Genomic DNA, 72,089 nt, shown 5'->3' with positions numbered 1-72,089 from the left:
AAGAGCCAGGTAAACTTCATTATTTGTTGTTTCTGGTGGAGCCGTCTATTCGGAGAGGAAAGTATATTAATTAGGTGAAATCTCTTACAACCGCTCGTTTAAAGACCTATACCGGATCAAGAAGCTCTACAAGTACCGTTGGTGGGAAACTAGATAATTGCAGTGTTATTATTTTCGATTGATTTGATTGACTAACGGTTGTTGAAACTTTGATTGCACCTAGTTTGTTTATGCTTGAGAATCTTTTCTTCTGATATAAGATTCACTCAAACTAAGAACTGTTGCTCGATCTAAAGACATCTTGTGATAATCCATTGTTAACAAACTTCGTTATGTGTGTGATTGATCACAAGAGATTCAAGTTGTGTTGTGCAGGTTATTGAAGATTAAAGAAGATTTGAAGGCGAAGAAGATTTCTTATTGGTTTTCGTATCTTGTGAATTGTGTGCACAAACCTTGATCGGCTAGGATCCAACTAGAATCAGATTTATTCGATGGATTAGTTGTGTGAGATCAACATTCTCAATATATCTCTTTGAGATTTATTTTGATTGAGTGCGAATCTATACTTGACTGTTTAGGTAGTTAAAGTTAGATTGATCTAACCAGACAAAGGAGTTTATTAGATGAAACATAAGAGACTTTGTCAACAACTCATCTAAATCTTGCAGCAAGATTGATTAGAGTGGTTACCAAAAAGATTCTTCCTTTGTTGTTTAGAATACGATCCAAATGACTTGTTATTCACGTGGGTGACTCTAGAAGTCGAAGGAGCGGGATATTGAGGGAACTAAGTAGCTAGGGGTAGTCTTCTTGGTCTCAACTATACGAAGTTGGTTTATATTTTGTATAACGTCTTAATTCTGAGATTATTCAAACGTCTTAATTTTGAGATTATTCAAAACTGGACTAGGTCCTGGAGTTTTTTTACATTTTCGGTTTCCTCGTTAAAATAATCTTGTTGTGTATTTTACTTTGATTTCCGCATTATAATTATTTATTATAATAAAATAAATACACATAGAAGTTAACTCCGCATTATTTGATAGTGATCTTATAGAGTTTGGTTTAGTCCGAACCTATTATCAAGTAACACACTTTGTTGTCGTATTGTCTCGATCTTGTATCCATAGTCAATCACACAAGTTATCTTGTTGTTGTGTTGTCTCGATCTCGTATCCATAGACAATCACACGAAGTGTGAACCGAATCGTCGTATTGTCTTGACTTTGTGCATAGACGATCACATTCGGTAAATGACTTATAGGTTGAAACAAAAAGATTGTGGTGTGTTTGGGTACCCTCGTCTTTTCAGAATCTTCATCACAATGTCCTTTTCAGGAATAGTCTTACCCAATGCAAATGATGTATTAACAACTTATAGGTTGAAACAAAAAGATTGTGGTGTGTTTGGGTACCCCCGTCTTTTCAGAATCTTCATCACAATGTCCTTTTCAGGAATAGTCTTACCCAATGCAAATGTTGCATTAACAATTTCAGACACTTTGTGATTTAACTCATTAAATGAATCTTCATTAGCCATACAAAGGCTTTATCAATAAAAATTTAGGTTTTGAAGCCTAGCTCTTTCTCCGAGGTATTCCCTTCAAATGCGGTTGCTAAGATATCTCAAGCATCTTTAGACTTAGTGCACGTAGCCAGATGGTGATGAAGATCTGGGGTAATGGCATGAATGATAACATTTAATCCGTTATAATTTTTCTTCGCGACACTAATCTCGACTTTATTATATCTACCAATATCCTTTGCAACAATTACACCGTCTACTGTAATTGTTAGAGGATCATAGCCATTTACAACACGAATCCATGATTGAAAATCACGCTCTTGTAGAAAGGCACGCATAGAAATTTTCCACCATAGGTAATTGGAGCCATCGAAGACTGGTGGTATGTTTATAGAGATAGCATTTCTGTCTGTATAGTCAGATTGCTACAAACACAGAATTATGAGGTATTAGCGTGTTTTCCTGCTCTAATACCAATTGAAAACGTGGGGGTACAACAACCGCACCCAACTAATTCGTTCGGAAATTTGTATAGACTAACTCCAATATAAATCTGAGAGCACCAAGTTACTGAGTCTTAATCAGAATATATATCAAAGATCTTTATCTCTTTTCTCAACACAATCAGTTAAATCAAATAGATAGAAATCCGTGAACCTGATTGTTATGAGAATAACTCGGACGGTACCAAAGACCAATGTTCGAGTGTCAATCAAAGAAATAACACAGACACCAGAAATTTTGTTAACGAGGAAACCGCAAATACAGAAAAACCTCGGGACCTAGTCCAGACTTGAACACCACACTGTATTAAGCCGTTAAAGACTCTAGCCTACTACAAGTTAACGTCGGACTGGATTGTAGTTGAGACCTAACCAAGTCTCACAATGATTAAGGTACAGTTGTGTTCCTTAGGCCTCTTGATCTCGCAATACTCTACACTTGATTCCCTTAGCTGATCTCACCCACAACTAAGAGTTGCTACAACCCAAATCGAAGACTTATAAATAAATTTGTCTCCCACAGATAAGTCTATTTTGGTTGTTGTTTCTGTCTTAAGATAAAGATCAAGGTGTACATGGGACTCAACTAATAATCCGGTCTTATACTCCCGAAGAGCAGTCTAGAAATATTAGTCGCCTCACAATAACCTAATTGATTAACAGAAGAATTTATTGTGGAATCACAAGAATCTGAGACAAAGAACTGTTGTGATCAGTTTTTATATCTTACCTATCAGTGATAAATCTCGAGAAAATCTTAGAGAAGATTAAACTCAATACGATAAAAAAAAGTAAGATCAGAATAAAAAACTACATAGAAAATGGTTGGATCTGGATTCACGAATCTCAAATAAAGTCTTTAAGTCGTTAACCCTAATAATGGTTTTCAGAAGAACTGTAAACCTGGGTTAATGGAGAATCGACTCTAGTTTGCAAATATGACACACGAGAGTGTCTTGATTAGGTTTCCCAGATGCTAGAGTTCTCCCTTATGTAGTTGTTTGTACCCCCATTAAAATGGTACACGTGCGTACCACACAAGCTATTCAATACCGGTGAAACGTGGTTTATTGGAGAAACCCGTTTGGTTTATTATGGAAACCCGTCGGTTTATTAAAGAAACCCATATAGCTTATTATAGAAGTCCAGTTGGCTTATTTGGGAAGCCCAATCGATTTACTAAAGAAACCCAAGGCTTATTAAAGAAGCCTAGTTGGCTTATTTTGGAAGCCCAGATGGCTTATTATTGAAGCCCATTTTGTTTATTATGGAAACATAACTGGCTTATTTTGGAAGCCCAGTTGGTTTATTGTTGAAGCCCATTTGGTTTATTATGGAAACCCATTCTGCTTAATATGGAAGCCCAGATAAATCCTAACAGCAAGAGGATAATTATCTTAGATGGTTATAATTATTATTCAAGATAATAATTATTTAAGATAATTGCAAAATCCTAACAGAAAGAAGATAATTATCTTAAGTGGTTATGATTATTATTCAAGATAATAATTATTTAAGATTAATAAGGATTATGATAATTATTAGAGGGAATAACAAATTTTATCATGAATCTGATTGTTTTCTTGGATTTATACAGATGGGGAAAGTTATTAAGATAACTATTAACCCCTAAAGTTAGATCTACTGGTTGCCTATAAATATAGGCTAAATCTCAACTGAAAGGAGGGGCAGAAGGAAATCTCAAGGGGATACCATTTTCACCACATTCCATCTGCTTAGATATGTTTTCTAACCAAGAGAAAAACCATTGTAATACTTATATCAATAAAACTTCTCTCCCAAGGGGATTCATCCGTGGACGTAAACATTATTTGCCGCACCACGTAAAATTCTTGTCTTCATTATTTATTTTTTATGGTTGTCTTACTTCTTCATCATCATCAAATCAATTGTGTTTTGTGCCTAATAGTAATTTTTTGATACAAACATTGGCGCCGACTAAGGGGATTCGTGTAAAAAAATCGTGTTTTGTTAATGAGAAAGGCGAGGAAGAAATCACACGTGGATTCTAGCAAAAAACGACAAAAAGTTAGGGTTTTAGAAAAACCGTTACGACGTTGAAGAAACTGTTACGAGGGTTGAAGAAACTGTTGCGAAATGGGTGAAAAAATCGTTACGAAGGTTGAAGAAACTGTCGCAAGCTTGAAGAAACTGTTGCGATATAGTTGAAGAAACTGTGACAAACAGATGAAGAAAGCGTTGAGAAAACCTATTCTTCATCCAACCTCTCGTACGGCTCCAGATCAAGCGAATCTTCACCGTCAGATTCAGAAGATCTCGTCCACAGGATCTGTCTAGGGCTGCACAAACCCGACCTTACCCTCTGAACCGACCCACACCCGCATGTTTTCACCCGCACCCGACCCTACCCGCTGATGGCACAGGTCGACTATAACTTGCAGCTCCTAATACCCGCCCTTGAACGAGTCGACTATGACTTTGGCATTACCCAACCTGACTTACCCGCTCACCCGCATAAATATTTCGTGACCCTTAGATTATTTCCTAGATTGAATCACACCCGTAGAAATGTGAAGAAAGTATCTAACCTAAATACCTATACGGCTAAACCTTTGTCAATTCTCACTCCTCTCTGTTCGCTCTCAGAGGCGCAGTTTCTCTTCTTCATTCAGAAATCAGATTCACTCTTCATTACTCTTCAAATCACCGTCTAATCACCACCATTACCAGCAGCAACATGCTAATTAGGTAAGGTCGGATTCGATTTTGTTTTTATTTTAATTAGGTCTGGAATTGATACCATGAATTTAATTTTGTTTTTGTTTATTTTCTTCTCAAGATTAAGCCATGAATACGATTTTGTTTATTACGCAAGGGTTTCGTTTTTGACTTCATAATCTCCTTGTTGTTCACAGGAATCACAGCAAAAAGAAAAGAAAGGGGATTTGTAACAAAAACCCTAGCTACGCATCCTAAGCTACAATCTATCAAGCACAAAAAGTAATTTACATACCACTTTTACTACTCTTTTATCTTTCTTTTTTGTTTATTTTTTCTTATTTTGTTTCTTGTTTTTGTAAAATGCAGTAAACTTGTATGAACATATTTTCGCTTTTCTTTTGTGTATTGCTTTCTTTGTGAGGGTGGTGTTTATTAACTTGATTTGATCTGTTCTTGGTTCTGTCAACAACAACACTAATTACTCTCTATGTGTCTCTATGTGTGATGGTTACATGATTTCTCTTTGGGTGTGTAATTGAATCATTATAGTCACTTACATGGAGTAACTTACTTCTCAGTTCTTTATCTGTTAATTATGTTGGATGACAGGTAAAACCGCCACCCGCCTGACCTAACCCGCTGAAATGTGGGTCGGGTGAAAACCTACCCGTTTTAATGTTGAGTCGACTACGAGTGATATCTTCATATACCCGCCATCAGCAGGTAGGTGGAGGGTGAGTCCAAACCCAACCTAGCCGACCCAATGTGCATCCCTAGATCTGTCCATCCACAGATCTAGCTTCAGGTTCAAAGAAACGGTTCAACAGAGATCACCAATACAGAGAAGACACGTCTCAAAGGTTAACCAATGCCAATTTGGTCTGGTTCGGCCTCGGTCCAACCACTTCAGCAGCTGGTCCAACCAGTTCCACGTCAGCTTCAGCGACCGAACCAGCAGTTGACATGTCAGTGGTGAATGATGACATGTCAGCAACGCCACGTCAGCAAAGGAACTGCCATGTCAGTAGCCAGCAGAAAACATGTCAGTGCAATTGGTTGCCACATTAGCAACGACAGTCTATTCATCATGTCCACGTCAGCAGTCAGATCCAGTTAGCATGGACTGCCACGTCAACAGTCTTGTGATTCTTCCGCCACGTTAGCATCTAGTCAGGTGCCACGTCAGCGACGTTTGTCATCAGCTGAATTACATGTGTTGCCACGTCAACATCGTTTGGGCGACACGTCAACAACGTCGTCCATCCATCCATCCAACGTTTGCATGTTGATCCAGTCAGCACCGCCACGTATGCGACAACACGCGCGCTTCGTTCAAACCTTGTTTCGTCAATAACTTCTTCGTTATAAGTCCGAATTGAGTGATTTTTGGTTCATTAGAATCGTATTTAGATTCCCTACGACATGGAAGCAAAAGTTCCTGTGTTAGATAAACTTTTATATGCACTTGGGGAAGCACATGATCGAATTCAAAGTTCATTTGATTTGTTGCTCGAGGTTCGTCAGCAACATGCTCAATTGAAGATAAGCAAAGAAAGAAAAGTTGTCACTTACGACGAAAGGGTCCGGAACCGATGGACACGCCACACCAAGACAACATTTTGAGGTGATTCCAAAAAGAAAATCACGATGAACTTAGAAATTGAGATAGCGACGTAAAAAGATACATGATCATAAGCCATAGCCATCTAGCAAGTGAGGATCAAATATAATAAATCTAGTTCCTGCTTCACATGGGGGCGTCTTTGCTATTTATAAATATATCTACAGATAATGGGGGCGGCTAAAGTGTTTCCAAGCACGCAATCAAAAGCAACTTGTTTAAAGAAGTCGAACAATAGAAGACATCTTTTTCAATATCATTTCATGTAATGGAGGCGGCTAAGGTTGAACGAACGAATGCCTGGAGAGGTAAGTCCTCACCAATTACATTATAAATCGAGTTTACAGTCAGAATAGAGAACACTTTTTGCATGTATATTTATTAAAGAAATACGTGCAATATTTTCTAGTAAAGAGAAAGACAAAAACGAAGTATATTGATTATTAAAGAAATAGTTGCAATATTTTTCTAATAAAGTGAAAGATAAAAACGAAGTTTTTTATTTTTAAGGAAATAGTTGCAATGTTTTTCTATTAAGGGGAAAGACAAAGGCAAAGTATTTTGGTTATTAAAGGAAATAGTTACAATGTTTTTCTAATAAAGAGAAAGAAAAAGACGAAGTATTTTGGTTATTAAAGAAAATAGTTGTGATGTTTTTCTAATAAGGAGAAAGACAAAGACGAAGTATTTTGGTTATTAAGGAAGTAAATGTAATGTTTTTCTAATAAAGGGAAAGGCGAGAAGAAAGTGTTTCAATAGGAGATGAAGCGAAAGAAAGGAAATGTATGCAAAAAAACTAGAGACAGTCAACCTGTACACAAGAGATTGTCGTACATTCATTATTCGCAGACACAAGAGCGTTGAGTCGGCAACTTCTAGGCCAGTAACGGAGCATATGGGCAATCAATGTGCCTAGCAAAATACTGAGGCAACCTGCATTCGAGTGAGGTATGTTCTTTAAGTCGAAGTTGAGTTATTAATTTAATCCAGATACCGAATATTCATACGAATGGGAAAAGAATTTTGATGTGTTTTCTATTAAAGAGATAAACTAGTTTAACAAAGAGAACATCTGCAAAAAAAGACAAGAATTAAAGTTACTCTATGTCACTTAAATTCCATTAGTAGAGCAAAGGAAGGCGAATGGTACGCCCACTTACATTAGACAGGCTCAAGATCTCCGTGCAAGAAACAAACTCCTATAATTGGTGTTTCTTTGGGAATTAAAGTGTCAAATTACAAGGATCAAATTGAGGGAGTCAAAGCATGACGTGATATGGCGGTTCTTGTTGCATTCCAAGAAAAGATGCACATTAAGAGTGCTACAATGAGCTGTAATCACATACTTGACTGTGGGAAAGTTAGTATTTTCGTCAATGCGAGCATCCTACCTTGTTATGGGACAATCGTCAGCAAATTAAAAGCGCCGTGTACAAAAAGACTTTGGAGTTACAATTTTTCAAGGATTCATGCGAAATGTCAAGTGAGTCCGCATATTCTCCTAAACTAAAAGTTAGTATTTATACATGTGCTACTATGAAAATGAATGTGGTTTCAAACTACACATTTGCTCATAAAGTCTTGTTGTAAGGAGAACAACCAACGTAATATTGACGAGTTAGTTTGATGGGAAGAAGTTAATGATCACATTATGTTATGTGGACTTCGACATACAAACGTCACTCAACAAAACATTTTCGGAAAATTTGGTCTCTCACATAAAATGAACGTGGAACACTAAAAAGACGTGCATGATATTTCAGATGTGAAATATTTTGGTATGTGGATATTGAAGCAAGACATCCTTGGTCATATCTTGTGGGATAAAGCTAATATTGTTTTGTTCTTAATCCATCAGAAAGTTGAGAATTAAGAGGGGGCGATGTTTGTACCCCATTAAAATGGTACACGTGCGTACCGCACAAACTATTCAATACCGGTGAAACATGGTTTATTGGAGAAACCCGTTTGGTTTATTATGGAAACACGTCGGTTGATTAAAGAGACCCATATGGCTTATTATAGAAGTCCAGTTGGCTTATTTTGGAAGCCCAATCGATTTATTAAAGAAACCCAAGGATTATTAAAGAAGCCTAGTTGGCTTATTTTGGAAGCCCAATTGGCTTATTATTGAAGCTCATTTTGTTTATTATGGAAACATAACTGGCTTATTTTGGAAGCCCAGTTGGCTTATTGTTGAAGCCCATTTGGTTTATTATGGAAACCCATTTTTGCTTAATATGGAAGCCCAGATAAATCCTAACAGAAAGAGAATAATTATCTCAGGTGGTTATAATTATTATTCAAGATAATAATTATTTAAGATAATTGCAAAATCCTAACAGAAAGAGGATAATTATCTTAAGTGGTTATGATTATTATTCAAGATAATAATTATTTAAGATTAATAAGGATTATGATAATTATTAGAAGGAGTAACAAATTTTATCATGAATCTGGTCGTTTTCTTGGATTTATACAGATGGGAGAAGTTATTAGGATAACTATTAACTCCTAAAGTTAGATCTACTGGTTGCCTATAAATATAGGTTAATCTCAACTGAAAGGAGTGGCAGAAGAAAATCTCAAGGGGATACCATTTTCACCATATTCATCTACTTAGATATGTTTTCTAACCAAGAGAAAAACCATTGTAATACTTATATCAATACAACTTCTCTCCCAAGGGGATTCATCCGTGGACGTAAATATTACTTGCCGAACCACGTAAAATTCTTGTCTTCATTATTTATTTTTTATGGTTGTCTTACTTCTTCATCATCATCAAATCAATCGTGTTTTGTACCTAATAGTAATTTTTTGGTACAAACAGTACTATTTCAAATTAGGGTTGCTTACAATCAAAGCTAAGATAGCTTAGTAACAAAGCAATTGATATTCACCGTTACATGAACTCCTGATTTGAGATTCAAGCTAAGTCTGCTTAGAAAATAAGCAATCAATCTCCACCGTTAGATGTATTAGCTTGATACACAAAAATAAATTATACTTATATTTAGATATGGGTGAACCGTACCTAAACGTGTATAACCAGTTGGCTCAATAACTGTTAGAGCATTTCTCGGTCAAACTCGCATGCGTTGCTATCTCAAGCATGTTTGTCAATGTTAGTGATCAAAACTATAAGTCTTGATTTCTAGCCTACTATAGCTAAGGTCTCGGACTAGGATAGAAAGTGTAGTTGAGCTCAAGAACTCCATGGCAGTCATCATACAAGACGAAGGACTACTCAAGGAACTGGTGGATCTTCATCGACTAAAAGGTATGTGGAGACTTGAAATTATCTATCACTCAAAAGTCTATCTACTTTATCTCCTATCTTGAGACAAAAGTCGTTTTGCTATATAGACTTTGATTATACACATTTGTTATTTCGAGCCGAGTTTATCTCGCTTATCTATTTCTCGAAATATGTGTTGGTAAGCTTTTGATTTGGCCAAGTTCATCTTTACCTAGTGACAAAAGTCATGTTATGTTTCAATCATTTTGAAAATTGCTCTGGCAAAAAATGGTTTGTGAATAATAACTATATAACGTCCTCTGAGAATGTTTCAACGATTGAAATAAGAGTTTAGATTATATAACCATTGGTGGATATAAACATTGTTGTGGAAACACATATATGTATAAGTCCTTATTCCTTGAACCGAAGTTTGCGAACTTTGTTGATCAAGAGAACCGGAATAGTGGCGTGAGCTAAGTCCGCGAACTGGCGGAAGTTCTCGACCCGAGAAAATCTGCTGGAGTTTGTGAACTCCTTCCGGGAACTTAAGTCCGCGAACTAAGTTTGCGAACTTGAGTTGGTTATATCTAAAAACGATTTTTTGTGAACTTATTCATATTAACTAAGGAATGCTAAATGCAAACCGTGGCTATATAGTTCATGAACCGATTCGAGTGAATCAAATCGTTTTTGCTCCGATTGTGTCTTGTGTAGTTATATAAGATTTCCTTGCAATTGAACAACTTTCTAACTAGTTCATTTGAGTCATTTGAACTAGTTATGGTGAAGAAGAACATGGTTGATATGAAAGTGCTCATATGGCTAACCATTGGTTAACTATTGTTGAACCAACAAATGTTCATGTTTGGGTACAGTTACATAAACCCAAAATAGTACATTTCATTTGTGTGTAACAAGCTAAGTTTTCGATCTAACGGTTGAGAAATATTAGCTTGAATCTAATCAGGTTTTCATCTAACGGTGAATATTGAATGCTTTGTTACCAAGCTAACATTGATTGCAAACCCTGATTTGAAAGACTATATAAGGGAGAACTCTAAAAACTGGGAAACCTAATCCCCATACCTTGCGTGTGATACTAGTTGTGTAAGCTAGAGTCGATTATCCTTTAACCTTTGGTTTTCTTCTCTAAACCAGGTTAACGACTTAAAGACTTCATTGGGATTGTGAAGCCAGACCGATACTACTTTCTCGTAGTTGTGTGATCTGATGTTGCTGATTCTATCGTGGTGAGTACAATCGTATCGATTGGCTTGAGATCTTTATCTCCGATAGGCAAGATAGAAAAGTAATCACAAACATCTTCGTCTCATCGTTTGTGATTCCACAATATCTTCTTTCGCCGAGTCGATTAAGATTATTGTGAGGTGATTGATAATACTAGGATGTTCTTCGGGAATATAAGTCCGGGTTATCAATTGGTTCCTGTTCACCTTGATTTATCAAAAGACGGAACAAAACTCGTAGGTATATTCGTGGGAGACGTATTTATCTATTATATAGACTTTTCTGTGTGATACAGATTTGTTTATTAAAGTCTTCGACTTTGGGCGTAGCAACTCTTAGTTGTGGTTGAGATCAGCCAAGGGAATCAAGTGCGTAGTATCCTGCTGGGATTAGAGACGTAGGAGCATAATTGTACCTTGAATCAGTGTGAGATTGATTAGGGTTCAACTATAGTCCAAACTGAAGTTAGTTTGAAGTAGGCTAGTGTCTGTAGCGGCTTAATACAGTGTGTGTTCAATCTGGACTAGGTCCCGGGGTTTTTCTGTATTTGCGCTTTCCTCGTTAACAAAATTCTGGTGTTTGTGTTATTTCTTTTCCGCATTATATTTTTTTATATGATTGAAATATCACAGGTTGTGCATTGTTCAATCAATTAGAATATCCGACCTTTTGGTTGTTGATTTAAATTGATTGACACTTGGATATTGGTCTTTGGTACCATCCAAGTTATCTCTCTAGTATTTGATAAAGACTCGCAGATTTGTATTTGCTTGAGTATATATCAAATCGAGAGATTGAGATATAAACTCTTTGATATACTTTTTATCTAGATTGAGTCTGACTGTCTAGTTGATTCTCTAGAAAGTATATTGGAGTTTGTCAATACAGATTTCTAAGAGAAATATTGGATGTGGTTGTTGTACCCCCACTTTTTCAATTGGTATCAGAGCTGGCAAACACGTTCAAGACCTTACAAGTCTGTGTTTGTGGAGATCTGACTCTATGGACAAGAGTACCATCTCTGATAAACGCGTCACCATAAATAAACGTTCTGTCTCGTCTATTTCTATTAAAGAGAAAGATATCTCAATCTCAAATATAGACGAACCCTGTGTTCAAAGTAGACAGACAGGCTCCGACATGTGTTTTTTCGATTTCTCTTCAAAAGAGTCCTTCTTTCTAATTGAACGGGAAACAACTAAAGAGTGTGAACTTATGTTAAATTATGTTAAAGTTCAAGCTGATCGGTTGAAACAACATGTCAAAATTCTTCTTGGAGAAATAAGAGACTATAATTCCAAAAACTCTTAAGCTTTGCCTTTATCTCTTCTTAAGGCAAGTCTTGAAAGGCATATCTTGGAAATTAAACATCTCTTGAACAAGCTCTCAATTCAAGGATGTTTCAGAAAGTTCTCTAAGCCTTCGTCATCAACTACTGATGTGACTAAGGAAGATCCAGAAGAAAAATCAGTGTCCTCTTCTTGTGTAAAAGATGTGCCTATACTCTCTTGTCAAAAATGGTGCACATCACATGAAAAGAGGAAATCCTCACAGTGTGTTAAGATAGTACTTTCTAACGTTCAGAAAGTTTGTCCTTATTATGTTTCAAGAGGACCGGTCAGACAAATGAGAAACTCTAGGTTGAGTAACAATTCGCTTGTTCATCTTCAACCCACCTTTGACGTAATATTCAAAGGAATAACTGACTTTCATATGTCTAAACCAATTGGTTTCAGTACTCAACCTGTGTATCCTACCAGGAAAGTCAGTTCTGTGAGTTCCTTAAATGCTCTGACTCAGAACAAATGTCTTAACAATCTAATAGAAGATCAGAATCTTTCCATCTTAAAAAGGGGAATCAATGATAGATTTGATGTGAACAAGATATCAGGAAAAAAAGACGATTTCCTTCAGGTAAGAATCAATTCTCTGAGTCATATTTCTGTAAGGATGAATTTTATGATTACCATTCACATCATAATGGTTTTCCTCCAACAGTTCGTAAGGAAAAGAATAACCAAGAGCAATGTCCATTTAATGAGCCAATGGCTCATACTTGTGTTAAATAATCACAAGGTTGATATCTCACTTGTGAAATCCTAACTGAGTGAGAATTAATTAGGTATACTTTTGTAAAGTGTCACTGATTATCTAGTTAATCTCTTATCGTTCTTAGATGGATCATCAGGTAGCACCTTTACATAAGTATTTGTTGTAAGTCTGTCCTTGTTTTCCGTTTTTTCTCTGGGCTCTATGCCTTCTTTGTTTTTGAAAAATAAAAGCATGGACTTTTTCAATCAACAAAGTGATGTTTCCAAACATTCCTTTTGGAAGAAGTTTATGGACCCCCTTCTTACGGGTACACGTACGGTTTTTGGGTTCTCTCACAAACCAATCATGTAAACCCTAAGTCTCTCGAAACTTGTTTATATACCTATCCTATTGAGTTGAATATTCTCACTCTAGGCTTTCTGTTATCAATGGCTTCTCCTTCCTGCTCTTGGGATTTACCTGAAGACGTTGTTGATAATAAGGTATATTTTGAATTCGATAAAGAGAAGGGAACCTTTGTTGAAGTTGAAGGATCTTTTCCTCAATCTCCTGATTCCTATTCGAATATTGAGGAGGTTGAAGAGATTTCGTCTGAAGTAGTTCTTGACTTTCTCAAAAGATTTCAGGATGCAAAATAGCAGCTTTTTGATACAATGAAGTGTCTTGATGTGGTAAGAACTGAGTTGAAAAAGGTTAATTCTGACCTTGTTCTCATGAAGACCCGTGTTAAAGAACTTCTCAATAAGGATATTCTCTCCAATGTTACAGAGGATGCTGCCGTTCACAAGCTCCAAGACCTCAAGACTCATAAGGATCCTGAACCGTTTATTTGACTTCAGTTCGTGTCCGGTTTTGGCATAGGAGTCAGATTTTATTTTAGCTTGTTATTTATCTAGTAAATCTTCTATGTTTCTGTTTTGGTTAAAAGAATAACTAGAGTTTGGAATAGCCATTATTGTGATTACACATAGCTATGTCCAACGTCTACATCTTCATGTTTTTTAGATTTTTTGGTTTAAATTCTAAAATTGCTTGGAAGATGATTTTTGCAGTATTAATCTTTATGGTTTTATATATTGCAAATTATTATGGGATATGTGTGTTTGCGTCCGTGAACTGTGATTGTCCCATACCTTGTCAAAAGTTAAGTCCTTTATATGTCGATATGCATGTGTTGATAAAAGAAGGAATGAACTTTTGACAAATACAAAAGTTAAGCCTATTATGTCAATTATTGATGGAGTATAGGTTAAAATCTTTTGTTTACAAGGATTATATCTATTGTATGTCATTGTGCAAATGGTGATGAAAATAGAATGAGTCCTTGTTTATTCCACGGTATTAGGTCGATCTCCGATCCACAATTTTTGTGTATATACTGTGTTGTTACATAAGGTGTCTTATGTTGAGCGCTATCGACTGAGTTATTGTTTTGGCTTAGTTGTTGCTCCGTGAGGTACTTTAGAGCATATTCAACTAAATTAATCATCCTGTTTGGTTATTTAATTGTTGCTCCTTAAGTTTTCTTATGTCGAGCATGACCAATTAAATTGATTACTTTTTGTGATTAGTTTGGTTGTGTATTCCGATTAGATTAATTATGGATTCTCTTGTGATTAATCTAATTGAGTATTTTTAAGTCTCCATAAGTTCACTTATGTTGAGCATTTCCGGTTAAATTAATCATGAATTCTCTTGTGGTTAATTTAATTGAGTATTTTGGATTCAAATTCATACTTGTATGTGATTTTTTATGTCCAAAGAAACCCTTCTCTTCTTTCGAAATTAAGGTCGCTCTTGTTGTTCTTTCGGGAATGACATATTATGAGGGAGAGTTCTTAATTGAACTTGTGCTTAATTGCCAAATCTTTGTGGGGAGTGCGGTTGTGGAATATTATAGGGGTTATCTTGTATCTTTAAACTCCTTGATGAATGCATTTAGCTTCGGCTTTATGATTGCATCTAAATAAGTTGATATATGCTTTCTTTTGGTCATGAAATATCTCTTTCGGAAATTTCATTAGGATCCCGTTTTCGTACCTTTGCCAATTTTATTGAAAAAAATGGGGAGAATTAATATGTAGTTCACACTACAAATACATATGATTTTCGGATCATTATGTAAGGGGGAGTGGTTTCCATGTGAGATGGAGTATTGACTAAGGGGGAGTGGTAGATATCACTGATGAGTGCTAAATAGTGCATATTTATATATATTTTTGTTGGCATTTAACTCATCTTTTGTGCATTAATTCTACATTTTATCCCATATTCTGTATTTTCATTGTTTTCAAGAATAAATATTTTTTCTTACTTAATTTTGCATTTTTAGGTAATACATAAAGTCTGGATGAATTGCGGAGCAAAAAGAGCAGAAAAGTAGTGAAAAGCCGGGAGGAATTACGCAAGGAAGCCGCGAAGAATGTTGCGCACAAGACCAAAAAGCTAGGAATGGGCTCAAGAAGGAAGAATTGTTCTTAAAGAAGATATGGGCTTGGCATACCCAAGGCCCAAAACCCTTACCCAAATCCATTTCCTTTATCCATACCCATTTCCATGAGAGCCGTCAGATTGGATCCATCTTGTCATCCAACGGTCACCTCATCACTGTGCATCAAATCCCGATGATTCCGCCCAACACTACAGCACCTAACCTAATCTAGCACCGTTGACTTCGTTGTGTTCCACATCCAACGGTCGCTACAAACTGCTTCTCTCTTAGCCGTCCGATCTACCTACCATCTCCATATCCAGCGTCTCAGCTCGCCAAACATCGAACCAGATGCTCCCGCTTCACACCCTAGCACCGAATCCTATTATCCACCCAAACAACCCATCGCCCCAAAACTTCATCTCCTTCACCCGACAGTTGCAGAGCTCTGCAACTCGAGCTCCTGCCTCTCTGCCTTGTCGCAACAGCCACCACACCACACCGTACATCACCACCCCATCCCAAGTTTCTCCCTTGTCTCGTTTTTAGCATCAAACTAGGTGCTACAAGCTAGAACAGTGAGAAGCTAGGGTTACACAATCGAAAGAGGGGACAAAACTTGAAGAGACAGGAGCAGAAGAAGAAGATAAAGCATGGGTATGAGCTTAATCGCAGAGGGGACAACGAAATCAGAAGAGTATGGTAATTTTCTCCCAAGTCTGAAAACCCTAATTTTCTTTATAATTTAGGGTTTTTCTAGAAAACCCCAATTGATGTAATAGAACTGCTTAGGAGAGGATGAGAGTAGGGTTATGGGAAAAATTAGACCCAGAACACTAGAAAAAGGGGAAACCCTAATTGTACTGTCGATTGGAGAAATTTGGGGATTTTGATTGTAAACCCTAATTGGGTATTGGGTATAAATATGGGTGTGGGATTAGTGTTAAAGACATGCTGGACTAGCCAGTGTCCAGAACTTTGTTCTGTTAATGTTCACTTTTTTTGCTGTTCATATTATGTTCTGTTAATGTGTATGCTCTCTGTTAATGTGTATGTTCTCTGTTAATGTGTATGTTCTGTTATGTCTTGTAATGTTCTCATGTTGTTCATGTCATTCTTAGATGTGTGAAATGTTCTAGGATAGAATTGAATCAAGGTAAACCACATTTTACTCTCACAGTGCATATCATGTATGCTTTGTAGTTAGGATAAAACTATGTGATATTACCACAACTCATACCTTATTGACATTGTCAAATTCTCTGACTAATTGTGCTTTAGTCAGACATTTAGTGCTTAGGATTGACACTTTAGGCTATTTTCTCCACATCCCTGCCCTTGGCTTAGGCCTTGGTTCACTTGTATTGTCATCTTTCTTTTGCTGTTTAGTTTTTAGGTTGTTTAATCTTTGCTTTTTTTTTGCTGATCTTTAGTTTTCTGTTTTGCTTCCATCTTTGGCCATTGGCCACTGTTGTGATTCCCCTACTGCTACTGTTTACCTCCCTTGGCTTGCTGCAACCCTGTTGCTGCCACTCCACTTCCCTTGCAGCTACCCTGCTACCACTGCTGCATTGCTTTTCTTCCTTGGCCTTGTGCTGCTGCTACTTCTTTTTCTTGGCCTTGCTGTGCAGCTCTTGCACTGCTGCTGCTTTCTTTACTTTGTGCAGCTGCATTGCCTTCCTTTCTGCTACACTGCAGCTGCCTCTGCTGTTGTTGCTTTTGCCCTGCAGCTGCTGTTGCTGCTGCCAAGCTGCTTTTGCCCTGCTGCCAAGCTGCTGTTGCTGCTGCCAAGCTGCTGCTGCTGGTGCCTTCTCTGTGTTCCTTTCTCTTGTTGTTGCTGCTGCTTCCTGCAGCCAAGCAAAGGCCAATCCAACTGAGCCCAAAGCTCAGCTCATTCCAAAAAGCTAAGGCCCAGTCCACAGTTACCAAGCCCAGGTTTGAACCAAAAGTTGAGGCCCATTTCATTAAGGCTCAAAGCCCAGTTTAGGTTAAGGTTAAAAGCCCAATCCAATCAACTGTGGGATTAATAAAAAGCTTAAGTTTAAGGACAAAGCCCATTTACACTTCAGAGACCAACTGAGCCCAAGCTCAGTTCATTTTATTGTGAACAAACCCATTAGTACTCAAAGCCCAAGCTAAGCCAAAAGGCTTCATAGCCCAATAGCAACTAGAACCCAAATTAGCTAGAAAACTACAAAACACACCCAATCTCTGTGGATCGACCCGTACTTGCACGAGCTACAACCGACGACCGTGCACTTGTGGTATTACTGTAGGCCCGCGTTTTTCTGCGCTTAATTTTATACATATCTCCGGGCCCACCAAGTTTTTGGCCGGGGATAATTTTTAGGACATTTTAGAAGCCTACCAAGTTTTTGGCGCCGCTGCCGGGGATAATTTCTATACCCTTTTTGAGGCCTGCCAAGTTTTTGGCGCCGTTGCCGGGGATTGGTGCTGTGTTTTATCTGTGTTTTTCTTAGCTATTTTTTGCATTTCACTGCATAGCATTTGCATCTGCATCTGCTTCACTTCATTTGCTGTTGGACCTGCTGTTCTGAACCTGTTTTTCCTCTGCTGGGACGCCACCAAGGAAAAGAACCAAAGCCCAACTGGGTTTTTGCAACAATATCAGAGCAGCTGGGCTGTGCTAAAAAGGTAAGCCTAAACCCATTCCATTGAGAGAACCCAACCTGTGGGCTTCCAAATTTCTTTAATTGTGGGCTTGTAATAATTAAAGCCAATTTTTGGGCTTCTCTTATTTTCTGTTGGGTTTGTAATAATTTATTTGTGGGCTTGTTTGTTTAATTTGTGGGCTTGTATTTAATTTTTGTGAGCTTGTTTAATTTGGACTTGTATTTTGTATTCTGGGTTTTTAAACCCAGCTGAGCTTGTAACCGATCACGCTAGTTGAACTCGTTAGTGGGCCGAGTACCCAAATTCTAGGCCGAGATTTTGGACTCAGTTCCACCAAAAGTTTTCAACCAAGCGGAGCCAAAGCAAACACAAAAGGCTTGCACAGTGGGCTTGCTCCCATTCAAAAAAAAAACCAAATTTTATTTTCTTTTTTTAAAAAAAATAAAAAAATAAAAAACAAAATTTTTACTTTTCTCCCATCCAAAAACCAAATTTTACTTGCTCCCATTTTAAACCAAAAGTTTTATTTTACTCCCATTTCAAAACCAAATTTTCAAATATCCCATCAAAAACCAAAATTTTCCCAAAAATCCAAACCCATTAAAACCAAATAGTGGGCTTTGTGTCTTTTCAAAATGGACCAACCTCATGCTCTCCATGAATACATGTATCCGTCAATAAAAATTCCATTATCATGTATTGTATTACCTCAAACCAATAACCCTTTTAAAATAAATGCAAGCATGATACAAATACTTCCTATATTTCGAGGGTTCGACTCTGAGAACCCCTATACTCATGTAAGGGAGTTTGAACAAATTTGTCGGACTATGCAACCTGATCATATGTCCGAAGACTCTCTGAAATTGCGTTTGTTTACATTTTCTTTAAAGGAAAGGGCCAAAACATGGTTTTACGGTTTGAGACCACAATCAATCAACACTTGGGACCAACTCACAGATCTATTTTTCAAAAAATTCTTTCCACACCATAGGACCATCGCTATTCGTCAAAGTATCAATTGTTTTGTCCAATTGGATGAGGAGACTGTTTTTCACTATTTTGAACGTTTTAATGAATTGTTGAGTGAATGTCCGCACCATGGAATTGAGAAGTGGAGACTTGTCGTCATCCTCTATGAGGGACTAGACTTTAAATCTCGAACCATGGTTGAGTCTATGTGTAATGGTGAGTTTATTGATAAATCTGTGGATGATGCATGGAATTTTTTAGCCGAGATTGCAGAGAAAACCCATCAATGGGAATCCGTTAGGGAAACAGGAACAACACCACATGATATGAGTCACCCTCATGAATTAGAGTTTTATTCTTGTAATAGCTCCGACCTTAGGATTGAAAATTATCCTAGATTGCAAAATCCCTATCATGATGATGATGATGATTATGATGTTATATTAGAAGAACATGTCTATACTGAAAATGATATGGAACCTTTGGGTTCAAATACATTAGGCTTCTCTGCCCCGACCTTAATGCATGATATTTCTTCTAGTATTCCATGTGATGTTTCCCCTGATTTGCTGATGCATGAAAATCAATCTGTTGATGATGTTGATAACTCTGATTGTGATCTTGGCAATTTGATTGATGATTGTGAGCATGATGTGACATGTGTAGATGAGTTAGAAGATTTTGATTTGATTGATAATGATATGCCTATTCTTCTACCTAAGTCACAATCTGATGGCCTTCCACCCAACCTAGATTTGGTTTGTACCCATATTGTCAAACCGATTTTTCTGAAAATTCCTAATCTAGGTTTGGAACTGTGTGCTTCCCAAGTCCTTTTGGACTATTTTGCTTCTAAATATAATACATTTGAGGAACCACAGTTGGAAATTGCATGTTTGCCCGTCCCTAGCACAGTCCATTTTGAGCTAGACCTTGTACATGATGAACCCCCGAAACTGCGCGATTTTGTTTTCAAAATTATATCTTCTGTAAAATCCAGGTTCAGGGGTGATTCATTCGGTTTTTCACTCTCACTCCCATTTAAGTCCAATTTTAGTGTTTTGAAACTTTCTATGTCTCTACACTTTTTCTTTTGGGTTGATCCTCAACTCTTTAGACTTTTGGTGTATGGTGAATTTTTTGTATATAATCCAGTAGCTAAAATTTCTTAAAAACCCTTTTGTTCCTTTTGTATATATTTTGCTAATCCAATATGATCTCGGCTGAAATATGTTGGATTTTTGCCTTGAATAACGGAGTTTTAATTCTGCTTTCGCCGAAATCGGGTATTCTCTCTCCTTTTACTCTACTCAGCATGTCCCTTTCCATATGTTGTTTTATAATTCTTTCCATATTTTGAAACATTGAGGACAATGTTTAGTTTAGGTTTGGGGGTATAGAGTAGATACCGTGATAATATGCTATAATTGAAAACGAACTCCTTCTTCTTTTTGAAAAAATTGAAAAATTCCAAAAAAAATTTGAAAAATCAAAATTCAAAAAAATTAAAAAATTGAAAAAAATAAAATAAAATGAAAAATCATAAAAATGGAGCTCATTTACCTTGAAATGTTGACTCTTGTGCAAATATGTATTTTTATTAGGAGTCTTAGTCTAGATATTTAGGCACCCTGATTCTAGCACAATTCACATAGTGATAAGAAATTTGCACGCGCACGATCTACCAATACATGTATGGCCTCGATCTTCAAGGTGTTGGATAGGAAGTTACGATTGCCAATCACTTTAGAATACTGAACGAAACTTGACTAGCTTGTTCTTTGGTTGGTTGGGATAGAAGGTGGAGGTTACATTAAGAAAGACAACCATCGAATTTAACTGGGTGCATCAAAAAGGGATACCTCTTGCAAAGTGTCATGTAATTTTTGTTTCCTTTTGTATATGTATCAAAAGTGTTTCTATCCAAAAAAAAAAAAAAAAAAAATCAAAAAATTCAGAAAAAAAAAAAAAAATCAAGTATTTTTCAATTCCATCCTCTCTTGTTCCAAAAATAAAAGAGAGTGGTCAATGTAAATAAGAGTCATGTAAAGAGTCATCTTTTGTGTTTTATTGTAATAAGCAAGGAAGGGTGTATGCCATTGATGTACAACGCGAGTAATTGTGAAATACCTCCAACTCATTCACAATTCTCGTAAAGTCCGGACAGCTAGCTAGATTTCGACCTTGGTTCTTAGCCTGAGAAACTATCTCTTGGTGATTAGTAGTCATAACTTCAGATCTTTCTTTACACATGTGTAGATACACTTTACACTCTTATCACATGTCTTTTTTTGTTATCAGTGCTAGGATTGTGCCTTCGATAGCTAGATTGACATCTCCATTTTGCTGTGAGCTTAAACTGTTTTGCACATGTCACATTTGATGGAATCTGAGCTTATATTTTGACCTAGGTTTTGTAGGTACACCTATGGTAAACCTTCACGAGACTTAACTCGTCCACTAGGGACACTTAGTGGTTTAAAAGGCTTAGTGCATACGCTAAATGCATTCGAGAGACCAGCGACAGTGGTATAGTTAGGATTTCCTTAGTTTTGTTTTACTTGAGGACAAGTAAAATTCAGGTTTGGGGGTATTTGATGAGTGCTAAATAGTGCATATTTATATATATTTTTGTTGGCATTTAACTCATCTTTTGCGCATTAATTCTACATTTTATCCCATATTCTGTATTTTCATTGTTTTCAAGAATAAATATTTTTTCTTACTTAATTTTGCATTTTTAGGTAATAAATAAAGTCTGGATGAATTGCGGAGCAAAAAGAGCAGAAAAGTAGTGAAAAGCCGGGAGGAATTACGCAAGGAAGCCGCGAAGAATGTTGCGTACAAGACCAAAAAGCTAGGAATGGGCTCAAGAAGGAAGAATTGTTCTTAAAGAAGATATGGGCTTGGCATACCCAAGGCCCAAAACCCTTACCCAAATCCATTTCCTTTATCCATACCCATTTCCATGAGAGCCGTCAGATTGGATCCATCTTGTCATCCAACGGTCACCTCATCACTGTGCATCAAATCCCGATGATTCCGCCCAACACTACAGCACCTAACCTAATCTAGCACCGTTGACTTCGTTGTGTTCCACATCCAACGGTCGCTACAAACTGCTTCTCTCTTAGCCGTCCGATCTACCTACCATCTCCATATCCAGCGTCTCAGCTCGCCAAACATCGAACCAGATGCTCCCGCTTCACACCCTAGCACCGAATCCTATTATCCACCCAAACAACCCATCGCCCCAAAACTTCATCTCCTTCACCCGACAGTTGCAGAGCTCTGCAACTCCACCACCTCCCCTCTCTGCCGTTGTCACTTCCGTCACCACCACCAGTTCCATCACTGCCACTACTATCTCCATACCGACAACACCCCCATATCCCTAGCCTAGTTATTTTCTTCATCTCACAACCTCTGAAACCCTAGGTTTTGGGGTGAGTAAAATAACTCGAAATTAGGGGACAATAGGAGCAGAGGAAGAGCATCAAGGACTAGAGGAGGCATGGGTCGAGCAGATTTTGGGAGTTTGTAAGTTAAATTTTGTTTAATTTAAGAAAACCCTAATTTGTAATTTGGGGGAAACCCTAATTTTATTGTCTGGGTATAAATTGAGGGTTGGGTATCACTGTTAAAACTTGTTCTTGGACTAGCCAAGTTTCCACCCAATTTGGGTTAGTGTATGTTTAATTTTAATGTTCAATTTCAATTCATGCACTGTTAACTGTTAGGGTTCTTGTTTGGCAATTTTAATTCTCTGTTTAGTAGTTCAATTTCAGTTGTGTTCATTGTTAGTGTTTCTGTTAATATGTTCATTGTTAATTACTGTTAATTTGTCATGTTAGTTCACTGTTGTTGCTCACTGTTAGTTAAATGTTCACTGTTAATGTTTAGTTCACTAATGTTAGTTTGATGGAATGCTAGGCTAGATACATTTGAAGCTTTGATTTGATTGTGCAATGGAAGAAATCAGTGCTCATAGCAAGCTGATTATCTTGCCATTCCTTTTGTATGCTTAGGTTGCACTGTTGATTGAGCATTGGGAGAAACTAGTGCTCATAGCAAGCTAGTTCTCTTCCCATTCTATATGAATGCCTGTATTCTTGCCTTAGTTTTGCTCCATTTCAGTTTCTCCACATCCCTGCCCTTGGCTTAGGCCTTGGTTCACTTGTATTGTCATCTTTCTTTTGCTGTTTAGTTTTTAGGTTGTTTAATCTTTGCTTTTTTTTTTTGCTGATCTTTAGTTTTCTGTTTTGCTTCCATCTTTGGCCATTGGCCACTGTTGTGATTCCCCTACTGCTACTGTTTACCTCCCTTGGCTTGCTGCAACCCTGTTGCTGCCACTCCACTTCCCTTGCAGCTACCCTGCTACCACTGCTGCATTGCTTTTCTTCCTTGGCCTTGTGCTGCTGCTACTTCTTTTTCTTGGCCTTGCTGTGCAGCTCTTGCACTGCTGCTGCTTTCTTTACTTTGTGCAGCTGCATTGCCTTCCTTTCTGCTACACTGCAGCTGCCTCTGCTGTTGTTGCTTTTGCCCTGCAGCTGCTGTTGCTGCTGCCAAGCTGCTTTTGCCCTGCTGCCAAGCTGTTGTTGCTGCTGCCAAGCTGCTGCTGCTGGTGCCTTCTCTGTGTTCCTTTCTCTTGTTGTTGCTGCTGCTTCCTGCAGCCAAGCAAAGGCCAATCCAACTGAGCCCAAAGCTCAGCTCATTCCAAAAAGCTAAGGCCCAGTCCACAGTTACCAAGCCCAGGTTTGAACCAAAAGTTGAGGCCCATTTCATTAAGGCTCAAAGCCCAGTTTAGGTTAAGGTTAAAAGCCCAATCCAATCAACTGTGGGCTTAATAAAAAGCTTAAGTTTAAGGCCAAAGCCCATTTACACTTCAGAGACCAACTGAGCCCAAGCTCAGTTCATTTTATTGTGAACAAACCCATTAGTACTCAAAGCCCAAGCTAAGCCAAAAGGCTTCATAGCCCAATAGCAACTAGAACCCAAATTAGCTAGAAAACTACAAAACACACCCAATCTCTGTGGATCGACCCGTACTTGCACGAGCTACAACCGACGACCGTGCACTTGCGGTATTACTGTAGGCCCGCGTTTTTCTGCGCTTAATTTTATACATATCTCCGGGCCCACCAAGTTTTTGGCCGGGGATAATTTTTAGGACCTTTTAGAAGCCTACCAATCACCATAGTATTGTTGTTGAAGTTGTGATACAATTGAACTTTGACGCTGTATAATGATACTATGACACTGTATAACAATGATCGAGAATTATTTTTTCTCATTGTTATAGTTACGGATTTTCAACAACGATGATGCTGAACTTAAAACCTTTGGGATCATTGGAGAACTTGGAAGTGACGAAGATTTCGAGTAATGTTGAAGATTAGACATGTGGAATAGGAGCTACAAAAGTTAATTTATTTATTTTTTGTATTCCATATGTATTAATAGTTTTGTCACTAAAATTGACAAAGGGGGAGATTGTTAGAGCATTGCTCGGTCAAACTCGCATGTGTTGCTATCTCAAGCATGTTTGTCAATGTTAGTGATCAAAACTATAAGTCTTGATTTCTAGCCTACTATAGCTAAGGTCTCGGACTAGGATAGAAAGTGTAGTTGAACTCAAGAACTCCATGGCAATCATCATACAAGACGAAGGACTACTCAAGGAACTGGTGGATCTTCATCGACTAAAAGGTATGTGGAGACTTGAACTTATCTATCACTCATAAGTCTATCTACTCTATCTCCTATCTTGAGACAAAAGTCGTTTTTCTATCTAGACTTTGGTTATACACATTTTCTATTTCGAGCCGAGTTTATCTCGCCTATCTATTTCTCGAAATATGTGTTGGTAAGATTTTGCTTTGGCCGAGTTCATCTTTACCTAGTGACGAAAGTCATGTTATGTTTCAATCACTTTGAAAATTGCTCTGACGAAAAATGGTTTGTGAATAATAACTATATAACGTCCTCTGAGAATGTTTCAATGATTGAAATGAGAGTTTAGATTACATAACCATTGGTGGATATAAGCATTGTTGTGGAAACACATATATGTATAAGTCCTTATTCCTTGAACCGAAGTTTGCGAACTTTGTTGATCAAGAGAACCGGAATAGTGGCATGAGCTAAGTCCACGAACCCAGTCCGCGAACTGGCGGAAGTTCTCGACCCGAGAAAATCTGCTGGAGTTTGTGTACTCCTTCCGGGAACTTAAATCCGCGAACTAAGTTTGCGAACTTGAGTTGGTTATATCTAAAACCGATTGTTTGTGAACTTATTCATATTAACTAAGGAATGCTAAATGCAAACCGTGGGTATATAGTTCATGAGCCGATTCGAGTGAATCAGATCGTTTTTGCTTCGATTGTGTCTTGTGTAGTTACATAGGATATCCTTGCAATTGAACAACTCTCCAACTAGTTCATTTGAGTCATTTGAACTAGTTATGGTGAAGAAGAACATGGTTGATATGAAAGTGCTCATATGGCTAACCATTGGTTAACTATTGTTGAACCAACAAATGTTCATGTTTGGGTACGGCTACATAAACCCAAAATAGTACATTTCATTTGTGTGTAACAAGCTAAGTTTTCAATCTAACGGTTGAGAAATATTAGCTTGAATCTAATCAGGTTTTCATCTAACGGTGAATATTGAATGCTTTGTTACCAAGCTAATAGTGATTGCAAACCTTGATTTGAAAGACTATATAAGGGAGAACTCTAGCAACTGGGAAACCTAATCTCCACACACCTTACGTGTGATACTAGTTGTGTAATCTAGAGTTGATTCTCCTTTAACCTTTGGTTTTCTTCTCTAAACCAGGTTACCGACTTAAAGTCTTCATTGGGATTGTGAAGCCACATCGATACTACTTTCTCGTAGTTGTGTGATCTTATCTTGCAGATTTTATCGTGTTAAGTACAATCATAACGATTGGCTTGAGATCTTTATCTCCTATAGGCAAGATAGAAGAGTAATCACGAACATCTTCGTCTCATCGTTTGTGATTCCACAATATCTTCTTTCGCCGCGTCGATTAAGATTATCGTGAGGTGATTGATAATACTAGGATGTTCTTCGGGAATATAAGTCTGGGTTATCAATTGGTTCATGTTCACCTTGATTTATCAAAAGACGAAACAAAACTCGTAGGTATATTCGTGGGAGACGAATTTATCTATTCTATTGACTTTTATGTGTGATACAGATTTGTTTATTAAAATCTTCGACTTTTGGTCGTAGCAACTCTTAGTTGTGGGTGAGATCAGCTAAGGGAATCAAATGCGTGGTATCCTGCTGGGATCATAGACGTAGGAGCATAACTATACCTTGGATCAGTGTGAGATTGATTTGGGTTCAACTACAGTCCAGACCGAAGTTAGTTTGAAGTAGGATAGTGTCTGTAGCGGCTTAATACAGTGTGTGTTCAATCTGGACTAAGTCCTAGGGTTTTTCTGCATTTGCGGTTTCCTCGTTAACAAAATTCTGGTGTCTGTGTTATTTCTTTTCCGCATTATATTTTGTTATATAATTGAAATCTCACAGGTTGTTCGTTGTTCAATCAATTAGAATATCCGACCTTTTGGTTGTTAATTTAAATTGATTGACACTTGGATATTGGTCTTTGGTACCATCCAAGTTATCTCTTTAGTATTTGATAAAGACTCGCAGATTTCTATTTGCTTGAGTATATATCAAATCGAGAGATTGAGATATAAACTCTTTGATATACTTTTTATCTAGATTGAGTCTGACTGTCTAGTTGATTCTCTAGAAAGTATATTGTAGTTTGTCAAAACAGATTGCTAAGCGAAATATTGGGTGTGGTTGGTGTACCCCCACTTTTTCAATAACAGTTAACCGAAGTTAGCCATATGAACACTTTTAGTTTAGCCATAGTCGTCCAACACTTTTAGATCAAATATGATGATCAATCAATCATGATAGATAATCAAATGAATCTAAATGTGCTTTAAGAGAGTTGTTCAAATGTTCACCATCTCATAGAAATATCCATGAACAATTTGAAACATATTTGGTTTGGTTTGTAGTTGTACAAAGTACTTATAAAAAAACCAATTCATGAACATAATGCCACGGTTTGCAAAACAAGTTTGCATACCTTATTTCATTAAACTTCCAGAGACTTTAGTTTGAAAACTGCGTTTGCAAAAGAACCTGAGTTCATGAGTATGAATTGTCATACTTACCGATTTTAGAACCTAACCAATGTGTTCGTAAACTGAGTACACGAACCACAATTCCGAACTTGGCCTAGTCTTGCCGTTCGCAAACAACAGTTCCGGAGTTTTCACAGTTAAACCCGTTCGCAAACATAGTTCGCAAACAAGAGTGTCGGACATGAACTAGTACTTCACAGTTCGCGTACAAGGTACGCATACTGTGCTATATCCATATATTGGTAGTAGTTCTAAAACTCTCATTCAATCATTGAAGCACCCTTAGAAGACAACATTGGTAATCTTACACATACCACCAGCTTCAAGTAATTTTCAAGTGATTAATCGACCAATAGGAAACTTCTCAAGTTAACATCAAATGATTGTCTCATACAAATAATGTAAGATGTTCAAGGTAATTTTCACATCATCTTGACTTAGTATTTAGTTTCCAACAAATAAATTATCTACAACTAAACTCGTCACGTAGATGATGAAGTTAAACTAAAGCTTAGTTTGGTATTGCTGCGGATTTTGTAAAAACACTTTTCTGCTGTGCATTGTTGTGCTGTGTTGTGAGAAAAAAGCAGTTAGACGTTTGGTAAAAAATTAACTAAAGTTAAAGCTCATCAAAAAAGCTATCAAAATGTGTTTCGTAAAATATCAAATTCAACCATTGTTGTTGTAGCAAATGACAAAAACAGACATATCCCTGAAAATAGTTTTACTTAATTTTATTAGACTTAAAAATGATTAATTTTTTTTATTATTAAATATAAATATACTGTATATAATATTAAATTTACTAATGGTCATTATTATTATGATTGTTAAAATAAAAAATAATAATATTTAAAGAATACCCTTAATTTTTTTTTATTTACTAATTTATTTACCATTTAAGCAAAAACTTTTGTAACATCGTACTTAGTTGGCATCCGAGCAACAAGCGGGGCGCCAACCCCTTTTTGAATAGCAACACCCAATCTATGAAAAATAAAACTACCTAGACCACTACCAGCATCATGACTGACTAAACAGTTCTTCAAACGCTTGAAAAAGCAAACAATGTCTTCACTGAGTTCCTCTAAGGTGGTGAACGCCAAAACTCCCAAACCATAACCATGCGAATCACATTCACTCAAATATTTAGACCGTTTGCGCGCAATTGCTTTAGAAATAGCCTGCCCTGGAATGAAAGAACGGACTCCATCACCAGTAAAAGGTGAAACACTTGTGACGTCCATGCAAACATCTTGGCCGTTTTCCAAGTTGAGAACAAGGATATCCGCTGGGCGTAAATCCTTGCCAGATACCGAAGAAAAACCCAAAGAGACCTCCTTGCGTGCAGGAACACCATCTTTGTAGAAAATACTCGCAATAACATCCCGAACTAAATCATGACGAAACTTCAACCCCACGTCATTAGCACAATGTAATGCATGGTCTCCAAAAATATCCATAGATCTATTACAACAAGAGCACAAACCATCTTCAACAAACAAAGGGATGCCAAGGCGATAACAAACAACTGCTCTAAACTGTCTGGGACCAAGGCACTGATTCAACCCATTGATAGGGACAAATAAGAGGTAGTCTTGAGCGTGTTTGATCTGATTGCATTGCCACAGAATGGAATCTCTTGCAGACAAGGTAAATTGGACAGGGATATGCTTCTTAACTGCATCAAAATAAGTGACTGCCAGAGAATGCATGGAGGGGGGGCATTGTCATCGACGCGGTAAGAAGAAGGCAAACCACATACCTGAATAAATTTCTGAATATCCAACTGATAGGCAGTCCCGGTATCCGCTAAGAAAGAGCTACCAAGTATTGTCTTCCGCACTGCAGTAGTATGACTCTGGGAGGCGAGATAACAGTAGGAACGGGTATCGTCCATAGTATAAACACCAAGTCCCCCATCTTTGATAGGAATAGTGGCCAGTCTTTGTTGCAAAGGCCCAAAACCAGGCCCATCTCCCGTGATTAGAAGCTTCAAATATCTGAATAAGTGGTCATCAAAGAGGTCAGAGGCCAGGTGCAGAGCTTCTGGATTGGTGGTGCGCATTGCAAAGTATAACATGGATACACCAACACAGTTGCGGAGTAATAACAACTCACTTTGAGGATCCTTGAGCTTTTTGATAGCGGACATAAGCTGGATAGTCTTGTTCACCCTATTAAGCACCATGTCGCTCATGAAGTCCAAATCCAAACTCACAGGACCACCCAGCATCTTAACTCCCTTGCTAGGCCGGCCAATATCGGGGTGAAAAACACCTACCTCAATGCTGCGTGGATCAAGCGTGGGCCAGAAAACCTCAGTCTTCTTGATATTGAGATGTAAGCCTCTACTGGGTCCTTCGGATTCTATAATGCTCAAAGCTCTGGAAACCTCCATCGTGTCTCCAATGATAGTGCCATCATCCAGGTACCAAGCGTGCAAATCCAGCTGACAGCGAGAAGCAATAGATTTTACAAGGGGGTGAAGTGTCAGAGCAAACAAAAGGGGGCCAAGCGGATCACCTTGTTGAACACCGAGCGCAGAGGACAAGATGTGTTGGTCATAATAAAGTTTAGCAGGCCTTGCATAACAAAATTCTACCCAGCGAGAAATACCTGGGCAGTGAATCCGGACCTCCCGAATAAGACAAGACCTGCTTACCATATTGAATGCATTTCGAAAAGTCAATAAGCAACATTGATATCTTGTTTGATTTCCCTTTCAATTCCAACAAACCATTGACCGCATGAAGTATACTTTCACCTCCTACCGGCACACCCACACCAAATTGAAAATCCCCCAAGTAAGATAACATGTCCTTGCCAACTGAAAAGGCAGCCACCTTGGAGACAAAGCGTCGCCAAATAGTACCTACCGCAATAGGCCGAAGACCACCTCCAGGTTTGAGAAGAGGAGTAAGGGGTGCACTAGCAATTAGCTCACCCAAAGCCTTGGCAAACTTACCTGCCAACAAAAGGTTGACCACCCCTGTAATCGAAGCCACCAACTCATCCGCAACTGCCGTCGCTGCACCACTCAGCACATCGACTAGATGTTGTGCACGTAGCCCATCACGACCACAAGACGTACCTTTAGGAAAACCCTTGATGGCCCCAAAACAACCCTTGGCTCAACTGTGACAGGGTCACCAGCAACAACATCGTCTGGAATGGAAGGTGAAGGAGCTTCAGGGTGTTTAGAATGTAGATCAGCCAAGGTTTGCACGCTGCAAGGAGCAACCCCATTCGAGGACAAAACTCGAATAGCTGCAGCAAAATGTCCCTGCTCTATTTCTCCGGCAAGCACTTAAATTTGACGCTTCAGGTATCTTCTTTTTACTGCCAGGATGGGCTGAGTGCTGTTGGCAAGGCTGACGCAATAACTTGGAAATCAGAGTGTAGCATCCAGACGGTTCCTTCCAAGTCAGGAGTGTCTGTTGGATGGCAGCTACTTGCAAGCGCTTCTTGTTGGAAGATTTCTCTTCAACTGAACGCATGGGTCTATACAACAGTAACGTGCATATGGGAAGCAACAACAAGCGTACCCATCCAGTTACGTCATCAAGTTTGCAAAGCACACTGTCAAGGCAAGCCTTCAAGGTGCGAGAAAAGCTTAGTCTACACTGATGGGGTATGCTAGAAACCGTGGTAAAATGGCGTTGGAAAACAACGTTAAGTAAATCAGTCGAAAGAAAGAACGACTCATCTGGTTCAGCATCAACAGGCACACTCTCTGTAGAGTCCACAAAGGCAGGAAAAACAGCAACATCAGACCTGTCCATGTCTTCTGCGAAAGGAGAAACTTCACTGGTGACAGCAGCAGGCCTATCAATCCCATAGATAAGAAAATCAGTTGTTCCCCCATTGAAAGGACCAGCAACAAAACTGTGAAGGACTCCGTCTTTGCCTTTGCAGGGAGTTTTTCAGCCGTGTATGATCATACAATGACCGCAAAGCCACATACGCGACTGTTGGAGAAAATTTTCCCAGGCACAATATATCTGCAACTCACTAGAGATAATCGCTCTGCAACTGGACCTACTCCCCTCAGTTAGTAAATGCTTGTATTGAAGATGATGTACAATGGAGCCCCTAGCATAGCATCTGCCATTCACACCATTACGACAACCGTCGAAATCTTTGAATGGACAATGGTTGTAGCCCCTCTGTGAAGCAGCATCTTCTATTGGAGTTTGGCTTAATTGACAGGATGAAGAAAGTAGCTGAGATGTACGCATATAGGTCTGAGAGCGGCTCGAACCAGAATTTAAAGAAGATGCAGACATGATAGAAATTAAAACTCAAACCCTAAGAACAACATGAAAAACCCTAAACCATGAAAGAAAGAAAAACACGAACAAAAATCGTGGAAAGCAAACACAAAAAGGAAAACAAGGGAAAAGGTTGTAAAAATCAAAAAGAAAAAACCATTGGCATGAGACCAATCCATTGGAAAATCCAGGCTTTCAATCGCCGGAGTTTTCCCCTGGAGCTCATCGCCGGAGTTTAGAAAAATCAGTTAAATTAAAAAATCTAATACAAACGGCTTCAAGAAAAAAATTGATTGTACAGTCAAACCTCGATAAATGAATGACCTCGGGACCAAGAAAAAATATTCATTTAGCGGGGTTATTTATTTATCGATAAATGAATATTTATTCATTTAGACAATATTTTCTTAATTAAGAAGTTAAATTGTATAAGAGAAGATGTACAAACGTATCTAGAGGGAAAAACAATTGCAAATTATTTCCGTCATTGTAAGATTTGGTTAGAAGATACAGATGTTCCAGAACTAGAAAATGGTCAATTAGAAGCAGATATCCAAGGATTAACTGGCGCCATTTTTTATTAACGTTATAGAAATTTGATGGAAGTCAAACATGTTTTACACTATCCTAAAGAGAATGATGCAGTTATGGAATATTCAACATACGGAGAAATTATTGAGTCAGTAATGAATGACGAGAATGATACTGAACCAGATGATAACAACGTCGTACCAAATCTTTATCTCAAGATGCCTTTCAAGCGATGGTCACTTTAAAAAATTACTTAATGCAGTTGTTGATGGTGGATTTTCATTTAAGGCTAAAATTGTAAAAGCCAAAATTATGCGTTGATATCCTGCAAAGGATAAAGCCACTGATAAAATGATGAATACTTCTTCACTTCGCTAATTTACTTAGAATGGAGCATGTAGCAACAATCCCATGTACCCTATGAATTTATGGCATCATGATCAGCCTTGTATTCCTGTGTTGTTCCCACTGAACTCTCATTATTGGTGCGACATGACGACTGAGTGTTACTCTCAGCAGAGTAACACGAATATCCAAGTGTCACTAATGAGGCATGCACGAAATACCTATACAGGCTACAACTCTCGGTGTGTTATACTAGCCCGATTAAGCATATTTGAATCTGGACTGACCATATCAGTCTCAGAAACAATCACGACCACGCAAGTTGGCCGTATGATTTAACCAGCCTGGGCGATCCTCAGCAGGAGCAGGCTACCACCTTAATGACCACCAGCGGGTCCATTTATGCCCTGGTCGGTCGAATACATACCACGCCTCCCAAACTACCACCGAATACTAGCCTAAAGTAGGATGGTTGGGCTGGTATGGAGCAGCTTGGAAAACATGTACGCACAAGACTGCCAATAACGCAGCCGTCCAACTTTGCCAGCATGGTTGAACGACATAGATCGTCACATGACCGGTTGGACAAGCGTTGTCCTGCACACCGGCGGCCCCCCTTCACGCCTGCATAATCGATCCTCCCCTGACCTAGCCACATAACCATGTACGGTTGCCCGAAGTTGGGTCGGCGTGAAAGCTTAAAGGGTCGCAGGAAATTCCACTAAAGGTCCCAAATTGATCACGACCATCCAACTTCACCGGCATGGTTGGATAGCTTAGATCGGACCCATAGCCACCAGGAAGGTATTGGCGTGTTCACCACCGGCCCAACGTGGTCCCCACATGGTCGTCCTCCCCAAAAGAGAAGCATGGCTTGCCAATTCGTCCATCCAAAGCAGCGTGGACGTGAAACCCTAATTAGGGTTTGCGGCACATCACATGTGTCGCAAATCAGTCTCAACCATCCATCTTCGCAGGTATAGACGGAGGGTGTAGATGTAGATTCAAAGGGACCAGAGCATGTCAACACATTCACCGTGGGCCCGCCTACATACATGACTAATCGGTCAAGACCAACTATGGTTGGTCGTCTCGATTGGTGTGCCCAAACGAGGCATGGTCGCGCGTTTTCAATAGCAAATTGAGTGGCTTAGATCACATCTTCACGGGCAGTGAGGTAGGGACGTGTACACTGGCCTGACGACTGCACGCCTGACTGATCGGCCAAGTCCGACCATGGTTGGTTATCTCGAAACGCGTGCCCGAAGTAGGCACGGGGTGCGGTCTTCAATTCCTTTGTGGCATGGGATTTTTGTCGCAAATCGATCTCAAACACTCCTCTTTGCAAGACAAATTGAGTGGCTTAGATCGCATCTCCGTGGGACAGTGAGGTACAAACACCTACACCAGCATGTCGTCTACACGCATGCCCAATCGGCCCTGCCAAAAATGTGTCCCATGCTTGGATTCGACCAAGCTAAAGGTTGGTGTTCGAGCACCTCCTAAACCCTAATCCTACGGTCGCAGATGTGGGTCGAAAGACATCTCGTCCATCCAACTTCACCAGCCTGGACGGACAGCCTAAGACATGATTTAGGCGACCAGCGAGGTATCACCACGATCACCGTCCACCACTCTTCCACACAGAGTGATCGGCCAAGTCAGGGCTTACCTGTACAGCCTCCAAACGATCACTCGAAGATGGCTGGACGTGATGCTATTTTCCGCGACTTACTCCGTGAAGCCTTATAACAGCGATGCTTCATACACGCTGAATATATTCGATGCATTATATACATAGAATGCACACGATATTTCACAAATATCGACTTCCTAAATAAATTAGTTATTTAATCTAGCATCTCATGCTGCTTTCTTTTGGTATCACGATCCACACTCGAGACATTAATCATGTCACAAACTGGGAGATACATACTGGGGTATTGGTCTGGCGGTTTACAACGTGCAGCACACAACGCGCCATCACAAGAACGTGTTAGGAAGACATGGACGGTTAGTGATGATGGGAAAAGTGGGCAAGACTGATCGTATGACACTAACACACGCAACTCCACTACTCCATCACTCCACTTCCTCCACTTCCCACGAGAGACGTGGGTAAGGCACAATGACTTGTATAAATAGGTTCTCCTCTCTATTTCCAGAACAAGACAAAACAGAAACCAAGTGTTGATACAATCGTATTCAAACACCAGAATTGATAGCTTACATCCTGCAAGCCAGTTCAGCTTTCTGATACAAGTCATAAAACAGCCAACACCTTCACAATCTCAACACCTTCTTCGCTTCCCTCCCTAAGATCAACCCCATCTCCTTCACTTTGTGACCGAAGCAAGTCTGGAACGACCATTTCTTGGTTTATGCCAGAATTGTACATATTGATTTCTCGAATCACAAGCACTCCCGTGCAGTGCATTTGTTTAGGGTTTAGATTTATTTCTCATCCACACACCCCAAATTACCAAAACCGGCAGAAATAGTTTTCACCCATAAACAACAGCACGAGAAAAACATTCCACAAATTATGCAGACATTGCATAAAATTAAGGATGTGATTCATTTTGGTTTGGGTGAAAAAAAAATCACCTAACCATATATGAACTTTTCGAGTTTATTTCCAGATATTGTTATTTAAAATTTACTGATTATGTATTTTGTTTTATTCTTATATATAATTTTTTTATGTGGAAATTTAGTGATTATTCATTTATATTTTTACAAGGCCTTTAAGGATTCAATTTTTTTTATTCATTAATGCATTAAGCGAGGTTATTCATTTAACACTTTGGCCTAAGTCGGGACTAGAGAAAATTATTCATTTGACGAGGTTATTCATTTTCGAACATTCGTTTATCGTGGTTTGACTGTATATAAATTTAAGGGAAATTTTTGTCATTTATAAAATAAAGTAGGGATAAAAATGAAATATGAAGCATTAAATTTTGGTGGGACCAAAGCTTATGCTTTTGTAGCTTTTAAAAGCTCCTCCTCCCCAGCTTTTAAAAATTGAGGAATCTAGGAAGTGTTTTGGATAAAAAGTACTTTGATTTTTTTTTTACCAAACACCAATTTCAAAAATTATTGACATATATAGATTCTGAAAGTGCTTTTGGAAAAATAAAAGCATTTCCAAACCTAGCCTAAAGCTAAAAAGCTTCCAACACGTATTTCGAGAAATATATAAACGAGATAAACTCGGCTCGAAATTTCAAATGTGTTTAAGACAAAGTATATATAGTTGTACGACTTAGTCTCATTAGAATATGGAATAAAATAGACTTCTGAGTGATAGATAAGTTTTTGTTGATGAAGTTTCTCCAAGCTCTTCAGTAGATCTTCTTCTTCGATTGGTGAACACCGTGAAGTCTAATGCTCCACTACTCACTTCTATCATAATCCGAGACATAGCCATAAGTATACTAGAAATCAAGACTTATATATAGTTTTGATCAACTAAACTTGACAAACAAGCTTGAGATAGAAACACTTGCGAGTTCGACCGAGCAGTGCTCTAACACAACCATTTATATCTTTATCCATCTTCTTAATCTATTGATGCCATAGTGCGACTATCTGAGTAGAGCTCTGCCACATATATATGAATTTTAGTATGCTTGAGTGGCAAACTCATGTACAAAAATTGGATTCACATCTAGGTACTTCCTCATGTATTCAATGAGAGTATGCCAACTAAGTAGATTGTTTAGTGTCGTTCCTAGATTCTGCGCAGGTAGTTATGGTTTGGACAAAAGGTTTTATGGGTACACCTCTTGTAAATCCTTCTGAGATTATAACTCGGCCACCAGGGCCACCTAGGGGCTTAAAGGCTTGTTGCACACGCTAAATGCAATAGCAATGCATACGACAGTGAGTTTGGATTTTATTTTCTAGATTAGATTTTCTCGAAGACTAGCAAATAATAAGTTTGGGGTATTTGATATACGCATTTATGTGTCTATTCTGGTCTCAGTTCTCTATATTATTAGTACTAGTTTTTGTACTTATTATGACATTTTATGTCTTAGTGGAGATTTGGCTTCGAAAAGTGGTATTTGCACCCCTCGAGAGAAATTACTATAGGCATCCCAGAATAGAGTTAAAGGTACCCATAAGAGTTGTGAAGGGCACTCTTAAAAAGTACTAAAGGCACCCAAAAATACTATTTCCACCTCTGATTTACTATTTACACCCTAGTGCTAAAGGGACACCCTCTATGGATAGTGGCACTCCATCCCCTACCTTTTGAAAAAGCAGAACTTGGCGGGAAATTAATCTTCTTCTGCATGTCGTGCTAGCATAGAATTGGACGAGTTTTCCTCGGATTTTTGGGTTGGTTTGGACCCGGTACCATTAAACAGGCAAGGTAAGGATCTTAAAACCGAACAAAAAGGAGATTTCCACAAATATATCACTAAACTAGGGAGGAAAGATTTTCGGGATTTTCCTATGTATATTTGTAAGTTACGTGAAGGGATTAAGAGAATATATTCTCCTAGGATTAGTTTTGTATATTTTTGGAGAGTTGACAGCTGCACAGACGCATCAATGAGAGATAACAGAAGAATTCAGGGAGGTTTTATTCCGTGAAAAAGAAAAAACGAATATGAGGAAGATACGGTATTTACGGGGAGTATTTTGGCCCCTGTTTTGTATAAATAGAGGTGTAAGGAGTTTCAGAAGAGTTATCGAGTGATTGGAGATAAGGCAGAGGCCGGAGAATCAAAGAATCAAAGGTTGCATGCGAGTTCTGCCGCTGCAGGTGAAGAAGAGAAGCTGAAGAACATTGACCTGCTTAGGTCAGTCGCAGTTAGTATAGGAGAGTCGCAGAAGCTGTCGCTGTTTAACATCACTTGGAAAAGACTTCTAGCGACTGATTTATACCTTATTTTTAAATGTTACCTTTGTAACAGTCATTCGGCAACACTTATAAACGTTGCAATTGCACAACTTTTTGAGCCATGAATAAATCTTTTGGGAATGTTTTTCGACATGAGGAGCGAAATCCCAATACTGGGATGACGGGGAAGCCATATTTCATGCTTGTGGTAATTATATTTAATTCTTTTATGACTTTTGCACTCATTTTAATTGATTTATGATTTTCATTGATTAGTTGTGATTTTGTTTGATGATGCATGCTTAGACGTAAGAGTTTTTGATGCATGCTTATAATTTATAATTAATATTTTCGAATAGCTACATGGCAAAAAATCAGAGTCCATATTTATTATTTAAGCTATAGTTGTCTAGAATAAATATTTGAATCGCATCGCATGCATGAATTATATGGTGAAATTTCGAATCCCAATTTCTCGTAACATTATTATCACCTTTTACATATTTTCTAGATTAATCACATATGATAATTATCAAATTGGCACTTACACAAAATTTGAAACAATTTATACACACATGTACATGGTCTTGAGCAAATGAACAAATAGAGTATAATCATATAACAAAGAAAGAATGCTCTCTCCCGGTCTACCTGATGAGTAAATTATATAGTTAATTAGTATTCACTCATTTATCAGTGATTGAACTTTCTTTCCGTCCTCCACATCTTGATCTTTCTCATCTTCTACCTTTCGAAATGATACGGCCACTCGAATTTCTCCATGGTATACCTTGTTACGGAGGACAACTCGGTATTCTGTCGGTCTTATTGCAGCTTTTCCCACTTCTGCTCCTAGCGACAGTACGTCCTTTATGTAAACCCTGGAAGATAACATGAATATACACAAATCTCTTCACAACAAATACATTAAAATACATCACTGTTAAAAGAAATACATTACGTTGAAATAAAATACTTACGTCGCTTCTCCAATGAATGTGTCCTTAATGAAGCAACAACTATGACTTCTCTCCATGACCGTGAATGAGATTTTCAACTCATGGTCTTTTTTAAGTTCAGCATCTGGATAATCGACATCAAATGTAAATGTTTCGTCCCATACCCTCTTCCTTCGTGAATGCGGTCCTTTTCCTGCAAGTTTGCATGCACTAATTCTAAATCGTTTCGATTATCCGTAAATCAATTTTAACTTAATACTACATGACTAAACTAAATAAGCAATCAAAATTACCTTGGGCAATCTTGCTCGTCCGACTATGATAATCATACTTTATTATTACATAAGGATTCCTTTTCCCTACAATTTATGAATTCACCATACAGAACCTGTTCAACTAGCCAAAACCAAAAAAAAAAATAAAAAAAAATCCAGAACTAAATTTCAGAAAGTATACAAGACCAAGAAACTAGCTAGAGTATATACCGAAGAAATGGGCCTTCTTTAAATCACAACCAGCAATAAGCAACACCTCAAGTATCCCTCTTGTCATGGTTTATCTCGTAATCTCTGATTCCTCTTTGTAATTTATTAGAGTTTCTTAAACTGATTTAGCAACTCTGAGTCTTCAGTCTCTATCTCTTTTTCTCTTTTTTTGTAAAAGCGTTTGTGTTTATGGGGATCAAATGGTTTTTCCATCTATCTTTATATATAGGAACTTAAAAATGAGAAACAGCTAACTTTTGCAAGCGTAATTGTGGTGGTGGCTTTATTAAATTATTAGTTTTTCAAAGAGATTAGGTAGTATGGCAGTCAAATGTTTGGAAGTCGTCTGCCAAATTACAACTAACATGGTCTTAATTCATGCATGTACTCAAAACTACGCCGCAAGATAGTAGGAAATTACGTTGTTTTCACGAGTATATCGTTTAGGTGACGTGAATGGAATGATCCCCGAGAGAACGTTTTAACCAAACAAATATGCTTTCGAAGTTTCTTATCTTGGTCTTATCAAGCTAAGCTCTCATATTGCATTAAGTCCACACGGATCAGATTTCTCCTGTGGAATAACTCGTCTAAGTATTTTGTGGAGATTGACGATGATTCTCTCTTTTTTCTTTGTATTTTTGTTTGGAGCATAGACATGATTCATTTATGCAGTAAACAAATGGAATACAAGGATGTTTGGGCTCACTCTTTATGAGAATCGTTATACCGGTTTCTGTAATTTTTTTGTGTTTTTATTCCTCGGTAACCAAATTTCTTTTCGGTTTCCCTTTTTGTTCGATTATAATCATTAGGTTGAGGCATCTCTAAGTACCTATTTCCAATGAATTTTCTATTTCACCCGTGAAAAAGAAAAAAAATGATTCGTTTATGCAGTACACCCTATGATGCAACGCATGTTGTGGTGTTGTACAGAGGGCATTAGAGGGTCTCCTGTCAAGGCTCATAAGTAAGAGTTGTGCCGTCAAGATTGATCGTTTAAGACTTTTGTTACGGGTTTTTGTTATTATGCGCGTGTTGGTTTGTACTTTGTAGTTTAAATTCAAGATTTAAAGGAGTGGTTGAAACTTAAACTAAGTCATTCTTAGGTACATTCGATATTATTAACCTACTTCTATATATTAAGATCATCTATAACTAATACCATATCTTCCTTCCTCAGAATTAATCAGAAGAAACAAATAGTAGAAAACTACTCCCTTATCTTTTTATGTTTTTTATTTATGTCGCTAAAAATAATTCGAACATGCTAATTAAATGGATATATAGAACTTGCTCGGAAGACATAAGGAATCACTGGGTCAAGAACCAAGACATTGTTAACAATTTCATTTCAAAAGCATAAGGTTACTCACGGTAAGTGTAAGGTGGTAAATTACAAAAATAATTAGCATTTTTTATTTTAAATAAACATGCCTCCAGTTGACTCGGCTCTGAGTTGGATTTCAGTTGTTGGCTCAGATTTAAATCTGTTTGGATTTTTCCCCCAAAGACTACTGGACACCAAACCAAGAGCTCCTATTACTGATTTACAAAGTGATAATAGACCTATATGAAACAATATGGTATGGTAGCATTCCTCGTGTCCTTTGATAAGAAACGATTTGTTTCTTATTCAACGGCCAGCAGCTCAAACTCAAAAGTTCATGATTCAAAGAAATCAATAAGCCAAAGGGTAGCAATTTGCTTAATAATTTTCTTGTTATGATTAATCAACTGATAAGGCCTATAAATAGGCTACATTACTTGGAAAATAAGAAAATAATAATATTTTCTAAAATAATATTCTAAAAAATATAAACTCTAAAAAAAATAAAAAAAATATTTAAAATATAATAAAACACCTAAATAATTATCCAACGCCTTGTGCCTCTATTGGACTTGTGTGCTCGTCACGCCCTTCACTTGTTAGTCATGACGGTTTCCATAATTTTGAGAGGTTTGACCCATATAATTGACCAAGTAGGCCAAATATGCTTAAGCGACGCACCGGCTCAACAACGTTTACATTGCCTATAAGACATGGTCTTATCATTCCACTCTCCTTAAATGGGACTTTGCCCTCAAAGTCCACTGTATACATCGGCTCCATGGTCTTCATTTCCCTCAAATTCGCTTCAAATCGCATGCTTAACTCGTTTTTCCCAAGAATCGTTAGTCAACCATGTTTGACTACGATTCTTGACCTCCTGCATCACAGGAGCAACCTCCAACCAATGTTCCACTTCGTTTTTTTTTATGTTTAATGAACTCTATTACCATATATTGGAACAAAAGACCAGAACTAGAAAAGCACCACCCTTAAGCCATCCTTCCAACTTGGTTGTTAGTGGTAGAACTCAATACATTGCATATTTATACTAATTATATACATCAAAAATCAAATTTTAGTAATATTTTGTATGGTTCAATAATATTTATGGACATATATTTACGATTTAATAATGAACCATGAATCTGCGATTTACGATTCAATTCGCAAATTTCAAAAAACGATTCACGATTCGATTTACGATTTAAAAACCTTGATCGGCTCTATATATGATTGTATCATTCTACCCTCCTTATATAGGACCTTGCCCCCAAGGTTGGATCTGGACACGGTTACAACTTGATTTTCTTCGTCGACAACTTCTAAAGGAACATTAACGGTATCTGAAAAATTTATCGACTCACTCGATTTTGGAATCTCAATGGTGGAATAATCAAATGTAGTTGTAACAGGTTGTGGCTTCACGACTTTAGCTCTTTGATGCTCCTTAAATTCTGGGAATGCAGATTTCCAATAAGCACGACTTTCATCTAAACTTTGTTGCAAATTAGCTAACGCAAGAGTTGGATCCTCGCTTCCGAAACGCTTCAATAATGCAAAGCGAAAATTCTCCCAAGACCCCGAAATAATCTTGCATCCACTTGTACCATTTGGACGGACTACCAGTAAGGTGATTACTAGCTACCTTCACAAAATCTTTCAATGGAATTTTTCGGAACTCAAAAATTAGTTGTGCTTGAAATAACCAACCTTCAGGATCTTTACCGTCGAATTGATGACATAACAACCTTTTGCTAGTTTCTTGGTACATAGTGACGTAGGAATCAGACGGATGGCCAAGCTTACTGTTGGGCTTGCCTCTTGGGCTAGACAGCTGAGCTATTACCGTTGGGCTAAACGTGATAATGGGCTGAACGGTTGGACCTAAGGAGTAGGTGTACTGGTCGTTTATTTTTAGAATGATTTTTTAGGGACCATGGTTTTTTTGAGGGGACCATGGTTTTATTAGGCCACCTTCCCTATAGTGATAAGGGGTGTCCTAAAACGTTGAAATGACTAACCTACCCTTAACCTAATTTAATTTAAAACCAACCTAATAACCACTTATATATATAACCACCACCTCCTCCCACCACCACCGCCGATTACCACCACCACCGTCCACCACCTCCGATTACCACCACCACCACCTCCGATTATCACCACCACCAACCACCGATTACCCCCACCACCACCTCCCACCACCACCGCCACCGCCTATTTAAGAAATATAACAACATCAATGCAATCACGATTAAGTTCGGTTACATAATAATTTTATCGAGTATAAAAGACGCCAGTCGCAACCTGATTCTGCCATGGGACCACTCCGGAGGTATTTCCCAACAAATCCTTCACTTTAATTTGATTTTGATTGCTTGAATCGAATAGAAATCAACAAGATAGGGTTTTAATAGGAGTTACAGAGCCATGTTTGGTTAGGCCGATTTTCCAAAAAACCATAGTTTACTAACCGAACTTCTTGAAAATGAAGAACACGAAGAACAGTTCGGTTTTATTGGATTTAAAACTAAGTCACCGAACTCTCTGTTCGGTTGTTTCGCAAAAAAATTTAAAACTACAAAGTAACCGAACTCCACCCTTAGAACTGAAAAAAAAAAACAAATCCAGTATAACCGAACTGTGTTGTTGTGGCCACTATGTTGAGTTCCAAAATAACCGAACTTAGCCAAAGAGTTCGGTTTGTTCGCAAAAACTTTTAAAACTACAAAGTAACCGAACTTAGCCAATAGACGCTGGAACTTCACATTTTTTTTGTTTGTTAAGTTCGGTAACTTCACAATTTTATCGCATAAACCGAACTCAGAGTTCGGTTGGTTAGCTGTTAGGTTCAAGTTTGCGAAAGAACCGAACTTTGTAAACTTATATACTCTTATATTACGTAAAGTTCGGTTAGATCAAAAGTGCATGCAGTTTGCGAACCAACCGAACATAACGCTGTAACTCCTAGAAATTCTATTATTTGATAGTTCGGTAACCTGCGTGTTTGGAACAAGTAACCGAACTACACTTTCAGATGAGTTCGGTTACTTGTTCATCTCACGGGGCAACCGAACTACAACTTCAGATGAGTTCGGTTACTTGTTTTTCATATAAAGTAACCGAACTGTTCAAAATCCAGTTCAAATCCGGATCATTTTGAAGATTAACAAATATTCTAGGAGAGGATGGAGATGAAGAATCAGATGAGTTTTCATCATTTGAATACTCAAACTTAGTGAATTGGAAAAAAAAAATTATTTTCCATGTTTTTCTCCTTCATCTTCTCTAACTCTACTCTCTCAATAATTCTACTCAACTAATAATAAACTCATCTTTTAATTTAATCTCACTAATTGTTTTTAACTAAATCATTCACTAATCATAACCTAAAATTAATTAAGAGGGTAGATTAGGTATTAAATAAATAACCAGATAGGGGTGACCTAAAATTACTTCTAACGTCTTTACCCAAAATAAAATTATGGTCCCAAAAAAATCGTGGTCCCAAAAAATCGTTCTATTTTTAAGTTTGGTAAAAAAGAGTTTTCTAAAACTAAAAACACGCTGGATGGAGAGATATGTGGATTGGTGGGAGGCTAATGAGGGATGGAGGCTACCAAACCTAGGTTTAGTGGGATGAATGTACGGATGATGGGAAGAAAAAACTTGTATGATCCAGACGGAGAAAGTATGCAAACTAAGTCAAACCGAACTAATTAAACAAAGAAATATGCAAACTAACTGAATCAACCAAACACCTAACCTTTGTAATGACGAAGCCTTCCAATTGTCTTGATATGTCGCACTTGATGGAGAACCAGCTGACGACTTTTTTCTTTCTTTTTTTTTTTGTTTTTTTTTTTGATAAATACGGTGAAAGATGGTGAGGGAAGTGGTAATTGATTAATGGTGTTGCGGAAGATGGGATAAGAGCGAACTTGTTCTGATACCAATTGATAAGAAACGATTTGTTTCTTATTCAACGGCGAGCAGCTCAAGCTCAAAAGGTCATGATTCAAAGAAATCAATAAGCCAAAGGGTAGCAATTTGCTTAATAATTTTCTTGTTATGATTAATCAACTGATAAGGCCTATAAATAGGCTACATTACTTGGAAAATAAGAAAACAATAATATTCTCTAAAATACTATTCTAAACAAATATAAACTCTAAATAAAATACTCCCTCCACTCTTAAATAATAGGCTGGTTTCTATAATAAATGTTTGAAAAAAATAGGCTGGTTTTCTAATTGGGAAAGTCAAACATTACTTTAGTTTTTTGGGACCACTTTTCTTTTAGTGTTTATGGACCATTTCACTTTACTTTTTTTGCTGACAAGTGTCGTGAGGACCATTTCACTTTACTTCTTTTATTGACAAGTGTCATGAGAATCACTTTCAATGATTGATTCTCTTAATTTCCTTAATTTTCTCTAAAATCAAAACCAGCCTATTAAAAATGAACGGTGGGAGTAAATAAATATTTAAAATATAGGGATTTTTGAGTTTACCCCCTAAATGAATTAGCGATTGAGCTTTACCCCCGAGTTTGTTAATCTCAGTAGCTTTCCCCCTAAAGCAATGTTGTTGTCAAAAATACCCTTATTTTTACATGTGCGACCTTCATGTGCGTATCAACCACCATCATCACCATTGAGCACCTCCACAGCACCACCGTCAACAATACATCCACTAAAAGTGATTACAAACAAACAAATAAATTAAGAAATTAGGTTTATCAAAATCTGTTGATTGTTTGTGAAAATTAATTATGTTTGTAAAGACTATTTACAATGATCTCTACGTATCATTGATGCGACAAATTTATTCATTTGATATCTCATTTTAGGGTTTATGTCATGGCTCTCCGCATAAAAGAGAATCAAAATATCAATTAAGTTTAGGGAACCGGTGCAAGATTAGGTTTGTAGGGCTTGATTGGATGACGAGCGAAACATGCCATTTTTTTCTCCTTCTCTAGCAACTTTGTCGTACTAGTATTGGAGATTGAACAAGATTGTGATAGGTATATTAGGTTTAATGTTGATTTTTATTAAATGGTCTATTACTGGGCTTGTTTAATATTGATTTTGATCTATTACCAGAAGGAATGACGTTCAAGTTTTATTGTTGATGGTGGTTCTGGGAGGAGGAGGTACCGTGGTGGTGATGGGTGCGCATATTTATGGATGGTAGATATAAATAAGGGTATTTTTGACAAAAATGTTGTTTTAGGGGAAAGCTACTAAGATTAACAAACTAGGGGGAAAACTCGTTCACTAATTCGTTTAGGGGGTAAATTCAAAAACCACTAAAATATAATAAAACACCTAAATAATTATCCAATGTCTTGTGTCTCCATTGGACTTGTGTGCTCGTCACGCCCTTCACTTATTAGCCATGGCGATTTCCATAATTTTGAGAGGCTTGACCCATATAATTGACCAAGTAGACCAAATATGCTTAAGCGATGCACCGGCTCAACAACAATTACATTGCCTATAAGACATGGTCTTATCATCCTTATGGATAATCTAGCAATAGATCAACCAAATGATAGGCCTGCAAGTCGAAGGTCTGCAGCATTAGATATATGTCTCAACTCTAACAGAGATGTCTCAACTTTGATTTAATTTCTGTATGATTAACCAATTTCCAAAAGCAACAACAACAACAACAAAAAAAAAAAAAAAAAAAAAAAAAAAAAAAAAAAAAAAAAAAAAAAAAAAAAAAAAAAAAAAGATATATATCTGAGTAGGCTAGCCTGATATACAGTGAATGCACTAACATGGAGAAACACTGAACAGAGCTGTTATAAATTTTAGTTTGTGATAAAGAGAAATAGAGTAAAACTTAATTTTAAGGCAACCCTCAATAAGCATTTAAGAGTTTCTTGATTAACCAGATATTTAGGGTCTAAGGTTCAAGTAGAAAGAGGTGTTCAATACATCGGAAGTATCTGAGTTGTCCAACTCCAAATCCTCCTCATCCTTACCATGGTGGTGGGGGTGCAAACCATGTCTCCATCCTCCAAGTTCTTTCTCCTCATATCCACCTTGACTTACCTGTTCATATATAACAGTAAAGAGATATCAATTTTCTCAAAGTGAAACCTATCCAAAACACAGTTTCACCGCACATAAGCTTCTTAGATTTATAAGAGTTTCTCCAATTGTCAAAATCGGTATGTACCCCGACTTTTGCCCAATCCACAGTCACATATTATCTTTTAGTTTTTTGAATTCGGCTGTAAACATATATAGTCCTCACCTTATGGGGGTGAAAGATAGGGCAACTCGTATCTCCCCATTGTAGGATGTCAGAGGCAACGACCCTGTACTTGGTAGGGTGCATTTCAGCCTTTCCCTTTTCTTCTCCTAAGGCCAACAGATCATCCACATATATCCTGCACAAGTATAGTCCAATACAATCACAATCTGTCATTTAAAGGTGGTGCTGGAATGTAATCTGTCACAATCTAATCCATGTCTAGCAAAGTCTGTTTGCTTGAAGTCAAAAAAAATTTAGAGCGTACCAGGTCGGTTGTAATGTGAACCAGATAACTAGTTAGAGATCAGAAAAGAAATATGTAGAAAACTCTAGTGGTAGTCGAGGTCGGCTAACAAAGCCTATAAGGCCGTTGTACTTTCATTTGTAATTCAAGAAAGATAGACTAATAAAGACTGAGAATTGTGTTAAAGTAGAGTTTTTCTTCACTAATAATACAGTATAATATTTGAGAGCTTTAGGCGCTCCGCAGGAACAACACTATCTACTATGCTCGTACATCTCTTGAGTGTTCTATTGTTCTATATAGATATAAGAGCTTGCAATCTATAAAATTTCACCAGGTGGAATGCCACATCATGTGGTCAGCTAAGTAAGTAGCCAATTAGTGTGATCTTTTTTCAACGTATTTCATCTGTATGTATGCATGTATGTTGTAAAGGTGTCATGGGTACAATATAACATTTGATCTAGCCCCGTAATGGTAGTCTACTAACCGATTGGATGTATGGTTGAGAAGATGGTTCAGAACAAAGTAAGAGATGGGGAATGACTGCAAGTGAGTCATGGCTAATATCACTATCTCTTAGACGAATCTTTATATTTGATCTGATTTAGTTGGTTTTCCTTGTTTTCAAAAACAGTTTACCAAACAATTTTTAGAAAACGAAAACAAGGAAAAAAGGGTATGTTTTTAAAACAGTGGAAAACTATTTTTGAAAACTGTTTTTCAAAACTGTACCAAACACGCCCTAAACTTTCTAAAAATGTTGGTGCGTTTTTTGCTTCTACTTACTTTACTACTTAGACCCTCCAAAGTTAATAAGAAGAAAAATTAAGCTAATTTCATGATGATAACAAAACCCCTTTACCTGAGCTGAAACAGTAACGGAAACATGAGAAGCAATGAGAAGAAAGAACAGGGCATAATTAACCAAATTGTTGGTTCCAATTCTAGGGCTTGGATACGAATCCATTACATAAACTACCAAACCCTGAAAACAAAATATCCAAGAAAATTTGTTTATCAAAAGTTAGAAAAAGAAAACAAAACTACAAGTTTGAAAATTTCGAGTGATAAAAAATGAATGCTATAATTCTGGAGAGAGATACCTAGAATCCTAGTAAGAGCTTCTTCGGAGAAACCAAAAGCTCCTCCAATAGCAGTGATAAGATTTTCCTACTGGATAATGCAGTACTGCTGAAGATATTATTCTATAAGAAACGTGTTTCTGGTATATGAGAGAAAAACAAAAATGTTGGGTAAGCTTTTCATAAATATGTACTCAAAATAATTAAACATATCATTAATGTCTTCTAGAAGACTAGAATAAAAAAAACATCCCACATTGTCACACAGTTTACATTTCTCATTTCAACTTCACTAACAACAAGTCTTAGGGTGGAAGAGTTCCATCTTCCACGCCACCTCAGTATTTGGAATTGTGGATGGAAATGCCAGTGTAGTGGTAGAATAGTGAAAACGCTATTCTTAATAGCACAAAAAGAAAACGCTATTAAGAATAGCACAAAAAAAAAACGATACTAAGAATAGCACTCAGTGCTATTAAAAATAACGTTTTTTTCTCAACTGTTAGATTTCAACAACTCATTTTAAATCTACGGATAAAAAAAAACGATATTCTTAATAGCACTGAGTGCTATTAAGAATAGCATTTTTTGTGCTATTCTTAATAGCGTTTGTTGTCTTCTACTGTGCTATTCTGATTAGCGTTTCCATGGATTCCACGGACCCTTCCATCAATTCATGGAACCCTAATTGGATTTTCTGTGGAAGACCCCAATTTGGAAGCCACTAGACTTGACATTCCATGGTTTTTCCACACTTAGAATAGGTTGGATTCCACCATAAGACTTGCTCTAACAATAAAAAACAACCATACGAATAGGTGGAATCTGGTTGATGAGAAAAATGGAATTGTTGGAAGGATTTTATGAGAACTTTTATAATGTTTCTTTTTTTGATCCATCGGTAGCAGGAATAAAACCCGCAACCTATAGGTTGGGAGTCCAACCTATGGTCAATTGGGCTAATGCTAGTTGGTTCTATAATAGCCTACAAAGATAACCGGTGGGTTGGGCACCAAGCATTTTACATGTTCTTGATTTGGTGATCTTAATCTTGTTGTTTTAATATCTCTCGGTCGATCAAGTAAAAATCTAGCCGAGGCTATAGTGTGTTCCTAGCTCGGCCCAATAATTTTTTGAGATATTTTATAAAAAAGCGATAACTTTAGTGTCTAATTAGGATCTGGGTACTAGAACATAGAGTTGATGTGTTGGGATTGTAGACTGGCCAATGACCGTCAAGAAGTTGTTAGTTTTTTTTTTTATACTAAGAGAAGGATTTATTGATTAATCGTTGTAAAAGACATAGTCTTCCTCAATACATTTGGTGATATCATGAGGAAAATTAGAATCATAAGAGAAACTTATCTAGTTTTTCTTGCTAGTGCATGAGCAACACTATTACCTAGTCTATTAGCTATCTTGCAAAACCAAAATTATTACTAGTAAACTTGTTCTTAATTGCATAAATTAAATGTTGATTAAACCAGTGCACTTGGGATTCTCCACTGTTAATAGAGTTCACCACATTCGCACAGTCCATCTCAAAGATAACTTTGTCATAACCACACGCCTCCATCCAATCTACTGCCATGACTAGAGCTTTGCATTCAAAATGTTCAGCTACCCTTCCTAGTTTCAGTCATGTACGAAGCATCTATATTCAATTTAACAAATCCTTCCTCTAAAGGAATCCATTCTTTGATGAGAATATTGCCTTACCTGTTAACATTAGTAGAAACAACAACAGAATTACATTGTTGGATTAAATGTTGTATTCTAAAGAGAGTATTGTTCCTATTAGGAAAATTATCCTGAAAAATCATATTGCACCTGTCCTTCCAGATATACCAGACAGTGCACATTAACTTAATCGCAGAACTCTCATTTCCGTAATCATTCTGGAGTTCTTCACCTGTAATGAACCAAGACATAACCCAAGACTGGAAAGAATTAAATTGCTGAGTAACAACCAGAATATTAACATTTAAAGCACTCCATATGGCTCTAGCATAGTCACACGCAACCAGCAAATGGTTTATGGTTTCAAGACTATGATTACAAAACTTACAATGGGATTCTATTTCAGGATTATAACTAGCAAGTCTGGCTCTAACTGGAACAATATTTTTTAAGCATTTCCATACAAAGAGTTGGACTCTATCAGGAACTTTATAATGCCATAGTTGTTTCCAAACATCCCTAGGAATGTTATCACCAGCAATGGAATTGTTAACAGAATTAGCACAAAGAGTATTGTAAGCACTCTTAATAGTGAATTACCTTTTCTGTCAGGTTTCCAAATCAGATAATCTTCACCAGTAGAAGGAATAAGCATGTTTAGGATAGCAGATGAGGTCTCTTGATTGAAGATAGAACAGATAAGTTGTTCATTCCAAATTCGAGTACCAGATAGAAATATATCACAAACTAAAGTGTAAGATAACATGCTAGAAAGACCCACAATTGGGACAGGTGGACTATTGAAACCGATAATCCAATTATCAAGCCATATGTTAATTTTAGTGCCACGCTGAACTATCCACATAGAATATTGTTGCACGACCTCAATGCCAGAGTAAATACTTTTCCAAAGCCAAGAAGAATCATCTTTTAACTTATCTAGATGGAGTAAACTGTCATTTTTACCATATTTTGCTCTAACAATTTGCATACAAAGGGAATTGTCATCATTAGAAGCTTTCCATGCCAACTTAGTTAACATAGCAGTATTAAAATGTTCAAGGTTTCTAAATCCCAGACCACCCAAAGACTTAAGAATTCTTATATTATTCCAACCTATCAAACAAAGGCCTCTGTTACTACTATGTCCCCACCAGAAATGTTTTTGAATAACATCCATTTGATCAATCTTAGTTTTAGGAATTCTAAAACAACCCATCTGATAAGTAGGTAAAGCATTTAAAACATGTTTAACCATGACAGTTCTAGCAGAGTGATTCATAGTTTTTCCTTTCCAAGTCTTAAGTCTAGAACCAAAGAATTGAATCAGAGGCTTAAAAGATTTAGTTTTGTTTCTCCCTATCAACAAAGTGACTCCCAAATAGGTATCACTGTCCTTCATTTTAGTCATTTTAAGTTCTCTAGCAATAATTTCTCTAGAACTAGGACTAAGATTATGACTAAAATAAACATTTGACTTATCCAAATTGAGCATTTGACCAGAAACACTACCAAAATAGTTTAGATTATTCATAATACCGGCAATATTGTGCATATCAGCTTGAGAAAAAAATGAAAATATCATCAACAAACATTAGATGAGTAATACCTGGAGCATTCCTAGCTACTTTAACTCCTGAAATTTGATGATTAGTTTCAGCATTTAATAGCAGCCTAGATAAGAATTCCATGCATATAATGAAAAGATGAGGTGATAAGGGATCACATTGTCTGATGCCTCTAGAAGGGTTAAAACCATGAGTAGGAGAACCATTTAGTAGGATAGAAATGTGAGTAGTAGAAATGCACTGATTTATATAGCCACAGAATTTCTCATGAAAACCAAAAATTATAAGAATTCCTAGCAAAAAAAGGCCATTCTATTCTATCAAAGGCTTTAGAAATATCAAGTTTTAAAGCCATAGTACCACTATGTCCTGCTTTGTGCTTCATAGTGTGAATCATCTCATGAGCAACAATAATGTTGTCATGTATATCTCTACCAGGAACAAAGGCAGCTTGATAAGGAGAAATCATATGTTTTAAGTGAGGTTTAATTCTATCTTCCATAATCTTAGAGATAACCTTATAAATAGTATTCCACAAACTTATAGGCCTGAAATCCACAGGTTTAGTAGCATTATCAGTCTTAGGAATCAAACTAAGATAAGTTTTATTGAAAGTTGTTGGCATAAAACCTGTTCCAAAAAAACCTTGAACATCATTAGTAACATCTTGTCCAATTATATCCCAATTGTATTTGTAGAAACCAGATTGGAAACCTGTAAGGACACTCAAGCTCGTCAACGCTATTTGACCAGTCAAGAGACGAATTAGCCGATAATGATTCGGTTAGTTAATTTAGATTTTAATTAATAAAATTAATCTAACAACAATCTAGACACGAAATTAGTACTATTGGATAGAACTCGAAAAGCTAGGCAAAATGGACTACTCGAACGTGTCAATAGGGTACCGGACGAAGAAGATATCATTGGATTAACCGCCTGGATGCGCTTATCCATTTTGTGGGCGCCTTGGTAATTCCTTGGTCTTATCATCAAAACCCATCGAGATAAACTCGATCTCAGCTCATTCTTATTTGTTCTTTATTCTCTCTCTCTCTTTTTCCCTTCTCTTATTCTCTTTGCTTTTCTCTGGTGATTCTTCAAGTTTTGAGAGATGGAATTAAGTTACAAGATCGTGAGGGCTAGGTAGAGAGCAAGGATTGATCAAGAGTGATGATGATGATTCGAGTCTCGAATTCAAAGTTCTCAGAAAAGTTAGTCTATATTAACAACAATCGATTCAAAGGATGAACCAGTGGATTGAGGAATTCAAGGTAGGAGTGGCTTGTCATCAAATCAGGTGGGAACTCTGTAACCTTCTTGTAATCATTAAGCTTTCTTTGATATGCGAGCATGATGTATTATTCATGTATTCTATATGTACAAATGTTACAATGAATGTAAATATGTGTTTAATATGTGTTGTGTGAATCCCCCGCAAGGAGTGACCATGTCTTCCCCACGGATTCTTGCTAAGTTCTATGTAGGCCGGGGAAAGTCGGTTGAATATTACGCACTTTACTTTCTTAGTAGACCGGGGAAAGCCGGTTGAATATTACGCAGTTTTTAATTTTACGATGTTAGTAGGTCGGGGTAAGCCGGTCGAATATTACATAGTAGGTCGGGGTAAGCCGATTGAATATTATATATACTATTTTATTTTGGGGGATTCACTCATGTGCATATTATGTTTGTTTTGTCTAACTTTCCGGTCTTGATGATACTTTTCTGAATCATGATTTGGGCGGACACTTCATGTGGACGATGTTATTATTATTGATTGGGGTTGCTCTCGCGTCATCTTCTCCAATGAGTTTGGCGAGGTTAGAGTAACACTTACTTCATGATGCATGACATGCCGAATGTCTATTTTCTTCTTGTTTCTTTAAATTGTCGTTTCTTTAAAACCGTGAGCATGTTAGTAATTACCTGAAAGTTATATGTTTCCATTGGGCACCCCTTTGGGGATGATGTGCTCACTTCTTCCCACTTCAGTTTCAGTAATCAGAAGAAATGGTGCATGTGAAGATATCCGTTTTCGTAGCTTAAAGCTTGTAGTGATGTTTAGAGATATTATGAATCTTTTATTTATATGTATTCTTTATTTATTCTGTAAAACAACACATTATTGTATTCATATCACCTGAGAGATTTACTCTTATATAATATCAGAGTGTTTGGGTTTGCTACTGGTTTAGTTTATGTAACTACGGTTCTTAAGTTTGGCAAACTAAATTTTGAGTCTTCAATTAGGTTGTAATCATATTAGCTAAGCATGTGATTAGGTTGGGGCGTCACAAGTTGGTATCAGAGCTCACTATTAGATCTTACATGGGAAACAATAGATGATAGTTAGTACCAGTTAGTGAACAAGATCAGTTTAGAACTGAGATGGGTTGTGAGATAAATCTTAATCACTAAAAGCTATCAAGAACTAAAAGATTATTGGATGATTGATTTGTTTTTTCTTGTTGTGTGTACATTTTATGAAGTAAAAATTATAGGTTGAACCAATTATATTATGCTTTGGAAGCTGACCGAGATTTAGAGAATAAGTAGTTTATAATTTTTCTACACGTAGTCAATCTAAGACTGAATAAGTAGTGAGGTTAATTGTTCTGAAAGATCCCAAAATTCATTTTGAAACTTATTGAGTAGCTTTACATATATCTAGAACCATTAATCTATTAAAGTAGAAAGTTAGTGTGAGGAATTTAGATTTCTCTATCTGTTAGCATTTAAAATTAGTTGAACCTAAAGACACAAATTTTAGTTGTAGAAAACCATATATGTTTGTGTTTCATTTCTTGTTGCTTTGAACTCATTTACAATGAGTTGGTTTTCGCGCGTTTGTAAGTATGAGCAGTACTTGCACTTAGTCGAGAGATAATGATTCTCTATAAAGTGGGGAGTTTTGAAGACTAGAAGGATGGTTCGATTTTCGATGACGAAAATGAATAAGGTAGGGGAGAATGTAAGGGCACTCAAGCTCGTCAAAGCTATTTGACCAGTCAAGAGACGAATTAGCCGATAATGACTCGGTTAGTTAATTTAGATTTTAATTAATAACATTAATCTAACAACGATCTAGATACAAAATTAGTACTATTAGATAGAACTCGAAAAGCTAGGCAAAATGGACTACTCGAACGTGTCAATAGGGTACCGGACGAAGAAGATATCATTGGATTAACCGCCTGGATGCCCTTATCCATTTTGTGGGTGCCTTGGTAATTCCTTGGTATTATCATCAAAACCCATCGAGATAAACTCGATCTCAGCTCATTCTTATTTGTTCTTTATTCTCTCTCTTTTTTTCCCTTCTCTTCTTCTCTTTGCTTTTCTCTGGTGATTCTTTAAGTTTTGAGAGATAGAATTAAGTTACAAGATCGTGAGGACTAGGTAGAGAGCAAGGATTGATCGAGAGTTATGATGATGATTCGAGTCTCGAATTCAAAGTTCTCAGAAAAGTTAGTCTATATTAACAACAATTGATTCAAAGGATGAACCAGTGGATTGAGGAATTCAAGGTAGGAGTTGCTTTTCATGAAATCAGGTGGGAACTCTGTAACCTTCTTGTAATCACCAAGCTTTCTTTGATATGCGAGCATGATGTATTATTCATGTATTCTGTATGTACAAATGTTACAATGAATGTAAATATGTGTTTAATATGTGTTGTGCGAATCCCCCGCAAGGAGTGACCGTGTCTTCCCCACGGATTCTTGCTAAGTTCTATGTAGGCCGAGGAAAGTCGGTTGAATATTACGCACTTTACTTTCTTAGTAGACAGGGGAAAGCCGGTTGAATATTACGCAGTTTTTAATTTTACGATGTTAGTAGGTCGGGGTAAGCCGGTCGAATATTACATAGTAGGTCGGGGTAAGCCGGTTGAATATTATATATACTATTTTATTTTGGGGGATTCACTCATGTGCATATTATGTTTGTTTTGTCTAACTTTCCGGTCTTGATGATAATTTTCTGAATCATGATTTGGGCGGACACTTCATGTGGACGATGTTATTATTATTGATTGGGGTTGCTCTCGCGTCGTCTTCTCCAATGAGTTTGGCGAGGTTAGAGTAACACTTACTTCATGATGCATGACATGCCGAATGTCTATTTTCTTCTTGTTTCTTTAAATTTTCGTTTCTTTAAAACCGTGAGCATGTTAGTAATTACCTGAAAGTTATATGTTTCCATTGGGCACCCCTTTGGGGATGATGTGATCACTTCTTCCCACTTCAGTTTCAGTAATCAGAAGAAATGGTGCACGTGAAGATATCCGTTTTCGTAGGTTAAAGCTTGTAGTGATGTTTAGAGATATTATGAATCTTTTATTTATATGCATTCTTTATTTATTATGTAAAACAACACATTATTGTATTCATATCACCTGAGAGATTTACTCTTATATAATATCAGAGTGTTTGGGTTTGCTACTAGTTTAGTTTATCTAACTACGATTCTTAAGTTTGGCAAACTAAATTTTGAGGCTTCAATTAGGTTGTAATCATATTATCTAAGCATGTGATTAGGTTGGGGCGTCACAAAACCGTCAGCGCCAGGTGAACCCCAAACATTCATATTCTTAATAGTTTGAAAGATTTCATCAGTAGAAGGTATTTTATTGAGCTGAGAATTATCTTGAGCAGTAATAACAGTAGGGATGATGTCAAAAGTGATATCAGTAAACTTAGGATTAGAAGTTTTACTTACTTGCTCAAAATGGTTAACATGCATTTTTGCAATATCCTCACTATCCTTAAACCAAACACCATTATTATCACATAAGCAGTCAATATTTTTCCTAAACATTCTTCTATTAGCTAAAGTGTGAAAGTATTTGGTATTTTGATCCGTATCAGTGATGAAAGTGTCACCAGATTTTTGTTTGTAAAACTCAGCCTTAATGTTAAATCATTCATCAAGTTTTCTAGTAAGAGTAACAATGGTATCATGCTGAGAAACAAAAAGAAGACCATTTTGAGCTACCTCAAGATGAGTTTGTAAGTTATTTATATTCCTATCAATATCTCCAAACTCAATTTTGTTCCAATGAGAAAGTCTTTTTCTTGTACTATGTTGTTTAACAATCAGTTGAAATCCTGCAGAACCAGAAACATTAGCAGCCCAAGCAATAGATAATTGGGTTTTGAAAGAAAAATGTTTCATCCACATGGAAAAAAATTGGAAAGGCGTCCAGGTATTTCTACTAAGAACTTGTGGGATTAACAATATAGGACAGTGATCAGAACCAGCTTGAACTAAGTGCATAATCTTAGCTTGTGGAAAAGAGTTACACCAGTAGCTATTACCTATAGCCATATCAATTCTGGATTTTCTACTTCCAGTTCCAAAACTATTACTAGCCCAAGTATAATGCTTACCACTATAACCAATATCCATAAGACCACAGATATTCATTTTGTCTTGAACATACCTATCTTCAGTAGAAAAATTTACAGCTTCAAATAAATCATGCATATGAAAGTTCAAGTCACCTATTACTAACCAAGGTTGCATAATATTTTCACTAATCCTTAACAGAAAATCCCAATGTTCTTTTTTCTTATCAAAATAAGTGGAGCCATACATAAAAGTAATAAGAACATCTGGTTTACTAGGATCTATTTTGGTGACAACATGCATCATATTATTTGAGACATCCTGAACTTCACAATGGATTTCATCCTTCCACATTAGAATTAAACCTCCAGCCAGACCAACCCTATCTATATGAACATAATTACATTAACTTAAGGAATTTGCTAGAGAGATCATTTTATCACTATTTACTTTTGTTTCTGAAAGAAACAAACAATCAGGAGAGTGTTTCTTAACAAGAACAAAAAGCTGATCTCTGGTGAATTTTTTTGCTATACCTTGAACATTCCAAGCTAAGACTTTCATAGTTGCAGAAAAATTGTGAAATAAGAATATGTATAAGAAAATTTATAGTGCAAAACAAAGGATAAAGTTGTAGTTACAAAAATTGCAGTAGCCTCAGCCATTTCATGGGAGTACTCTCTTGCAGGTAGCTCTCCTTCTTCAGCCAGGTCATGCTCCATCCTATCAAAATGTTCCAATCTATCAGTAGATCCGGTATTATGACCAATAATGTTTTGTGAATATCATGAGTCTGTAAAACAGGACTGAGAGTGATTTTGGTGCTAGCATCATCTGCTTGATCTTTATTTCTTGACCTCTTAGCTCTCCTTTCTTCTTCTTGTTTCTCAGCTTTTTCTTTTTCTTCTAGTTGCCTCTGACTTGCTTCACAGACCCTTTGCAGCAACAAATCTAGGTCTTCAGTTATTTCAACACCATAAAATTTTGCAAGATTATGACAATAAGTAACATATTATTCATTTGTATATTTCCTAATTTTTAAGTCCAAAGCAGTATTCTCACATTCCTCATCATCATGATCTATAGTGAAACACTCTTTGCAGAGAAGATGTGGTTGTCTTTCCCAATGATAACGAACCCATGTAACACCTTCAGATGTTGTATTCCACCATCCACCCATGTGCATAGGTTTCTTAAGATATATTTTAACTCTAGCAGTAATCATTGATCCATAAATAGGACGACAATTTTTCTGGTTCAGTCGTAATCTTTGGACCTAATTCAACCATAGCTTCATCAATTACCTGAACCGAATGATGTTCAAGAAGAATATTTTTGAACCGGACATTCCACTCTTGATGGGTAAATTCTTGATCCTTTACAGCTATGGAGGGATCGTATTTTTTGAGATTGAGATGGTGCTTCTTAATGTTCCAGGGACCTTTCTTAAGAATGGCTTTTCAACTACTTCATTTGAAGTGAACTTGAAGAGAAAAATATTCTTATCCAGAGCACGCATATTTAAGATTCTATATTTCTTCCATAATTGTGTTACTTCTTTTCTCACTTCATCTGTCTCAAATGTATCCTTTGAGAAAATCTTTCCAATAAGAGAATTGCTCAAATCTCCAGTTGCTGCTGATATATATCTATTAGAACCAACAACTTTCCTGACTTGTCGAGCATTGAGATCGCGAAGTTTGGTTGCTTGCATCCATGAGGTGATTAAAGAAACCTGAGTGTTTGAAGATGAAGCCATAATCTTAATGATCCAAACTTGGAACTTTACTTCAGAGAAGATGATAAGAAAAAACTTTGGTTCCTTCGCATATTTGTGAAAACCATATATATTATAACTATAATGAGTTATAATGGTATAACTATCTTGAGAAAAATTAGGAAGAGATATATTCTTTTGAGCTGGAAAGGTATAGGTAGAATTGAATGATATAAAAGTCAACCGATACGTAATCAATACTAATTCGCATGTCCACCCTTTACGCTGAGTTATAATGGAAACTTTGAATTTTGAAAATTCAAATTTTCATACTTGCACCAATGAATCGGACTGTTGAACCTGTAGAAACTTGACTCACTAAAACCTTTGTGAACATAAACATGATCTAAACTAAAATACTGGATCATACTGATAGAAACTATCTTTTTATTGATGGGTTGCAATACTGCTATCGGAGATGAAATCAGAACTGTTTTTTGCTGCAATAATAAAGTTGACAGAAGAAGATATAACCATGTCAAAGTCCAAAAATGGATGCCTTCCATGATATGTGAAAGAGGCCCTGCAAGAGATTTAAGAATCCATTAGAAAAGAGAAAAAGACAAATGGGTAAAGCTTTGAGAAGAAGAAAAGAAAAAGAAAAGAGAAAATCAAAACAATTCAAGAAGCAAAGAATTAAACAAAAAATTATCCAAGGGAGTTGATAGAATCATTTCTATAAGAATTGATCAAGAAGATAATCAGAATATTGTAGTAACCATTGAAAATAATTATTAAGAATTTAACACTGAGTCAACTCAATTTCCTCGCGACCAAAAAAGCATTGAATTTATGTTAATCCTCATGTTGTTCAATAAGCTTGATAGAGTAGGGAGGATCAAAGCTCTGAAACATACACTGTGACACATCAAATGTGAAGTTTAGAAGTTGTTTGTTGACTTCTTTTATTTTTCCAAACATCTTTACAGTCAACTGACTAGGGTTGGCAGCTTAAATATTGGAAAAACATTTAAGTTGTCATCCTTTTCCATCTTCTTCCATTTCTATGAACTCCTTTTTCTCCATTTTTTTTTGCCTAGTAACACCAAATTTTTTTGTTAAAACCATTTTCTTTTTATTTCAATTTAACCATACAACCTATGCAACCTCCTTACTAAAACATTTCCTCATAACAGTATCCTTGCAAAACTTTGCGAATAAGTTTGGTGGCAGGCCACTCTTTTGTACTAGAAGGAATCACGAGCTTCCATTGTAATAGATTAGTTAGCCAATGAAAACCTCCACTAAGAAAAATTTTGTTTCTTTTTAGTAACATAGTGCCCTCTCTATTGAACTTAATATGTTCTTCAATCTCTTCTAAGTCCAGTTGGTCGAGTCAACACCTCACTTGATATCCATATTTGCATCTCCTTGTCTTGTTGCTGCTAGTTTACATATGTAGTAAGTTAGAATCTAGATTGTATTGGATTTAGTGATACATCTTACTAATAAAGTATAATTTGATGAAGTTTCACCAATGCTAGGTGATTCTGGTAAGGATCATCGGGAGAGGAAGTAATCTGAGATGGGTTGTGCTAACAATGAACATATAGTTAACATGTTTGATGAAATGTTTGTTGCATAGCTTGTTAAGTATTTAGATGGGGTTAGGATACAATATCATTTAGGTATTCATAAAGGTATTGTGGTAAAAAAATCAGAAGGTCAAAGTCAGTCTAAGACTCTAACATCTTCCTCGACCCAAACCCTAATTAAACAATAAAATGACAATCCTTTTACAAAATATTTCTAATTTTTCTTACGAAAATCTATTAATTTTGTGTTTTCATCCATCTACAAACAGTGGTAATTTAATATTTGTCCCTATTTTTGATGGCCTATACAAATATCCTTATCACACAATAAAAATGTCCCTCTCCATCTATAAGCCCATTAGGGTTCCATCAACGTTTTCTTTTTTCCTTATTTACCCTCTTGTATAATAAGCAATTCATCGTTTCTTCTCAGTTTCAGATCTGAAAAAATTCCGCTCTCCTCCTCCAGCTCCACCATCACCGTCTTCCATCACGAAAAATCTATTGAACGAGACTCCACCACCATATCTCAATCTCTTCTCCACCTCTACCACCATCAAAAATCAACATAATCCCACCACCAGCACCACCACCATCTCCTCTTAAACAGTCGATTTAGATCGATTGCTACTTGCTTCAGCTACAGATATAAATCTAGTGACAAACGATGCGTGTAAACCTAATTTCAGAGCTTAGATTTATTTCGATTTCAACTGGATTAAGGAAGATTATATCGCTGATATGTTTGAGGGTGATTTAACTAATGATTTTCCCTGTCGTGGATCTGCTTGTTGAGGTTCGTCTTTTCTCTCAGATTTCAGTTTTTAATAGTTTGATTAACTCAACTTAATGAATGGTAATAGGGGTTTAAAGCGAATTAGATTTTTGCGATGGTTCTGGTTGTATTTGATGATGTAGATGGAAGAAGGTTAAAACGATGTAATTGATGATGGATACTGTGGTGGTTATGGTTGGAATGATGGTTGTGGTGAGGTTGGAGTATTGAAATTGTTGATGAAGATAGTGGTGGATTTGGTTTTTTTATGGTGGTGGTGGTGGTGAATATGGTCTTGAATCTGTTGTTGTTTATGAGGCTACAAGTGATGATAAATTGTTGTTGTTTATATGTTTTTACGGGATCAATTGTTGTTGTTGACCCAGTTTTTTATGGGATCAACAATTGTTGTTGATCCATTTATGGGGATCAACTCCTGTTGTTGATCCAATTTTTTAATGGATCAACTATTGTTGTTGATCCATTTATGGGATCAACGCCTGTTGTTGATCCAATTTTTTAATGGATCAACTATTGTTGTTGATCCTTTCAACAACATTTTCTTGGATTAGTATAATCATTCTCGTAGTTTAAATCATGTAAATTTCTTCCAATGTTGAACTTGTGGTGCAATGGTAGCATGACTGACTCCATGTCAGATGATGCGTGTTCGACTCACGCCAAGTTCACTCCATTTACATAGATCAACTTTCATTATTGATCCAATTTTAGTGGATCAACTACCATTGTTGATCCCCTAAATTGGATCAACCTATACTGTTGGTTCTATTTTTATTTGGATCAACTACTGTTGTTGATACAAAAATATCTGAACCAGTGATGGTGGCGGCGGCGGTGACGGTGGCAGTGGTGGCGGCGGCGGCGGACTAGTGGTGTAATGGTGGTGGTGAAGGAGTGGTGGTAGAATATTAGTGGTGGTGGCGGTGGTAGGTGGTGGTTGTTGAACGGTGCTGGTGGAATGGTAGTTGAATGTTGGTGGTGGTGGTGAAGTGGTAGAGGAAGAAATTTGTTGCATTTTGAAATAAAGAAAAATATTATATGAGTGAGGGTATTAAGGGAATCTAATTTTAAATGGATGAGGTTATTAAAAAGTAGGGACATATTTATTGTTGTATAAAGACATATTTGTAGGGTGTTAAAACTAGGGACATATAATTAATATACCCATATAAATATAACTCGGTGGAACGGGGGTATCCAAACTAATTGGGGTGTACAAAAATTTAAGTGGACCTAAAAGATATGTCTAAGGCCAAGCCTCTATGGTGCCCCTTTTCCCTTCCCTATCCCTCATATATAGGGAAAAATCCAAAAACGCAACTATTATGATCTTCCATATCTCTACACATATATCCCTCCCTTTTCCTACAAGGAGGATCACATCTGACCAGTAGTAGGGAAGGGAAATCACACGGCTACTCAGTTGATGTATGAATTTACGCTTTACGGCTACTGAGTAGCCGTATGGAAGTTGATACGGATTACTGAGTAGCCGTAGGATTTTACACGCAACTAAGTAGCCGTTTCTGGTTTTTAAAGTTTTACCTTAAAACTTTCCTTTTTCACTTTTTTTTTTTACTAAAACTCTTTTTTTACCTACTACTCCCTCCGTCCCACTATTAAGTGACTTATTTACTTTTAGATTTTGTCCCACTATTAAGTGACCTATATCATTAAACAAGGAGATATTTTTAAAATTATCCTTTTAATTGATTATAAGAAATATAAGAACATGCATAATTTGATAGGCATTATATTCGTTAAGTAGGTGTTTTAAAATGCTTTTCAATGGTATGAAGTTTGCGAACATCCATGGTGTAGTTTGAGAGATAAATCATTTTAAAATATCACTAAATTTATCCATAAGGGTATAATTGTAAAAAATGCCTAAATATACTCTTTTTCCTTGCTTGCCTTAAAAATTGTGCAAACTTGAACTAGGTCACTTAATAGTGGGACGGAGGGAGTATATATCTCTTTTTTACTCTAAAATATTTTTAATTACCTAGACAAATATATTCCCATTTGAAAAAAAAAACTGGAAAAAAAGAACCGTTTGGCACTATTCATACGTCTACTCAGTAACAGTATCGTGTAGGGAAGGAAAAGAGGACACCATAGTGAGGCTGCCTTCCTTATGCTATCCCTTCCCTTCATTTGAGGGATAGGGAAGGGATGCCCTCTCCCATAGTGCTTGGTCTAAGGGGTGTCAAGAAGGGGTAAAGTTATGAAAGCATCTATGACAAAATATTTAAACTAACCTATTAGTAAATGAATTTTCATTCAGGTCTAGTTGCGACATTCTACTCTATAACTCTCATGCCTTCAGTTAAATAAATAAAGACGGATATCCGACTTGCCAGCCTGATACAGTATCCAACCATCTGATACTCTGAAATTAGAATACACTGACCACTGCAGAGAGTTGCATATCCTAAGGTTACAGAAAATGATACGAAATACAGGCTAAAACTCAATTGACTAGGCAATCCTTAAACTAAGCAATTAATAGATGCTTGATTCATCTCATAATTAGCATGGAGGAATTGAATTAAAACACAACTAACTTCAACTAGAAAGTAGAAAAAGGATTGGACCCTTCCACGCCTCCTCATCCCTACTTGGATGAAACTCATCTCTCCGTCCTCCAGATTCTTCCTCCTCCTATCCATCTCGTCTTACCTGTTTGTATATAAATAACAAAAGAGGCAATCATTTTCTGACCACAGTGTTACCACACATAAGCTTCTTAGAATTGCATATTAGAGCTTCTCCAATGGTCAAAAGAAGAATATGTCCAAGTGTTGCTCAATCCATAATAACACTTTAATTATCTTTAGCATTTCATAAATGTGGTATATATATGGCCCTTACCTTGTGCGGGTGAAAGAAAGGCCGACTCGAATCTCTCCATTGTACTTTTTGTTTGAGCCGACGACTCTGTATTTGCTAGGTTGTATTTGATACTTTCCCTTTTCACCTCCTAGTGCCAACAGATCCTCCACATAAATCCTGCACAAGGATAGTCGATACGAGTACACAGCAACATTCAGATCACAGTCTAGCAAGTAAAGGTCCTACTTCCACATCATGTGGCCAGCTTAAGCTGTTGACAAGTGATGTGAATTGTTTTATATATAATTATATATATATATATATGTATATATATGGTAGATAAGATCGTTAAACTGCTTACACAGTTTCACCAATGAAATCGTCAACAGTGAAAGTGTCTTTGTCCATGAGCTTCAGGATGAGCTTGTACCCCTTGCCACCAGTATTATCAGGATATTGAACCCTGAAAGAAAACTTTTTGTTCCACACTGGTTTGCTACCTGCACCTGTATTAAGCAATTTTGATAGCATCGTCTTAGCTGCACACATTGTAACTCTGGGCATTTACTGGGCATCATACGAGCAATTGATTGAATGCCAACTGAGTCAAATGACCGAACTCGGCACTTGCAAAGGTAAATTAATCCTCTTAAACTAAACTAGGGGCACTTCTTGTTTTTCAGAATGGGTAAATGTGATTTTAGTCAACACAAAACATGGATTTCTGAAATGACCTTGTCTGCATACTACATGTTACATAAATTTTGCAAGTGACACCGCATACACATTGAAGGAAGCGGCTTGACTGATTAAATCTAACCAATCCAATTAAATCTATCACTAAACAGTCTTAAGTCTTAACAACACGCCGAAGTTTGTTTAACCTTCTGGATCTGTTTACAAATTCATGTAAAATGGTTTATACGGTTTTCAACAATAAGCAAATGCTGTTTGAGCAATGGTCATTTTAGTAAATCTTATAGGATTTAGGCACATTATGTACAAGGCGAAATTGGCGAATACCTTTAGCAACAGTGCTATTTCGCTCTTGCTTTTTGTAGTTGATCATCACATACGGATCCATCCCTCCTGCAATATTAATAATCCCATTTAACTTCTTTACAAACAAACGGCTAATTTATACCACAGCTATGGATCAACTAATTATACCTAATTTATACCACAGCTATAAACAGGGAAAAGAACTATAACAGAAGTATTTCTTATTCTTCAAATAACGACAGAGAAAATTGAAGGAATGGTATATACCAGTAAATCGCTCAAGATCTTTCAAGCCTTTGGCATCCACCAGCAGCACCTCCAATAGCCCATTCACTGTTCTCTTTATCTACGAAGAACAGATAAGATGACCCTTAAGAATTCAACATCCAAAAACAGCTCTAAAATCTTGGCTAAGAAAATGCATCTTTGCTTCTACTTACTCTAGCAGCTTTACTACTTTGACCAAGGTCTTTTACAGATCCTTTTGGAAATTTCCCATTAAGTTCCACTTTTGATTCCTACAAATTTGACATCGACACAAATTTAAAATCTTTTACTCAAGTGACTAGAGAATGAAACAAATCTGAATCAAATCCGTATTACCCGGGCTGAAACAGAGACAGAAACATGAGAACCAATGAGAAGAAACAACAGGGCGTAAACAAACAAATTGTTGGCTCTAATTTTAGGGCCATTAAACGAACCCATTGCTTGCATTACCAAACTCTGAAAAGAAAATCAAACAGATCAAGAAAAAAAATGATCAAAAATGTTGGAAAGAAACTTCAAATTTGGAAGTTCCTTTCGATAAAACTGAGTGTTTCTGTGATTCTAGGGAGAAGGTACTTTATATCGATGATAAGAGCTTCTCCTGAGAAAGCAAGAGCACCTATAACGGTAATGAGGTAGTGATAAAAAAGCTTAAGTTTTCTACTGAATAGTGCATGTGTACTAGTACAGTGCTATTATTGTAAGATATTTTTAGAGATCATGTTTTTACTTTCTACTTTCTAATGCATTATTAGAAAAGAACAATAAAGTTGGTGGAGCTGTGAGACAAGATTGCTAATAAGGGTACCAAATTGTTCGGGGTGTACCAAAGTACAAAAAAGATAAAATAGTTATTGCCTTTGGGTTGGTACATTCCCGTCAATTTGGCACCCCCATTAACAACCTTGCTCCGAGAGATATCTATTATGTACTCAACCCGATTAGTGAGCGTGTCCAGAATCCTATATGTCCAAAATTAATATAGAAAACCATTTCAACTGAATTTTCTAAATCGCATCTGCACCAAAATAATTTATAGAAGAAGGATATCAATTAGTATTTTTTATTTTATTTTTTGTGATACCGAGATCCATCGGTCAGGTTTGGGTTGATTTGTTTTATGGGTTTTGTAACCTTTAAAAGATTTGATACATGGCATAATTAATAACTCTAATATAATTGCATGTGCAATGCGCCTGTCATTCCGTTCATTCCATAATTTTGTTTCCGTGTAGTAGTTGCCGGTTAAAATCAACACTCGGTCAACGGTTAAAATCAACGTCAAGTTGTTTTTACGCATTTTATGCTAATATGCAAAAGTAATTACAACTAAACTCGAATTTTTGATTTAATAATTTTTTAATTATAAATACCCTTTTACATCAAGAATGTGTATTCATAACTCGTAGTGTTTTAAGACAGAAATACTTCTTCGTATAAAACATTTTTCGTATATGTTACTCCTTTTTTTTAACAATGGTGCCTTTAGTCACTAATACTTTCGTGTTGCTACTTGACACTCCTTTCGAGAAAGCAATGTACAGTTGACCATAGCTGAACCACGTTCAAGGAAAAAAAATACTCGTGTTTTAGATCGTTTGCCCTTACACATTGTCGACTGTAAAGGAAAAACACAAACGGATCGGGAATTGTTTAAGTTTAAACTTGTATGGGAGCTTCAGATTCTCAGGTGGCTCTAGTGGCATCTTGTGAATGAAGACTCGTGTACCTATGGAATTCCCACCAATAATTACAACATCTATACAATTTGGGAAGAACTATTTGATTATTAACCTGGTACCATTACATAAACCATTTTTTGCATCAACATTTCGCAACAATATAATAGGTGCATCGATCTTTAATTTCAAAATGTGTGATGACAAACCCTTGGAGCAATATTGTTCAAGTATTCTTGCTAGTAAAGACCGTGAGTATCATCATCCACAAAATCTAATGAGTAAAATATAACCTCTTTTCCAGGAAAGATGCTAAGTACTCGGTCATTAAGCTTCTCGACGTACTCGTTCAATGGTGTGACCAGTGCCATGTTGACTATGTAGTCTTTATCTCTGGCATTCTCTACCAAGTTTAGAAATGTTACATCTATAAGTTGAGACAATGAATCATCACTAACCTACGGTATTTCCATCTCTTCTGGAACCTTTATCATCTCATTAGCAACGCAAGGTTCATCCCCATCACCAACACGACTCAAAAACTCATGAAGAAGATGCATATTTCTCGGCTGCACGCATATACTTCATAAGATGCAAAACATGTACATTTTTCCACAAAGATGATCTGTTAAGAATATAATGTAATTCAATGTCATTTCGAATTATTCGCTTAAAAGTTATTTATCAGAGTTTAGAAATATTAAGTCTTAACTATCGCATATCAATATATAATTTTTTACCCGCTAAGACATGCATCGACTGTTTGTCCCCTTATACTCCTTGGAAATACTTGTAGTACATGGCGGACTTCACCTCCCATGATTATAAACTTTCATGCCAAATGGTTCAGCAATATCTGTGATGTCTCTCATCATCCAATCAAATGCTTCTAAAGAGTAGCAATGCGCCATTGTAGCTTCATCCCACATAAGAATGGGAGCATTCCTCAAAAGTTTAACTTCCTCATATTGTTTTATCGTACGATACGTTGAAGTTGATGTCAGTGTCGTCGGAAGATGAAACCTTGAGTGTGTTATCCTCCCACCAAGTATCATAGTAGCATCAATTCCCGACGTCGTTGTTTCTATCACAATACCACCATTTTTCCTGACAATCGCCAAAAATAACAAGATATAAAATATCTTCCCGGTACCCCTTGGATCATCTATGAAGAAGGCATTGCTTTCATTTCACTCAATTGGTTCCATGATTGTATCGTAGGCCCTAGACTGGTCTTCATTCAACTTATGGAAAGAATATAGGTCTTCCTCGGATATAGGAATCGATAACTCTTCTTGAATCAGACTTGAAATCTCAAAGTCCTCACACAATATGCCTTCAATGGCGGAAGATCATACATGGATATATCTTTGTTGTGCTGCTTAAGTATCAAATTTAACTCATGAAGAAAACAATCTGATAAAAATGCCGAGCTTGTATTGTTTGAACTCGAGTTCCTCGACCATCCTGTTGAAAAATTCATCTCATAGTTCTCTCACGCTCGTCGAATTACAAAAGGCCAAGATAGAAGCAAATTATCTTCTCAGAGCAGACGACATCTTGATTGTTGTTGTTTCATCCAAAGACGCTTTCGCACTCTGATCATTCTCTAAGAGTCCTTGATTTTCGGCAACTCTATTGAATGTCATTCATCTTTCTCCATCAACAAACAATAGATCATTACAACTCTCTCGCTCTAAGAACCTTTATCGTGGTTCAGAATGTTCCTTAAGAACCACACCTCTCCTGAAAATGAATGTACTGTATAAACCCTTCCAATCGTCTTCTGTATACTTCGTCTTCTTCTCCATTCTTTGGTTTTTGTATCCCAACAGTAGCGTTCTGTAAATTCACGGTATAACAACTCTCTCGCTCTAAGATCGCGAGCATTTGTCACAAAGTACTCAGTCAAAGTTTTTCTCAAATTCCTTTCGACGGACAAAATTTTATCTAATGTTTGGTAATTGTAGTACCTGACGTTTTGTTGGTTGGGACGATGTATCTGCAATCTTAATACCAAGGGATATACCTTGTAAAGAGAAAAGCTAAATATTTTCCACATTTCCTCTTCAGCACAAACCCATCTTGCATTAATATACCTTGTTATGTCATCATGATCTTCTGGTTGCACTCCAAAAGATACATAATTCGGACCCTTATATACATACTTGTAAATATATTTAACACTCTTTACACTACTAAAAATTTCTATGTTAATGTGGCAACCACATTTTTGTAATAACCAAGGGTTATAAGGTACATTCATCTTATTTTCCACTTCAAAACTTTCACTCTTGTCGTTCATCATTACGTCTCATGTAAAAAGGGTATGCATCTTTTTCTTGTATAGTACACTCAGAAAACTGTTTTGGAAAGTTTCTCTTACGTTTACCATCATTCATGCACTTACTGCCACGTGGACTGTGAATCATCCACTTTTTCACACACACTCATGTAATTCTAGTTCTTCAAGAGGGTCGGGTATTTCTGCTATCACTATCTTGTCATAATCATCGGATCCTTGTAATTTGTCTTTCATCACTCAAAATAATTAACATATGAACATGAGGCAGGCCCCTTTTTTGAAACTCAAAAATACGCACATGGGATACTACTCTACCAAATATTGACTTGGTAAAAAGATTTTCCGTCAGTTCTTAAAGCTTTGCACGAAATACCCTTGTAGTCATATTAGGTCTATCCGATGCAGATTGACCTGGTTTTAGGTTGGACATGATTTCATCCCAAAGTGGGTTGCAAGTCATTATAATGAAAAAATCAGGTTTCCCATACTTTTGCACCAGTGTCATTGCATCCTGATAGCGTTGGTACATATCACGAGGGCTGCCCATGTATGAGGAAGGAAGTACTTTCTTTTGACCAAGATTCTCTGTCATGGAGGAAATTTTTTTTTTCAGATTTCAAGGAAGTACTTTCATTTAAATGTTTGTCGTTAAAGCAATCACCAATCACAATTTTCTTGGTCGCTTGATGTTAGTTGATACTACTGTTGTGGTGATAGTTTTTAGTGATTATTGGGACCAATAACATAGAACTATACAACTAACCAATTGGAAAAAATAAAAACATAGCTATTATGATGGTTAAAAGGCATAAAAAGCATTTTTCTTCCATGTGAACCTGCTAATCTAGTCAGAAAAATGTTCATGAAGATCATCAGGAGTGAGATAAGTTATGTTAGGTTTCATTTTTAATTTACTTTTAATACCTCATTGTATCAACAAACAAATGCATAAACATTACGCTTCTTGCAGACAGTAAGTTTGTGGAAGAAGACTCATGTGATATACATAACTTCTACTTAGTTCGAAATATCACAGCTCACATAGTGATATTCTCTTTTTACTGTGTTATAAGTCCTCTATGCGTTCTGTTTCCTTAAGCCGTAATACCTAAAAGGGTGTCGTTTATATACCCACTGATATGCATAACATAGGCAAAAAGATTTTCCATTTCTAATGTCTTTTAGCAGTCAAAAAGAGTCTTGCAAAAACATTAAATCACTAAAACTAGTTGACATCATGATACCGTACTGACATTAAGTACTCCACTATACCAGAGTTGAGCCTAAAAAGTTTAACTAGGATCCAATACATAAGTCTCACAGAGGGTCCACCTCATGCATGAAATAACATCACATAACATAAGAGGGCCCAAAGTCAAATTATATTATGTAGCGAAGGGTTAATTTCTTTTGCCTCATAGCTTGCTTAAGTGAGATAAGCATGCTTGGCTATGCAATCTATTACGCATACCTTCTGCCATAACTCTTTACTGGTAAATATCTAAACATAAATAATAAAATGAATGTAGCTAGGCTTAACTGGCGTTGGGCCAAAAAGGAAAGTGATTATCTATTAACTTACTTGCATTGGTTTCGCCCGCCATTCATGGATCATGTAGACCTTGATGCAATTAGATTTTATCTCCTATTGATGATCTCATAACCATCTAAGTATAAATGAATAAATCTTCACCCAGTTATCCACAACATACTGTTGTAGTAGTCTTTTACCTCGAAGAAAAAGCAACGTGTCATTGCTTCGAATCTGTCAAACAATAGCGGCAACAAATATATCAATTATTTATGTTATTTGTGTCAACATAATATGTGTAATCTTAATTATAAAGTGTACTTATTAAACATTTATATTATATATACCTGTAGCAGGTAAGAGTGGTACCCAAGGAATGTAAATTTTCTGTCGTTATCATCCATACTATTCTGATCCCAACCATAACTCTCATATGGTAGCAAAAGCAGATATTGCATAGGATCACAATAACCTGTTGTTTTTTTGATAAATAAAAATTGTCTTGTCGTTGTTCGAACTAAAATGTCCCTCTTTCCAGGAATTCCAAACCCATCTCTTTCAATTACAATTGCGGCGACTTGTGAAGCAGTTGGAAGCGTATATTGTTTCTCGGTCGCAAGTTGTTCTTTGATCCAATCTTACAACTTTGGATGTCTTCTCGTTGTGCAAGTAGCCTGATTATATGCACGAATCTATTATGTGTATCCAAGATTATCCTTAGCTTCTCCATCACTTCTCTATCTACATCGTCACCACCTTCTTCAACTCTCCAACTAATCTCATTATTTGTATCATAAATATACATTTGTATATCTCATGGACGAATATTTCTTGGAGGATATGTTTCACATTCAAGCACATGAGATGTAAGACTGCCCACTATATGGTAGATATCACCTTGAATATAAAATGTATATACACCTTCTTTATTATCATCCAATTCTCTGTCATAGTTTACCTATGTTAGAGCACTTCTCGGTCGAACTCGCATGCGTTGCTATCTCAAGCATGTTTGTCAATGTTAGTGATCAAAATTATAAGTCTTGATTTCTAGTCTACTTATAGTTAAGTCTCGGACTAGGATAAAAAGTGTAGTTGAGATCAAGACTCCATGGCGATCATCATACAAAGACGAAGAACTACTCAGAGAACTTATGGAACTTCATCGACTAAAAGGTATGTGGAGACTTGAACTTATCTATCACTCAAAAGTCTATCTACTCTATATCCTATCTTGAGACAAAAGTCGTATTGCTATATAGACTTTGATTATACACATGTGTTATTTCGAGCCGAGTTTATCTCGCTTATCTGAAAAAGCGGGGGTACAACAACCACACCCAATATTTCGCTTAGCAATCTGTATGGACAAACTCCAATATACTTTTTAGAGAATCAACTAGACAGTCAGACTCAATCTAGATAAAAAGTATATCAAAGAGTTTATATCTCAATCTCTCGATTTGATATATACTCAAGCAAATTTCTATTTGCTTGAGTATATATCAAATACTAGAGAGATAACTTGGATGGTACCAAAGACCAATATCCAAGTGTCAATCAATTTAAATCAACAACCAAAAGGTCGGCTATTCTAATTGATTGAACAACGCCGAACCTGTGATATTTCAATTATATAATAAAATATAATGCGGAAAAGAAATAACACAGACACCAGAATTTTGTTAACGAGGAAACCGCAAATGCAGAAAAACCCCGGGACCTAGTCCAGATTGAATACACACTGTATTAAGCCGCTAAGACACTAGCCTACTCCAAATTAACTTCGGTCTGGAATGTAGTTGAACTCCAAATTAACCACAAGAGAACCCATGAGTAATTTAATCGAAAATGCTCAACATAAGTGAACTTATAGAGACTCAAAAATATACAATTAGATTAATCACAAGAGAACCCATAATTAATCTAATTGAAATACACAACCAAACTAATCACAAAAGTAATCAATTTAATTGGTCATGCTCGTCATAAGAAAACTTACGGAGCAACAAACTAAATAACCGAACAAGATGATTAATTTAGTTGAATATGCTCGACATAAAGTACCTCACGGAACAACAACTAAGCTAATCACAAAAATAATCAACTTGGTTGTTGAGTATATATCAAATCGAGAGATTGAGATATAAACTCTTTGAAATACTTTTTATCTAGATTGAGTCTGACTGTCTAGTTGATTCTCTAGAAAGTATATTGGAGTTTGTCCATACAGAT

General features: G+C 36.8%; 4 protein-coding genes across 5 annotated transcripts; all 4 read right to left on the bottom strand.

Moving 5' to 3' along the window:
- Positions 1 to 37,792: 37,792 nt before the first annotated feature.
- LOC113309302 (elicitor-responsive protein 1-like) lies at positions 37,793 to 38,765 on the bottom strand. 2 transcript variants are annotated; one of them, XR_003340506.1, is made up of 4 exons: positions 38,590 to 38,765; positions 38,398 to 38,500; positions 38,126 to 38,297; positions 37,793 to 38,026 (listed from the first exon to the last, which is right to left on the bottom strand). XR_003340506.1 is itself a non-coding variant. In XM_026557728.1 (4 exons), exons 1-4 carry the CDS (start codon positions 38,654 to 38,656, stop codon positions 37,828 to 37,830), a joined length of 504 nt encoding a protein of 167 aa, XP_026413513.1. In that variant the 5' UTR covers positions 38,657 to 38,765; the 3' UTR covers positions 37,793 to 37,827. The 2 variants fall into 2 exon arrangements, 1 of the variants encoding a protein (XP_026413513.1); XM_026557728.1 differs by having other exon boundaries at positions 38,398 to 38,463.
- Positions 38,766 to 45,683: 6,918 nt separating this feature from the next.
- Positions 45,684 to 47,662, bottom strand: LOC113307819. Its single transcript, XM_026556274.1, has 4 exons — positions 47,546 to 47,662; positions 47,305 to 47,427; positions 46,196 to 46,331; positions 45,684 to 45,990 (listed from the first exon to the last, which is right to left on the bottom strand). The coding sequence occupies exons 2-4, from the start codon at positions 47,358 to 47,360 to the stop codon at positions 45,835 to 45,837; spliced, it is 348 nt and encodes a 115-aa protein (XP_026412059.1). The 5' UTR covers positions 47,361 to 47,427; positions 47,546 to 47,662; the 3' UTR covers positions 45,684 to 45,834.
- Positions 47,663 to 49,239: 1,577 nt separating this feature from the next.
- Positions 49,240 to 55,593, bottom strand: LOC113312716. Its single transcript, XM_026561453.1, has 6 exons — positions 55,332 to 55,593; positions 51,048 to 51,486; positions 50,814 to 50,878; positions 49,805 to 50,764; positions 49,355 to 49,436; positions 49,240 to 49,243 (listed from the first exon to the last, which is right to left on the bottom strand). Exons 1-6 carry the CDS (start codon positions 55,591 to 55,593, stop codon positions 49,240 to 49,242), a joined length of 1,812 nt encoding a protein of 603 aa, XP_026417238.1.
- Positions 55,594 to 62,536: 6,943 nt separating this feature from the next.
- On the bottom strand, positions 62,537 to 65,000 carry LOC113307974 (elicitor-responsive protein 1-like). Its single transcript, XM_026556441.1, has 8 exons — positions 64,916 to 65,000; positions 64,673 to 64,795; positions 64,510 to 64,587; positions 64,337 to 64,415; positions 64,091 to 64,156; positions 63,429 to 63,573; positions 63,107 to 63,244; positions 62,537 to 62,914 (listed from the first exon to the last, which is right to left on the bottom strand). The coding sequence occupies exons 2-8, from the start codon at positions 64,784 to 64,786 to the stop codon at positions 62,911 to 62,913; spliced, it is 624 nt and encodes a 207-aa protein (XP_026412226.1). The 5' UTR covers positions 64,787 to 64,795; positions 64,916 to 65,000; the 3' UTR covers positions 62,537 to 62,910.
- Between the last annotated feature and the right edge of the window lie 7,089 nt (positions 65,001 to 72,089).

Source organism: Papaver somniferum, chromosome 9 (genome assembly GCF_003573695.1).
Source record: "Papaver somniferum cultivar HN1 chromosome 9, ASM357369v1, whole genome shotgun sequence".
NCBI lineage: Eukaryota > Viridiplantae > Streptophyta > Magnoliopsida > Ranunculales > Papaveraceae > Papaver > Papaver somniferum.
Note: the sequence above shows the minus strand (reverse complement) of the source record. Positions and strands in the feature narration are given on the sequence as shown.

Bases quoted from the DNA above. Each gene is read 5' to 3' on its own strand.
- LOC113309302 (XM_026557728.1), bottom strand. From the start codon at position 38,656: ATGACAAGAGGGATACTTGAGGTGTTGCTTATTGCTGGTTGTGATTTA. The intron at 38,464-38,589 runs GTATATACTCTA...CATAAATTGTAG, and splicing joins AAAGAAGGCCCATTTCTTCG to GGAAAAGGAATCCTTATGTA. The intron at 38,298-38,397 runs GTAATTTTGATT...GCAAACTTGCAG, and splicing joins GACGAGCAAGATTGCCCAAG to GAAAAGGACCGCATTCACGA.
- LOC113307819 (XM_026556274.1), bottom strand. From the start codon at position 47,360: ATGCCCTGTTCTTTCTTCTCATTGCTTCTCATGTTTCCGTTACTGTTT. The intron at 46,332-47,304 runs GTAAAGGGGTTT...ATACTTGTGCAG, and splicing joins CCGTTACTGTTTCAGCTCAG to GATATATGTGGATGATCTGT. The intron at 45,991-46,195 runs GTGAGGACTATA...ATATATGAACAG, and splicing joins CTATCTTTCACCCCCATAAG to GTAAGTCAAGGTGGATATGA.
- LOC113312716 (XM_026561453.1), bottom strand. From the start codon at position 55,593: ATGTTTAGGAAAAATATTGACTGCTTATGTGATAATAATGGTGTTTGG. The intron at 51,487-55,331 runs GTTTTGTGACGC...GTGTCCTTACAG, and splicing joins GGGTTCACCTGGCGCTGACG to GTTTCCAATCTGGTTTCTAC. The intron at 50,879-51,047 runs GTTTTCATGAGA...ATTCTTATCTAG, and splicing joins AGGAATTCTTATAATTTTTG to GCTGCTATTAAATGCTGAAA.
- LOC113307974 (XM_026556441.1), bottom strand. From the start codon at position 64,786: ATGCAAGCAATGGGTTCGTTTAATGGCCCTAAAATTAGAGCCAACAAT. The intron at 64,588-64,672 runs GTAATACGGATT...TCAAATTTGTAG, and splicing joins CTGTCTCTGTTTCAGCCCGG to GAATCAAAAGTGGAACTTAA. The intron at 63,574-64,090 runs GTATTCGCCAAT...TGCTTAATACAG, and splicing joins AAATAGCACTGTTGCTAAAG to GTGCAGGTAGCAAACCAGTG.